This window comes from Panicum virgatum, chromosome 8N (assembly GCF_016808335.1).
Source record: "Panicum virgatum strain AP13 chromosome 8N, P.virgatum_v5, whole genome shotgun sequence".
In the NCBI taxonomy this organism is placed as follows: Eukaryota; Viridiplantae; Streptophyta; class Magnoliopsida; order Poales; family Poaceae; genus Panicum; species Panicum virgatum.
This window is the reverse complement of record NC_053152.1, coordinates 44711440-44782323: the sequence shown is the minus strand read 5'-3', so window position 1 is coordinate 44782323 and position 70884 is coordinate 44711440. Positions and strand designations below refer to the sequence as shown.

At 48.6% G+C, this 70884-nt stretch overlaps 3 protein-coding genes, 1 non-coding gene and 1 pseudogene across 6 annotated transcripts; 1 reads left to right on the top strand and 4 right to left on the bottom strand.

The window, feature by feature from the left end:
• Positions 1-427: 427 nt before the first annotated feature.
• LOC120684581 (serine--tRNA ligase, chloroplastic/mitochondrial-like) lies at positions 428-4366 on the bottom strand. Of its 2 annotated transcripts, XM_039966437.1 has the most exons (10): positions 4133-4366; positions 3876-4063; positions 2998-3091; positions 2766-2914; positions 2594-2686; positions 2191-2370; positions 1620-1786; positions 1258-1392; positions 1059-1152; positions 428-957 (listed from the first exon to the last, which is right to left on the bottom strand). In XM_039966437.1, the coding sequence occupies exons 1-10, from the start codon at positions 4293-4295 to the stop codon at positions 676-678; spliced, it is 1545 nt and encodes a 514-aa protein (XP_039822371.1). In that variant the 5' UTR covers positions 4296-4366; the 3' UTR covers positions 428-675. The 2 variants fall into 2 exon arrangements, with proteins under 2 accessions (XP_039822371.1, XP_039822372.1); XM_039966438.1 differs by lacking the exon at positions 4133-4366 and having other exon boundaries at positions 2998-3098; positions 3876-4059.
• Positions 4367-5285: 919 nt separating this feature from the next.
• Positions 5286-11697, top strand: LOC120684582 (SEC12-like protein 2). 2 transcript variants are annotated; one of them, XM_039966440.1, is made up of 10 exons: positions 5286-5695; positions 5790-5884; positions 6639-6789; positions 10002-10093; positions 10183-10282; positions 10388-10463; positions 10554-10674; positions 10786-10902; positions 10987-11054; positions 11150-11697. In XM_039966440.1, the coding sequence occupies exons 1-10, from the start codon at positions 5429-5431 to the stop codon at positions 11242-11244; spliced, it is 1182 nt and encodes a 393-aa protein (XP_039822374.1). In that variant the 5' UTR covers positions 5286-5428; the 3' UTR covers positions 11245-11697. The 2 variants fall into 2 exon arrangements, with proteins under 2 accessions (XP_039822374.1, XP_039822373.1); XM_039966439.1 differs by having other exon boundaries at positions 5291-5695; positions 11144-11667.
• Positions 11698-12771: 1074 nt separating this feature from the next.
• Positions 12772-14258, bottom strand: LOC120684583 (annotated as a pseudogene).
• Positions 14259-42986: 28728 nt separating this feature from the next.
• On the bottom strand, positions 42987-43059 carry TRNAA-AGC. Its single transcript has one exon. It is a non-coding gene; the product is annotated as a tRNA-Ala (tRNA).
• An 884-nt stretch (positions 43060-43943) lies between these two features.
• Positions 43944-45411, bottom strand: LOC120686696 (agmatine coumaroyltransferase-2-like). The gene has a single exon (XM_039968906.1). The coding sequence runs from the start codon at positions 45409-45411 to the stop codon at positions 44056-44058; it is 1356 nt and encodes a 451-aa protein (XP_039824840.1). The 3' UTR covers positions 43944-44055.
• Positions 45412-70884: the final 25473 nt, after the last annotated feature.

The window sequence follows — 70884 nt, the reverse complement described above, 5'->3', positions numbered from 1 at the left end:
AAATATACGTTGCCAACAATATTTATAGTATATACTTTGCACATAAAATTTTCATTGTAAACTTCTAATATTTGGTGATGGGGATGGCAGCGATTTTGGTTGAGGGAACCGAGCAGACTCAAAAAAGGGTACGAGGCGTGGACATGAAACCGAAAAGGGAACGAAACATCCTACGTATGACCTCCGCAAACAACAATGAGACATGCATTTGTTTCCAATTTCCTTGTGAATAAAGAGATCTATCAGAGTTTCAGAAGTATTCCTTTTTCTCTTTTTTTTATTTTTCTTTTCTTTTCTTTTCCTTAGAACACCCTTTTACTGTACCTTTGCTTTTGTTACTCGGCTATTAAAAGAACTACACACAGCGATGCCTAGTTCAAGGAGAACTAGAAGGTAAGCTGATCCATGAATCAAAAGACAGTTCCCATTTTCATCCTTTCACCCCCAAAGTGAAGGCATAATCTTTGTAACGCTATGCAGAGTAGCTGGTCGATACAATGTGTGCTACCTTACATAATTCAAGAACAAAAAAATAGATTATTTTAAGAGGTGTTATGAAACACGAGCCCAAATCACGAAACTCAATACTGTAGTGACCCTAGGTACACTTGTACGTCACACATACAGCTCAAATTTTCACTGATACCGCAAGTTCAACTGTGGGTGACTTTACGATCACTTGGATTTTGGGGAGAGCACCTCGAGTCCACCCATGAAGGGTCTTAGCGGCTCAGGGATCACAATCGACCCATCGTCCTGTTGAAAATTCTCAAGAATGCATACTATCAGGCGAGGCACTGCAACAGCTGTTGCATTTAGTGTATGGACAAATTGAGTGGGCCCTCCAGCTGCCTTCCCTTTCTTGGCATCCGTTGGTGGAGGCTCTGAGGGTGTTGGACGGTAACGGATGCCAAGTCGCCTACTTTGATAGTCTGTGCAGTTAGATGCACTGGAGATCTGCAAGTTTTGATCAGGAACCATCAGCACGATTGCACACAAAATGGGATAGAGAACGAAATTGTCAGGAGATGTAGACATCTGGAATACTTGTTTCTTACCTCACCATATCGCTCTAGACCTGGCATCCATGCCTCGATGTCAAATTTCCGGTAAGCTGGTGCACCCAGATCTCCAGTTGCCATATCCAAAGTTCTATTAAAAAGGGGGAATATTGGCATTGGTTTTAGTACACTCGTGTCAATGATATTTCACCTCCAAAACAGATGTGGCACAAAAATGACAAGGAATAGGACATACTTGAAATGAAGTCCAAGTGAAGCATAAAGATCCTCTTCAATCGTAATAAGTTCTTCATGCCATTTGTCACTTTCCTCTGGCCGACAGAATATGAACATCTCAACCTTGCTAAATTGATGTACTCGATAGAGGCCCCTGTTCAGGATAATGACATAAACTAAGCAATTTTACTAAAGCACAGTAAAATAAATCTCAATCAGAGAAAGTGGAATGTCTTCTTATCAATTACTTTTTTATGCCTTCAAAAAGAAGAAGAACTACATAATCTCACTACATCTAAATTTTCATACTATAGTGAAATTTCATAAATCAATAAACCCAGTTAGTCGAAATCTTTTAAGGAAAAAGGAGAACAGACTAACCTAGTAGCAGCACCTGCTGCACCAGCTTCCGTGCGAAAACAGTGTGAATAGGCTACATATTTTAAAGGCAAAGCAGAATCAAGAAGTATTGAATCCATGTGGATGCCTCCAACAGGAATTTCAGCAGTTCCTATGAGACACTGATCGCTGTTCTCTATTGAGTAGACCTACAGAGCAAAGTGCAAACAATCATATTACCACCACTAAAACAATAACTTCAGATGTATCTCTTCTGAGGAAGAGAAAATGTGGTACTGAAACCTGGAGGGTGAACAAATACTCCTAATCAGGAAATGGTGAAACTTTGGGACTCGTGTGGTCAAGTTTTCCAACATTTGCAGTGGCTAATCTTATGTTTTGGAGACTCAGTGGATGCTCAAAACAGAAACTCTGTTTTGATCACAGGGGCTACTCCACAATACCAAACAGTTGCTAATGCAAACATATGACAATGGGGGAAAAAACTAGCCATTAGACCAAAGTTGTGCTAGAGTGGCTATCCTCATGTCAATTACAATATAAATAATTAATAGTGAATACTATGCTTAACAGGGAGACCAGGAGATCATACCTGAGTGTTTTGGGCCCTTGGCTGGAAGCCGCATTTCTCAACAACAGATGACCGCACAATCTCTGGAGTTATGAGTGGTGTGAAACCCTTCTTTGAGACCTCTGAAATAGCCCAATTTATAAGGGCCATATCCAACAAAACAGCTTCATTCTTTAAGTAGTAGAACTTTGAACCACTGACCTGTGCAACACAGTAGGGACCTTGTGTAAAGAAGAAAGACCAAACAATACACCCACTTATATAGTAACTTCATAACATAAGACAAATTAACTAGATCATTTTTCAGATAAAATTTCAGAACTATTTACTTAATGTCATTCAGTTGGACTTTACGTCTCCTGATAAATCTCTTAGGGAACAACTAACCACAATGTCTTTGGAAGTAAAGTTGGCATAGTTATACCTCGGCAGCTGCATCAAAATCAAATAAATCAAGTTCTTTTCCAAGCTGAAGGTGATCTTTGATTGTGAAATTGAAGCTCCTCTGACTTCCTACCTGCACAGTTCAAAGTAAAGAAATTATTGAATGTTACAAAGTGCAAAGGCAGCAAGAAATATATACAACAACACGCTACCTCCTTCCGGACAACAGAGCTTTCCTCACTGCCTACAGGAACATCTGGATGTGTAGCGTTAGGAATACTCTGTGCTTCAAGTTGAAGCTTATCAGTCAGCTCAACAAGATCCTCTTCAAGTCCAATAAGCGCCTCTTTCAGGTTCTTGCCTGCAGAAACTCAAAATGGGTAAAAACAGATATAGTGGTGATCCTTAGCTTCCTGCTTGAGTTTTAAAATATGATCATTCTACCTTCTTCAACAAGGGCTTGGCGCACTGATGGATCTAGTTTCCCTTTCATCTTGTTAGCAACTGCATTTCTTTCAGCTCGGAGCCATTCAACCTCCTGCCATCTGTAATAATTAGGAATTTGTTGCCATGGTTCTGTTACCACCATATTACAGTCTGGAACTGAATAACTAACTGTATTCAGCAATTGCGTGCATTGACACATGTCTAAATGTTGCACATGTCTTTAGCTGAAGATAAAACTTTAAGAAAGGAACTTCTTAAAAGGAACTAGCAGAGGTGCATAGTAAAAATAATACGTGAACAAGGATCAAGAACATGAGGATCTTAGAGATCAGCAACTTAGCTTTGACTATCACAAATGACAAATTGATAGAGGAGAATCCTAAATAAGCTAATTGCCAACCAACGCCACAACATGAATTTCAATAATATGTAAATGTTTGCTATTATATAATGTTGACATAACATAATGCATAATAAGGCATGTCTGGAGGAGCTCCATAATAAGCACAGAGATTTTATGAGTTCCTGCATTTGGGTATAAATATTACAAACAGGCAACCATGACTATTGGATCCTTTTTCTAATATTTTTCACCCAGAAAAGTAGTCTTTAGTGAATGAGTAACTGCGCTAGTTCATGAGTCCTATCATTGGACAGTTAAAACTACAGTTCAATCTTCAATGATAAGTTCAGATGAAAATTCTAGCAACCATCTGCACACCATTCTAAGGCCCTCACAATCCATACTCTAGAAAATGAACTTATTACAGCGCAGGCTTCTCTATTGCGCAATCTAGCACAGCACAATCAGACAGGAGACAGCTTGAACAGTTGGAACAGAGAGTTACGATTACGACATTGAGAGAGCTCCTGACCTTCTGCAGCGCGAGGTACTGGTCGTACAGCTCGAGGACAAGGTCGAGGTTGGCGGCGGAGTTCCTGCTCCGGATATTGTCGGCGACGGCGTCCCGGTTGTCCCGGATCCACTTGAAGTCAATCGCCGCCTTCCACTGCGGCCTCACGACGCCACCACCTCCTCCACCCGCGCCGCCGCCGCCGCCGCCTGCAGCCAAAAGCCAAGCTTGTATGTCTGGCTGCGAATGAATCAAAGAATCAAGGCTAAAGCTCTTACCTTTGGTGTCGGGCTCGACGGCGGTCGTGGCGGCGGCGGAGGCGGAGGAGAGGAGGCGGGGATGGGGCCGGCGGAGCAGGGAGCGGGTGAGGGTCCGGAGCGGGGAGAAGGAGGCGGTGGTTGTGGCCGCGGAGGAGGAGAGGAAGCGGCCGCAGGTCAGCATATCGCCGGCGAGGTGGAGGTGGCCGGCGGATAGGTGACGGGGATAAGAGAAGGGTGGGGTTTTTGGGGCGCACGGGGCCGAGGCTTGGCAATGGCAAAGGTGAGTTTCGACCGTTCGATCCGAGATCAGACGGACAGGTGGATGGATCGTTGTGGAAACATTTTCGTCGTGCCAGGATTATTACTACTTTGTACTAAGAGCCCGTTTATTTCCAAAAACAAAAATTTTTGAATGTCAAATCGACATTTTGACCAGATGTCGGGAGGGTTTTTCGGACACTAATTAAAAAACTAATTTCAGAACTCACTTAGAAACCGCGAGACGAATCTTTTGAGGCCTTTGATCGCATCATTAGCACATGTGGGTTACTGTATCACTTATGGCTAATCATACACTAATTATGCTCGAAAGATTCGTCTCGTCGTGTACATCCTAACTGTGTAATTAGTTTTATTATTTAATTACATTTAGTGCTTCATACATGTGTTCAAAGGGAAGGTGAAAATTTTTTGGTGAAAATTTTTGGGAACTAAACGGCCCCTGAGACAATGTCAAGGTATGTCAGTATTGTTCTATTTAACTGTCAAAAAAGTATTGTTCTATTTACTATTGCTAAGAAATCAGAAAAAAATCGTCATTTTCGATTCCTGACAATACTAAATTCGCATCTCAACCTTGTTCTTGACACATAAATTTGAGACTACACTAGAAATCCACAAACATACTAAAGTCGTCCTCAAATGGTTAGACAGAAATATATTTTTATGTACAACAAAAGAATCGATTCTAGTATTAAGCCAAACAAGTGGGTGAAATGAATACCATAGTTCATAGATATCAGTTAAAATTCACGAAATCAACCATTTTTATTTAATTTTATTTTACTTTTTGGTGTACTAATAATGTCAACATTTTTCTTGAACGAATAATATCAACATTTGACCAAGATCCTTGTTGGCATGCAGACACCATCTCGATTCTGCAGGGAAAGGTCAAGCGGTCAACCAAAACGCATCCTCTGCACAATCGCGTCACCTCCGAGCACGCGCACCCTCCCACCGCCAGCCGCGTGCGCCTCCGGCGGCCACCGCCACCGCCACCGACCCACCCGTCTCCCCCGCCGGCCGGCCGCGATGGCGCCCCGCGGCGGCCAGTCCTACGGCTTCCCGATCTACTGCGCGGCCTGGCTGCCCCTCGCCCACATCCTCAAACCCGACCCACCCGCCGCCGACGCGGACGCGGGCGCGGACGCCTCCTCGGCAGCCTCCCCCTCCTCTCCGCCGGCCCCGATGGCCGCGCTCGGCGGCGGCGGGGGGGAGGGCCGGAGCGGCGTGCCCAACAAGCTCGTCGTGGCCGCGCTGGATCCGGCGGGGGAAGAGGCGGCCCTCTCCCCCGAGGCGGTGAGCGATCCCGTCCTCTCCCAGATCCCGCGCCGGTCCTGGGTGGCGCTGAGAATCCCGCGCTGATTTGGTGTTTTGTGGTGGTGGTGGGCAGGTGGTTGAGGTGAAGACCAAGGAGGAGGTGCCGTACAGGATGGCCGTCCACCCTCGCGGCGACGGCGTGCTCTGCGCCTTCCCCAACGGATGCAGGTAGGTGCCCTCCTCTCCTTGAGTAACGTCCTTGGATTTCTTACTGCGCATGTTCGCTGTGCTGCTTCTGCTCCTGTTGCGGTGTTGCCTGATATTTGTATTCTGATCTATGCTGGTGATCAAACATTTGTGTCCTTCCATGTCTTGCTTCGGTAATGTGGGTGATTAGTTAGCTTGCTGCTCCTGCGTTGCCTACGATTGGAACAACTAATTGGGAGTATTTTGTGAAATTCCACCTGATTGTCAAATAAGTCGCGACTAGTGATAGTTTTTTGGTTCCAGCATCCAGGGAATGCATTATATTGTAGACTGGGCCAATTCCTTTCGAGAAGATATCTTCTGATGTGGATTCTTGCCAGTAACAAGTGAGATGGCCTGATGAGGATTTATTTGTGAATTGTCTTGTTATGTAGCCTAAGCCATTCCATCAAAGGTTCTTGCTTTAACAGCATTTGTGGAATTATGGATTAGTTTCTGTTTCTGTAGCTAATTTAATGTGTCATCATTTCTTAACTTTGTGGGCAATCTTGATTCTTGAAGCATAGTTTGGGCCTGCAGCTTGCTTGGCTGTTAGTATAGATGAATCGGTAGCTGAGAAAGATCAGCTGCAAATATACCTCATATGTTTTGCCAGCCATCTTTTATTCTGAAAAGGAACGGTGTTGTCTTCTTGTCCCCCCCTTGAACACTACATGTTCAAAGTTTGTTGAAAATTTTGCCTTTTGTAGTTTTAACTATGAAAACACTCATGTAGGTTGTATCGATGGGAATCACAGGAAGGAGATGAACCACGTAAGCTAGCTTTGGAGCCTGACCATGAAGCATTAACAGATCTAAAAGATGTCGGTTTGCAATTGGCCGTATCATTCAGTGGAGAAGGTTCAATACTTGCAACCGGTGGTGAGGTAAGTTAATACTGTTCATCATATTTTACTGTTTAGTAGTTCTTGTTGATATTTTAGTTTCTTATTATTTCCTTTCCTATTGTGAATATGTCTAAACGAACACTCTAGGAATCTAGTTACATCAAGCACCTAGTTTGGAATATATTCTATTTTGAGGTGTGGAGATGCCTAGGAGATAGAGCAATAGTATGGTTAACTAAGCTTTTTAATCTCATTTTTCGGTCAAACAAGATGCCGGAAGAATGGAGGAGAAGTATATTAGTACCTATCTTCAAAAACAAGGACGATGTTCAAAGTTGTACTAACTACCGTGGGATTAAGCTGATGAGCCATACGATTAAGCTTTGGGAAAGAGTTATCGAGCATCGCCTAAGAAGAGTGAAAAGTGTGACCCAAAACCAATTTGGGTTCATGCCTGGAAGGTCAACCATGGAGGCGATTTTCTTAATACGACAATTGATGGAGAGATATAGGGAGCAGAAGGACTTGCACATGGTCTTCATTGACCTTGAGAAGGCATATGACAAAGTACCGAGAAATGTCATGTGGTGGGCCTTGGAGAAGCACAAAGTCCCAACTAAGTACATTACCCTCATTAAGGATATGTACAAGGATGCGACGACGTTTGTCCGGACATGTGATGGCAACACCACTGACTTTCCTATTAACATAGGCCTACACCAGGTGTCAGCATTGAGCCCTTATTTATTTGCTTTAGTGATGGATGAGGTCACAAGGGATATATAAGGTGAGATCCCTTGGTGTATGTTCTTTGCTGATGATGTGGTGCTAGTTGACGATAGTAGGGCAGGGGTTAATAGGAAGTTAGAGCTGTGGAGACGCACATTAGAGTCGAAAGGGTTCAGACTTAGTAGGACCAAGACCGAGTACATGATGTGTGATTTCAGTGCGACTAGGCATGAGGGGGGAGACGTTAGTCTAGATGGGCAAGTGGTGGTCCAGAAGGATAGTTTTCGGTATTTAGGATCGGTGCTACAAAAGGATGGCGACATTGATGAAGATGTTAGGCAAAGAATTTCAGCTGGTTGGTTGAAATGGCGGCAAGCTTCTGGCATCCTTTGTGACAAGAGGGTGCCACAAACTCTGTTTTCAAGGCGTCGCCTAGGCGTCCAGGCGGTAGAAAAAGCTAGGCGTCGGGGTCGCTTAACCAGCATCCGCCTTGGACATCGACGGGGTCGATTTGAGCCCGCAGAGCAGAGAGGGAAGGGAGGGGAAGCGGCATAGAGGAAGCTGCGGGCGGCAATAGCTCACCTGGAGGGGAGAGAGGGGAGGGAGAGACGCTGGGCCCGTGCCGGCGTCACCGCCTCCTCCCGCGCTGGCCGCCGTCCTTCGCCGCGCCCGCGCCGGCATCACCGCCTCCTCCCGCGCCGGCCGCCATCCTCCGCCCTGCGCGCACCGGCTTTTCCATCCGAGGGGGAAGAGAGATGGGGCGTCGGGAGAGGGGATTGGGGCAGTTGAGGAGGAGGAGAAGGAGGAGGCGGGCAGGCAGCGGCGGCTGCGACGCGGGAGGAGGAGGAGGAGGCGGGCAGGCAGCAGCGGCGGCGACGCGGTCAGAGGAGAGGCAGAGGCGGCGGGATGGGAGGAGAGGACTGAAGCCGCGGTTTGGTTGGGATAAGGTGGAGGCGGGAATGGGTTAAATTGGGCTGGGCTCATTTGATGGGCCAGTTTTCCAACTTTAGGCCCAGTTGTCCTCTATTTTTTCTTTTCTTTTACAGGAAAATATATGTGTTTTAGAGGTAAATGAATGTATTTTACAGGTAAATAAGGCGTCGCCTCGCCTCACCGCCTTATCGCCTAGGCGTCCGAGCGGTGGCGCATCGCCTCGCCTCGCCTTACCGCTTTAAAAACATAGGCCACAAAAGCTAAAAGTCAAATTCTATAGGACAGCAATTCGTCCGGTGATGTTATACGGTGCTGAATGTTGGCCTACAAAAAGGCGACATGTCCAGCAACTGAGTGTAGCAGAGATGCGGATGTTGCGGTGGTTTTGCGGGCACACAAGGAGGGATAGAGTCCGGAACGAAGTTATTCGGGATAGGGTCGGGGTGGCACCAATTGAGGAGAAATTTACCCAGCATCGGCTGAGATGGTTTGGACATGTCCAACGAAGTCCTCCTGAGGCGCCGGTGCGTAATGGGGTTCTTGAGCGGGTCGATAATGTAAAGAGGGGTAGAGGTAGACCTAAACTGACGTGGGATGAGTCGGTTAAGAGAGATCTTATGGATTGGAATATTTGTAAAGAGATAGGTTTGGATAGGAGCGCTTGGAGACTAGCTATCAATGTGTCTGAACCTTGAACTTATTTCTTTCGGGTTTCATCTCTAGCCTACCCCAACTTGCTTGGGAAAAAAGGCTTGTTGTTGTTGTTGTTGTATTTAATAAGCTAAGCAAGATATGACTAATCGTTTTTGTTCTGCTGAGTCTGACATATAAATGTCAAACAAAGTCTTACGAAGATCTACTAGCTCTAATTGTTTGTGGGTGTGATATTCTTCATGGCTTCATGCAGTTACCAATGTAAACTACAGACTGTGATCATCTTGAGCAACAGTTTCACGTACAGACTAAATGTATCCAAACAATTAACTCGTCTTAGCAACTTAACAAGCATTTAACATAACTGACTACAATAGTTATGGGGGATGCTAATAGTTGGTTGATGTAACTGGAGAATTGGGTGTATAATGTTTATGCTAACCAATGGATTCTTCTTTTTTCATGGTCTACGTGGTACAGAAATCTTCAGCAAGAATGTGAAGCCAGGTCATTTTTAATAAGTGAATGAAATTGTAGGACTTTTAATATATGTAGAGACAAACTAACATTTGAGTAGTTCCTGAGATGTGCTTTTTTTCTATTTCCTTGTTTCTCCATGGTTGCTTCATCAATTAATTCGTAGTTAGGCAAATATATGCTTATCAGTTTCAGTAGGTTTAACCATTGTTGACTGGTTTTAATGATCATTTCTTGCTGGCGAAAAAGTCTTTGAGTACTAACATTTAGCCTTGCTTTAACATTATGATAATGCAAATCTAGTTTGCATCCATTTAAATAGATAGCTTTTAAAAGCTTGATCTTGCATTTATGCTTTGAGGTGTTAATGGTTTCTTGTTTCTGGGTGCTTCTGTTATAGCAGTGAAAACTTATGATTTTTTTACATGCCTTCATTTGTTTCTATTTTTCTTTTGTAGGATGGACATTTAAGGGTCTTCAAATGGCCTGCCATGGAGTCCGTTCTCACAGAAGCTGATACTAAAACATCAATTAAGGATCTTAGTTTCAGGTGAAAAAGGGTCTATTAAACATTTTGTTCCCTTTTGAATTTGTTTGCAATGTACTGATGGAATTTTTGTACCTGGAACCTGCTTTCAGTTCCGATGAGAAGTTTCTTGCTGTGAATAGGAGCAGTGGCCCATGTAGATTGTGGGATTTGCTGTCATCTGAAGTTGTAGCTAATTTGCCAAGAGAAGCAGTGAGTTCCTTTTTTGGATAAAGTGCATTAGTTTAATGATTCATTATCATTAATTCAATGATTCTGTGTCTTGTATAAGTGAGTTTCTCATATGTACATTTTCAGGGAGAAATATTCGGATTCTGCAGATTCTCTAATAAGATTGACAGCAGTAACATCTTATTTATAACAGCAATGCAAGGTAACATTAAGATTTAAGTTGACCCTATCACAAATTGTATTTGTTGATGAGCTTGACGCAAGACAGTAACAGAATAATGCTGCTTTTTAGGTGATTATGGGAAAATAATATCTTGGAATACTACCTCATGGACAAGAGTTGGATCAAAGAAAATAACTCGTGAGGCTATTTCAGCTTTCGCTGTGTCGCCTGATGGTGCTCTTCTTGCAATGTGAGCATGGAAAAAATATTGTTGGCATCCTATTTATCTAGTACTCAGCTTTAGGAGATAACATGGCTGTATTTCCTTGGAAATCTTAATTTTTTTGCCTATGATATCCAGTGGAACAATTGAAGGAACCATTATTGTAGTAGGGTCAAAAGGTATGCGTACACTCATAACAGTTAAAAAGGCACATCTTGGCATTGTAACTACGCTCGCCTTCTCCCAGGATTCCAGGTTAGTATCTTCATTCTACTTAGAGTTGATGAGTTCTGAAACAAACATGCAATTTCTCAATGCAGTTGGTTTACATCATTTCAGAACATTGCTGTCAACTTCCTTTGACTCAACTGCAAGGGTGACATCAGTTGGGTCCCCAAAGAGTAATGGTATGCCGCATCTTTAGTTCTTAGATTTATTTCTCCCAGCCATTCATTGCAAGCCCTATGCTAAAAAATGGATGCTTGTGTCTTGACAGGTACAGGTGTATGGCCCATGCTACTAGTTATCATTCTAGCAATTTTGGTATACTACTGTATGCAGCACAAGGAAGAGCTTTTGGCAATGTTGCCGCGTTGAGATAATTTTTTGTTCAGGAACACTACTGATATCACATTTACCTGCCTTTGTGATTAGCTGATCGTCTGCTTGAGATATATGCGGTATTCTTTAGAGATTGAGCAAATTTGGTCTCAAGTCAACTGCGATTATTTTATCTAGGAGACTAGGACAGCGGAACAGTAAAAGGTGTTTACACCTTTAACATGCTATGCTTGTATAAAAAGGGGCATGTACTCATGTTGTCAAAGTTTTGTAAGTTGATGGCCGCGAGTTATAGTCATCTGTAGCTATGTTTATTCTTGCTTCACTTACGAGTTATGAGGAGATTGTCCCAAGAGTCCAATATAGAGTTCGAAAACAGTTTACTTTGTATGCTCAAATAATTTATTACACTTATTAAAGCTGTATGAAAAATGTTCTTATCAAAACAATTGCAAAGAGCATCTTGGTGCCTATAGAGGCGATGGCCAATTTATCAAAATCTTTTACTCTGCATCTCTGTTCGGATTAAGGAACTCTGGTTTTTCCATGTCTGGTATGTTTGCTGAAGTATCATAGTCAATGTTGTCGAACTTTGTTCACAATCCCTGCTAGGTACTATCCATGTTTCCCAGCAGTGACGTGCACTACAGACGGATGAGACTTTTGGATGAACACATGGTGCAATGACACAAAATGGCTAGCTTGAAGAACAGACATCCCAAAAAGTGTCAACATGTGCACTGTGCATGACCTTATCCTAAACCTAAATGAATCGTGAGAGGTGCACCAAATTTCCTTTTAGAAAAGAAAAAAGAAAAAAGGAAAGCACTTGAAAACTTAAGCTAATTGGACAATTGGTTGGATGCTCCTCGCTCCATCCCACAGAAGCTTCACCCACAGCCACAGCAAAGACACACACTGCAACTTCCACATCTCACTTGATGACCCACGACCTGCAACAACCGTCCGGTCCAAATAATTGATGCACACTGCCTTCAGATCAGAGGTGACAGAGCTACGCCTACCCTGCTTACTTTAACCTCACACCATTAGCGTTGCAAACGGAGGCATCGTTTTTTAATGCGGTGTTAGTGCCCTGACAGAGACATGGCCTGTCTGGGTAGTTGTGGTGGCTTGTCAGCTAGAGCTTCTTCCTTCAGAACCCTAAGCTGGGCAGGCAAATGCAACAAGGCTTCTCCATGTGCAATCACAATGCTTGGGTTTCGTTTCCTTTTGCTGAACAAGGCTTCTTCCTTCAGGATTGGAATTTGGAGCAGAACCAATTCCCTGGTTGGCATGATCCACAAGTTATTCACCTGCTTTCATGTTGTACACTTTATCTTGATGTGGTACCTGCACCTGAATTTTAAGAAATGTGAGACTGAAGTTCGAGAAGAGCGATGTTCCAGCATGTGAATGAGAAACTACGGTCCTAATTCCTCCAGCAGATGAACATCATGGACATACAAAATGGCCATGTAAGGCAGAGTCTTGAGAGCTACAGTCATGCTCTAATGGTGGGTCATGATAGATTCAGATAAACAAGAGATCAGTGGGCAAAAATTGAGCAGAATGTGTCTTCATCTCATTCACATCATTCAGACATTCAACAACAACAAACACAAGTGATCTCGTACATACAAAACCTCTTTTTGTCAGGAATTCTTATGTACAATTTCCGACGATCCGCAGTGTATGCACAAACTCTGTTTATTTACTTGTTACTGCATACTGATCTAGTGATCATACCGGGAACTAGGAAAAGGTGACATTTTTACCTTCCCCTGTGGCACCCAAAACTTCGCAAACCAACACCATCATCACCCCTCCGAGCTCCAAAGCTGCAACTTCAATCCGATCACTTCTCGTCGGTGCCAACCGGTTCACTGTGGCATCTCACCGGAGCTGACGCCGGCGGCCGAGTGCCCGGACCTTGTCGGCAAGTGCTGGCAGCTCCCGGCGCCGAACGACGCCGACCTCCCTACCCCGAGGCGGACCATCTCCAGCGAGTCTGCGAACTTCAGCAGCCGCATGATCTTGCCGAGCCCCGTGAAGTCCTCCTCCCGCCCGCTGTTCGACGCCGGCGCCCGGAACGAGACGTCCGGCGGCCACGCCCGCCTCGGCAGCGCCACCATGGACGCGGCCCGCCTGACGGCGCGGTCCGGCACGCCGCCGCGTTCGGCGTCCTCTGCCAGCCGTGGGGCACCGGTGGCTACAAGATCTGGCTCCGGCTCACCGCCTGGCGTGGCCGTGCCCCGCGGCGGCGGCGGCGGCGGCGACCTGGACGGGCGCGCGGCAGAGCGGGCAGTTGACGTGGGCGCGGAGCCAGGTGTCGATGCACCCGCGGTGGAACGCGTGGTCGCACCGCGGCAGCAGGCGCAGCGTCTCGCCGTCCAGGAACTCGGCGAGGCACACCGCGCAGCTGCCGTCGCCGTCGACCGCACCGGCGCCGCGCTTCTTGGCGTCGTAGACCACCGCGGCGATCGCCGCGATGGCGCGCTCGTCGAGCCCCTTGGTCCGTATGTACCACACATGGTGCACCTCGTCGCCGCCGGCCTCCTCCTCCTCCCCGTCGCCCGCCCCCTCCGCCACCGCGCCAGCCAGCACCTGGCCGCCCTCCTCGTCGCCCTGGGCCAGCGCCGCCTCCCGCGCCCGCCGCCGCCGCACCAGGCGGTGGACGAGCAGCGCGAGGAGGAGCACCGCGGAGACGGCGAGCAGGGACGCCGAGAGCGCGATGAGCGGCGTCGGCAGCCGGCTCGACCTGAGGTGCACGGTGGCGGCAGGGGCCGGCGGCGGGCAGAGGCGGTAGAAGGCGCATGAATCGGAGCAGTTATTGGCGCAGGCGAAGGGGTCCGGCAGGAAAGGCGGGACGCCGCCGGGGGTCTCGTCCCGCTGAGGCAGCGGCCGCGGCGGCTTCGGCCTCGGCTCCGGCCCCGCCTTGGGCTTGGGCGGCTTCGGCCGCGGCAGCGGCTTCTCCGGCTCTGGCGGCGGTGGCATGGCTGCTTGCCTTGACGCGCCTCGACCGTGAGTCCGTGACCCACTACTAATAACTACTAATAGAAACACTAATCTGTCCCGGTTGGGAAATTTTTGTTGTTCTAGTTTCCCAACCGGGAACGCTAGGCCGGTGCATTTTTGTCTCGGGTCTGACATCCGGGACAAAAAAAACACACTTTTGTCCAGGTTGGTAACACCAGCCAGGACAAAAGATGCTGCTAGCGCCACGTGTCTGGCGCAGTTCCCAACCGGGACAAAAGGTCTATTTTTTTTTCTGTTCCTCTTTTCTCAATTATTTTTCTATTAACATTATATATTTACATTTCAATTAAACTTATGTATTGGAATTCAGTGTGTAAGATCTCCACTAATATATACATATATATAGTTACTTATATAATATTTGTCATAGATAGTTTTCATATATAAACATATATATATATACACATATATATTTGTTGTGGTGTGCAAACCCACAGCCGGGTGGCGAAATGCACCCGACTAAACCCAGATGGTGAGTACTCGGGGGTTAGCTAGAATTAGCCCAATCTCGGTGGTGGAACGCGATGACACAGCAGGTTTAGAGTGGTTCGGGCCGCCGAAACGTAATACCCTACGTCCACTGTGTGTTGTATTGCTTGCGCTCTCAAGAGGTTGAGAGTCTTGGCGTGTCTAGTGCTCTGTCCAGAGAGCGTCTCCGTGAACCTGTGTTCTAGCGGGCGTGCTCTCCCTTTTATATGTCTAAGGGGAGCACGTACACTGAGCAGGGCCCCGACATGTGCACCCGGTGATGTATTATAAACTACACTTTGGCCTTCAATGCCTCATATCCGGAGATCTTGTCGTCGGCTTCCATGCGTAGCTTCTGACCAGGGATGGTCTTGAGCTGTCCTGTCAGAGTAGAGTCTAGCCTCTGCAGCCGCGCGTCGAGGTCATGATGAAGCGCTGAACTACTGACTCAGTCCACTATAGCAGCGTGCACTGTTGCTCCAGTTAGCAGTTGGTCATCATGACTCGTCGCCCATGCGCGCGGCGCTGAGTCTTTAATGCTTGCCTTGGTAACTGACGAGACGCCTCGGTAACTGGCAATCCACAGTGTGGACTGACAAAAGCTGCCCCGTGCCTAGAGGCAGCAGAGCCCGCCTCAACCACTCGCACTTAATGCGGGTGGGTGAGGGAGCTTCCAGCGGAAGGCTTGCGCCCGCGCCCGCGTCTGTGTGACACGCGGCGGCTCCGGACCCCTCCCGAGCAGTTAGCTAAGCCGAGAGCTTACGGGGGTCCGGATAGGCGCGTGGAGGTCCCGGACCCATCTGCGGGAGTCCGAATGGTACGTGGAGGTCCCGGACCCACCTGCGGGCTGCGGGGTTCCGGGTCCGCGACCACAGGTGCTGAGTATTTCCACCTCTGGGACACGTGGTGACACCGGACCCGCTTCCCGCTCGGGGACAGGTCCGGGACCGTTGGTCCGGTGAGATGGAGTTGGACCCCAAGGGTCTGGCGGCTCAGCTCCTTAGGGCGTAGTTACGGATAACTACGCGAGTCTTGGCATAGTAGGAGTGGGTACCACAGCTGCAGGGTACCGACAGAGGCCCCCGGGCCCGCCTCGGGAGAGGCAACGAACCCGCAGGTGGGGCCACTACTGTGAGCAACTTGGCTGCTTCTGGCACCCAGCGGTGCGCGCCGCAAGGGTCTTGTCCTACGTCGTCCATCCTTTGGGTCAGCTGCTGCATCATCACGTTTGGACCTGCACACGACTCAAGGTAGATGCTTAGTAGCGTGCCCACGGGTCCCAAATCCTGTTGGCTGTAATCCTTTGAGATAGACAGCTAGGTTCAGTGAACGGAGCTCAAGGGGCCGGCCTTTAGGCTAAGAGAAAGTCCGGACCTCCAGGTTCCCAGTCCTAGGTACTACGACACTCATTCACAGGAGGTGGTGCGTGCAGGCTTAGGGTACGGAATCAGGCTAAGCGGTTACACGGCTCCGGACCTCCCCGGAGAATGAGTGCGCTTCCCTGAACCTGCAGGTTCCCAGGGGTCCGAACCCCTCTCTTCCATGAGGGGTCTCGAGCTAAGTCACTAACTAGCCAACTCAATTCGGACCACAATCACCACACAAGAGTAAGAAGCCACGTGGGGGTTAGCGCAAACAGAATGCGTAGATTGAAATTGGAATATAACATCCTTAGAGGCGAACTGAGAATAAACTTTTCCTTTATAACTAGATGTGCATGAGATGTGCGATGTAAGCCAGAACACGAGTTTATGAGGCCGGAGCTGTCCGGACCTCCGGGCCCCCAGTCTTAGGTACTACGGTACTCGCCCTTGGGAGGTAGAGCATGCATGCTTAGGGTACAGAACCAGGCTAAGCGGCTACACGGCTCCGGACCTCCCCGGAGGGTAAGTACGCTTCCCTGAACCTGGTTCGCAGAGGTCCGGACCCCTCCACGGGGGAGGCTCACTGGACTGGACCACACGGAAGTACTACCTAGTTACAAAGGAAAAGATTTTATTCCCTGCTGGACCTCTAAGGGTAGGACTTACAGAGATGTAGAGTCGGGGGTGCGAACGGAGTCGGCTTTCCGCCGGAGAGAGCCACCAGAGTCGGCTTAGTGCGACCGGAGTGGGCTTTCCGCCGAAGCGGGCTTAGTGCGACTGGAGTCGGCTTTCCGCCGGAGCGGGCTTGGTGCAACCGGAGTCGGCTTTCCGCCGGAGCGGGCTTGGTGCGACCGGAGTCGGCTTTCCGCCGGAGCGAGCCACCAGAGTCGGCTTAGTGCGACCGGAGTGGGCTTTCCGCCGAAGCGGGCTTGGTGCGACCGGAGTCGGCTTTCCACCGGAGCGGGTTTCCTCACATGAGTGAGGTATGCTGCGAGCTGGGATTTGTCGCTCCGCCGCTCGCAGCTTGTGAGGGGGCCCTTGACGGGCGCCCTGACTCTCGCCGACGTGCAGCGCGCGCCGCTGCCGACGGTGGCTACTCCACGGGCACGGTTGCCCCTGGCGCAGGAAGGCGAGAGGCACGTGGCGCGGATGACGCCACACCCTCCGTCATCTCCATGTCGTCGTCGTGGTGGGGATGCTCCACCACACGTACCATGGAGACAAGGATGAGATGAACTAAAACTCACTGAATCCCCTACCTGGCGCGCCAAATGTCGTGGTGTGCAAACCCACAGCCGGGTGGCGGAATGCACCTGACTAAACCCAGAGGGTGAGTACTCAGGGGTTAGCTAGGATTAGCCCAATCTCGGTGGTGGAACGCGATGACACAGCGGGTGTAGAGTGGTTCGGGCCGCCGGAGCGTAATACCCTACGTCCACTGTGTGTTGTATTGCTTGCGCTCTCAAGAGGTTGAGAGTCTTGGCGTGTCTAGTGCTCTGTCCAGAGAGCGTCTCCGTGAACCTGTGTTCTAGCGGGCGTGCTCTCCCTTTTATATGTCCAAGGGGAGCACGTACACTGAGCGGGGCCCCGACATGTGGACCCGGCGATGTATTATAAACTACACTTTGGCCTTCAATGCCTCATATCCGGAGATCTTGTCGTCGGCTTCCGTGCGTAGCTTCTGACCAGGGAAGGTCTTGAGCTGTCCTGTCAGAGTAGAGTCTAGCCTCTGCAGCCGCGCGTCGAGGTCATGATGAAGCGCCGAACTACTGACTCAGTCCACTATAGCAGTGTGCACTATTGCTCCAGTCAGTAGCTGGTCATCATGACTCATCGCCCATGCGCGCGGCGCTGAGTCTTTAATGTTTGCCTTGGTAACTGACGAGCCGCCTCGGTAACTGGCGATCCACAGTGTGGACTGACAAAATCTGCCCCGTGCCCAGAGGCAGCAGAGCCCACCTCAACCACTCGCACTTAATGCGGGTGGGTGAGGGAGCTTCCAGCGGAAGGCTTGCGCCCGCGCCCGCGTCTGTGTGACACGCGGCGGCTCCGGACCCCTCCCGAGCAACTAGATAAGCCGAGAGCTTACGGGGGTCCGGATAGGCGCGTGGAGGTCCCGGACCCATCTGCGGGAGTCCGGATGGCACGTGGAGGTCCCGGACCCACCTGCGGGGGTCCAGGTCCGCGGCCACTTGTGCTGAGTATTTCCACCTCTGGGACACGTGGTGACACCGGACCCGCTCCCGCTCGGGGACGGGTCCGGTACCGTTGGTCCGGTGAGATGGAGTTGGACCCCAAGGGTCTGGCGGCTCAGCTCCTTAGGGCGTAGTTACGGATAACTACATGAGTCTTGGCACAGTAGGAGTGGGTACCCCAACTGCAGGGTACCAACAATATTATTGGAGGGCTTAAATATATAATACATACATACTCATAAATAGAAATATAATACATACACACACATATATATTTACATAGGTTTATTCATTCTTAATTACATATATACACATATATTATCATATTTACTGCGATTGTCAATATTAGATAGTCCATCATAGTAGAATTCGCCTTTTGGATCGAGGACTTGCTCAACAATAAATCCTGACAATTGTTCTTGAATCGCCATAATCTTTTCCTCCGGTATGAGTTTATCGCGCATCTCCTCGACCTATGGAAAAAGGGGATAATTAATTTCGACTAATTAAAATACGAGTTCAAATATTAAAAAGTTTTTTTACTTACTTCCTCCTCCCAATCTGTCCAGGACCTTGGAGGACCTACCAGACCATGGATGTTGTCGCATACATAGTATGCACATAAATTAGTGCCTTGTTTCTGCCACATACACTTTAAGAGAGAAGAAATTATCAGGTATTTACATGAATATATAATAAAACTAATGAATCGTGCAACGAATTATCCAAGGGCGTACCGCAAAATCTGTCTTGATCTTCAATTTCTTGTCAAATTTGCCTGGATGATTTTTAGCGAATTGTTTCCAAATCCTATGCATGATTAGAACAATTATAGTCAAGTAACAAAGTGATTCAAATTATCGGTCATCGACGGAGTAGTGGTAGAATTACTTTTTCATCATGTTAAGAAGATTTTCGTATTGTTCCGAATTTCTCCTCAATGAGTCCATAACCACGAGTAGGCTCTTGTCGGAAATTATGACAATTAGGACCCAGTGTTCACTGCAAGATTATACGGAGGCAGTTCTTGGTAGTTAAGGTTTAAACAATTCGATTACAGAATAGAAAGAGTTAGACGGAAGGAATCACTCATGCAAAGTTGTAAGGAACCAATATCATTTGCTTGTTGTGATGAACGCTTATGTACTTGAACAAGTTTTGGAATAGCTCATCAGAAGTGTCGCGTAGAATCCTCCAATTACAAGTAATTGGGTCGATGAAGCCGAGGTGAGAGTATCCCTTTCTCCTGCAAGTTTGTATCTCCATTCTACATGATACCGAATAAATCAAGGGATCAGTATGTTGAGATCATGTAAAACAATATGTAAGGAGAGTAAAATACTTACAGAACCCACAAGCCGACCATAGAGATGTCGAGGTCCTTCTGATGGAATAGTTGGTAAATTTCTTCCCAGTTTATCCATATAATGGCCTCCCCCCGTAAGAAATCGTCATCTTTAATCTTTGCGCCCTGCATGAAGATGCAATTGGCCATCGCACGCATGTAGTGCTGGTGCAGCTTATACATTTGCATTGGAAGCACGGACACTACTTCGGGGGGTATAAGAGATTTGCCCAGCTCATACGTCCATTTGACGACCACATGAGCCTTTGGAATATCTTCTCCCCCCTACAATCTGAGCCGCCATCAGATTTGATTCTTTCAAAAATGTAACAAAGTCTTCTTGTTGCGTCGTCTGTCCCACTACGAGAGGCTATATTGATTGTTTCTTTTGGGCTCCGAGCTGTGGAACGTCGGACGACGACGACTATGATTGTTTCTTCTTTTTCTCAGTAGTTTTGATAATTGTGCGTTCGTAGTCTGAAGGGGGATCTCTCGGAATGAATTTTCTCTTATTTGCTTCGCACATTCCCTTAAAAAAATTCAAATCTACCAGATTTATCACTTTCTCGGGCTCCGGTTTCGGCTTCGTCTTGAAGTGCTCTTTAACTCTTTCTTGAGTTATCCAATCGCATTCTTCAAGGCTCATGTCCCAGGGTTTAATAGGAGCCTCCTTGGTTTTCTTCTTCTTTTCCTTCTTCTTTGGAGGCTCCTTAGTCGGTGCAGCTACCTTCTTTGCCGGCGACTGTTTCTGCTTCTTTGCCGGCGGCGGAGGGGGTGACCATGGAGGCGACGATGACGCTTGAGTGTTCATCGGCGCATGAGATGATGGTGATGGAGAATGTGCCGGTGAACCTTGCTGAGACAGTGCTACCCTTGCGTGGTTTTGCGGAGATGATGGCCTTGGAGAGGCATGCTGAGATGCTAGTCTTGGTGTTCGATCATCCGACTTTAGGACAATGTAGCGCTTATCCCATAGGATGTAGCTATGAATGGCTTCTGCTAGTGTCCTCTCCCCATCGCCTCCAGGAATATCAAGCTCGAACGTCTCCCAATCCTGGCACACCTGCTCCATGCCAACTCTTGTAGATCCTACCGGAATTTGCTGCCGGTGGTACATGTCGCCTGGTTGGATTGGCATGGCGGTACCGTACGCAACAGTGAACATTAAGTTCTTAATGGCAGTCTGCAGGTCACAAGGTGTCCGCTGGGTGATCTCATCCACTGGAAATCACTGCGGGGCCGTCGCTTCAACTGCGGCCTGGATCCCCGTTGGCTCGACGGCGACTTCTGTGGAAGCGCAGCTGCTTTTCCGCTGAGACATATGATCGGCTGCAACATTAGGCTCTAGAGGCACCGTTTGCGCTTGCTGTTGCTGGCTCATTGCTATGGCCACTTGGCATTGAATCTCTTCCTCCAGTCTTTGATCGTGTGACATGAGCAGTTCCTCTAGCCTTCGTAAGTGCTCCCGCTCATCATTCTTTCTTCTTTACCGGCTTATATATGATTCAATGTAATCCCTGAACCCATACTTCCACAGAACCACGCCTTTGCCTCTTGTGCGGCCCGGATGCTCTAGATACCCAAGGGCGTAAGTCAGCTCCTCCCTCTCTCTATCCGGCTGGAATGTTCCCTCGGCCGCTGCTTGTATGGCCTCCTGTAGTCTCTGGGCTGCTAGCTGGATCTTTGGCCCATAGATGCAGTCCCCAGTCAATGAGTCCAAGCTTCCCCGTGACCATAAAACCAGGTCCTTGACCTTTCAGGCCAGTTCATGGTCGCGGGTTGGATGCATCTGTCAAGCAGATCCTGCTCTATCTTCTCCCATTTGGGTATTGCAAGCTTGTAGCCTCCTTGGCCTAGAGTGTGATGGTACACTTTCTTCGAGGCATTGTTTTTGGCCTTCTGCACCTTCAGAAGCCCAAGCTCTGAAGACTTGTATTCCACAAATGCATTCCAGTGACCCCTGAGCTTTTCGAGCTCGCCGGTAAATACGGGTGTGGTCCCGGTCTTGATATATTTCTTCGTCAAAATTTTCTTAAAAATGAATGCAGCTGTTCGGCCATCTTACTCAGGGTCCAGCGCTTGCATATCTCTTCGGATTCAGCTGGAACCGTGAAGTTTTTCTTAAGCTCCCGCCAGCACCATTCTTTTTCTCTTTCGAGTACCGCATCCTGTTCCTCGCTTGGATTGGAAGCTTTCCATAGCCTGAAGCTGATCGGGATGTGGTCCCTGACAATATATCCGGATTGTCTTATGAATTTTTTGGCGGCAGCTTCTGGAGAGATCGGTTCACCATCTGGACCAACTTCCGTTATAATGAACCGCCCTTCCAGTTTTTTTGTCGGGCCTCGCTTCGTCTTTTTCTGCTGCGACGATGATCCAGACGGCTATAAAAAAACATTCATAGTATTCATATACATTCAGATGAAAATATGATTATCAATACAATTAAGTATAGTTGTGATATGTACATTAGCACTTTATTCACCAGCAGTGTCATCCTGAATAGATGGTGCCTCAATTCCATCACCGGACGTATTCAAATATGTGTCGGTATTGCTGCCATCATCAGCTTGTTCAGGGGCATCTCCTTGACCTTCGGCAATCATATTAAATAGGAACTGTTCGTCTTCTGCGTCTGTGTGTCGCGGGTCCATCGTAACTAAAAATATGAATACAAATAAAACCCTTAAAAAATCTCTAAATAATCCACATATTTGCGAGCATTTGATCGGAATTCGCGGGTCCATCTTGACTAAAACATATAAGAAAAAACACTAATTGCCTATCGATGGACGAGGTCGAGAAATATTCTCAAAGTAATTCAAGAAATATACATGAAATATTTTGTAGTCACTAAGTAATATATATAAAATGTATAAGTCACAATATTCAATGAGTAACAATGTTCAAAAAATATACATGAAATATTATAGACATTTCAATAAGTAATTCAAATATATGTACACAAAATTTCACAGTCCAGAAAATACATGAAATTCTATCAATAATTTTACTAAGCAATGTTCTATCAAATATATGTTACATTTAGATGTCGGCGAGGGTTGAAGGTCGATGAACGAGGTCGAGAAGGGGGGCGGATGGTTTAGTGCTTGGTAATGATCGATCGGACGTCCGTGCCTACATAAATTTAAATACACTTTGCGCACACATACATACACATTCATACATTTAAAAATTAAATATACAAATATTGATTTCATTCTAAATAACATGAACTCATAATCACATTCATGCACCAATATGTTTTCAAATTTACACAACAAATTATGATGTCACTCTAAATAATATAATTTCAAAAGTAATTAACAAGTTAACAAATAATCTATATTTTAAATAATTATGATTTCACTCTAGTTGCAATCAATAATTTTGATTTCACTCTAATTGTCATCACAATTAAATAAATTAACAAATAATCAATATGTTACAACATAATTTGTAAACAAATTTGAACTCATGTAATCCATATTTTCAAATTTCACTAAAAAATAGACATTAGGGTTAGGGGGGCGGCGCCGGCCAGCAGCGCACGGTCGGGCTGCCAGCAGGGCCTGGGCGGCGCACGTACAGCGAGAGTGCGCACAGGCGACGGCGGGGCGACCCGGAGGCGCATAAGCGACGGCCGAGGCGCGGGCCAGGCAGCCCGGCCGGAGGCGGAGGTCGAGGAGGAGGACGACGACGTGGCAGCGCATGGCATTGGGCCGGGGAGGAGGAGGACGATGGCGCGCTCGGGGAGGGCACGGGGCTCGGTGCGGCGGCGTGAGGTTGGCGGCGCTCAGGAACGACGGGCTCGCGGGCAGGGCCGGCGATGGCGGACGACGGCGCTCGCGGGGAGGAGCTCGAATGGGGACGACGCCGCGCGGTGGGACAGCGGAGCTCGGGCAGCGCATCCTCTTGCGGCGGAGGTAGGCAGCGCTCGAGGACGACGGCGGCGGTGAGCAGGAGGTGGTGGGAGCAGGTGTAACATCCCGAAAATTTACTAAAATAAATCATGCGCTAAAGTTGTGTTTCGTCGTTGAGCTCGACTTCCCCTTAAAACCCTGAACCCCAAACCTCAAATCCCGAGATCGTTTCTCTGTCCCGAACACCCGTTGTCCCATCCTCCTCTCCGCGCGACGCGCGCGTGGCCGACCAGCCGTAGACCACGCCGCGAATCCCGCCTGTAATCGACGCACGTGACCGTCGCGCGTGGCCAGACGGGGCCGCATCGCGTCGGCGCGAATCCCGCCCTTCCTCTCTCTCCATTTCCCTCTCCCCTCCTTTTTCTTTTTCTCTCTTTCTTTTCTTTTTCCCATTTTCTTTTTCTCTCTTCTTTTCCCTCTCCTTCCCTCTCCCTCTCTCTACTTTCTCCTACCCGCGCGCTCGGCCCCTGCTTTGCCCGCTCCTGAGCACCGCCCGCTCGGCCTACTCCGCTCCGCCTGGCCTGGGCCCCCTCCTCTCTCAGCCCAGCCGCCCGAGCGCCACTTCCCGGCCTGCCCCCGCTCTCGCGCGCGCGCGCTCACCCCACTTGCCCAGCTCGTGTCGCGCCGCGCCAAGCCGACCCGGGCCGTGCGCACACACTTGCCGTGCCGCGGAGCCCCGGACCGCGACGCCGGCCGCCGCACAGCCGTGCCAAGCCGCCTGCCCGCGTGCACCCCGTGCGCTGGCCGAGCGCCGTGCCGCGTCATGCCACGCCGGCCCCGGGCCGAGCACACGCATGCGTGCGCGCACGCTTGCCGCCACGGAGCGCCGACCGCACGACCGTGCCAAGCCGTACGCGCACACCGCCGCCGTTGACGCCGCACAGCGCCGCCTGCCGCGCGCACACCGCCGCCGTTGACGCCCGTACGAAGCTCGCCTACGCCGGTCGACCGCCGCCCGACGCGTCCCATCCTGCCCCGCGCACGCGCCCCGCCCGCTGTCGCCATTGACGCCCCACCAGTGCTGCTCAGCGCCGTGCCGTCGCCTCGCCTCGCCGCCCCCACGCCATTAAACGCCGCCTGCAAGCTTGCCCCCGCCGGCCGACACCCCGCTCCCACCACCACCGCCTTGGCCGCCTATAAAAGAGGCCGCAGAGCACCCTCCGAGCACCCCAGCCACCCAGGCGACCTCCACCGCCACTCCCAACTCCCTCCCCGGTCCTGCAGCACCACCGCCGCACACTCACCCCCGCCGCCGCCGTCGATCCCCGCGGAGCCGCCCCCTCACTCCACCCCAGCTCGAGCCGAGGTGGGGAATCGAACCTCTTCACCCTCCTCCTCCTTTTCCCCCCCCCCTTCCCGGCCGTTCCCGCGCCCTGGCTCGCCGGCGACGGACGCCGCCGTGCGCCGCCCACCTCTCCCCTGTTTCCAGTAGCGGTAGGAAGGGGAAGGGCACATTTGTGCTAAGCCCCCTGGCCTTTCTTCTTTTATTCTAAAAGTCCTCCCACCCTTTAACCTATTTGCCAAAAACCCCCTAGTCCTCCCTTTATTTTGTTAAAGGGACCCTCCATTCTTTGGCCTTTTTCCTTTTAAATGAAACCCTACCTTTTCCAGAGTTACCCCCACTATAGAAACTTATTTGCAAATGAAACCCTACCTTTTCCAGAGTTACCCAAACCGTCCCCGAAAATTCTATTCAAGTCCTTTTTCTAATTATAATTAGGCCCCTGACTCCTTATTTAACCTCGAAACCCTTAAACAACCCATCATTTCATGCGCCTAACAACCTTGGATCTACCCAAATATTAACCACGTCTCTCTTAATATAGTTTTGACCATGCCATTAGAAGCACACCCAAAAATATCACTCCACGCCCCATATTTTATGTGTTCCTGATTCGAGCTCAACGATAAATCGTTATTTCTTTGTTTTGATTGAGTGTTTGTTTGTATGCGTTGTAGACCACGGAGTGAACGAAGAAGAGCCCGTCAACGAGCCGTACTGTGAGCAGGAGAACGAGGATCAGTTCCGCGACCCCGAGCCTGAAGGACAGGACATCCAAGAAGGCTTTGAAGACGGCAAGTTCAATCCCATCCTTTGATACATGTTTCGGTCCTAGTTTTTATAAACACAACCCAATGGCCTGTTTTATAAAAATTGCATATGTTTTGCTTGCATGAAAACACGGTTGGATAGCCACCCCTTGTTTTGTGATAACCATTCCTTGACTACCTAGGTTAATGTCTGATTTTGCTTGGACGTTAATCGACACTAGAACGCTTAGGACTTTACTCATTATATGATTTATTTGATAAAGAAAATGTGTGTGTGTGGGAAGGGATAAAATGTGGATTTTCGAAAGATAAGTATGGACGGGATGGACGGCATTTCTGTGTGAATTGCCGATTGGTGTGCTTATGCCTGTGTGGCAGGGCAAAGAAGGGAGATATCCATCTTGTCGTGTCTAAGGACCGAGTTGGTGTGTCATCTCACCTAACTCCACTATCGTGCAAACCACTCGACCGTTGAATGGGCAACGGCGTAGCATAAATCCCATTAGTTGGTGTGGTAGCCATCAGGAGAGCTGAGAGCAACGGGTGACTAAGGAAAAGGGATAAGCCCCGAGTGACTTATGCCCGGTTATACCTAAGTGAATGGTCGATGACCCCTTGGTGCATCCCGTGATGGCTAGTCAGGCTTAGCTATGGTGGGTAATGGCTATGTTAGGATCTACACCGACACGACGGTGTTTGAGTTGTGGTATCCTACTTGTGGGTAAAGTTGCACACCTCTGCAGAGTTAAGAATCTATTCAAATAGTCCGTGCCCACGGTATTGGGCGAGTTACGGTGTGGTCACATAACTAGTGTTTCATTGGGATGGGTTGGTGTGAGTTGTTTTGGAATTGTGTCCGGCAGTTATGCCGTGTGCTACGACGGACGGGGAGTCCGGTAGCAGTTTTAAAACCTGAACTCTGTGTTACTGCCAAAAAAACTGATTTCTAAATGGTTTTCTATAAAATAAACCCCTGCATAAAATATCATTTTTTCTGCAAATTAAACCGTAACCTTATCCTTGATTTACCTATGCATATTATTCTGTTATAACCCCTCCGTGGGTGTGGTTGGACTTACTGAGTACGTTTGTACTCACCCCACTCTTACTTTTTACAGAAGAAGACCCAGACTTCGTACCAGACGACGCCGAGTAGGGTTATCGTTCTACACCCAACCTTGTCTGTGGAATCGGCCCTGTCAAGATGCCGCCACTGTCGCAATACTCTGAGCCTGTGATAAACCCCATGTGGTTTGCGGTCTGGTGTTATGTCGTAGCTTGGTTAATTATTATTATCATCTGTATCGAGTGTCCTCCAAAGTTTGTACGGTTATGAACCATCTGATGTAATAAATGTGGCATCAGCCTCCTGGGATTGGTGTTTTGTATCACATTTAAGTCTTCTCTTATGAGGGGACGCTTCAGGTGGTATCAGAGCCGTAGGTTGGCCGTAGGACGTGACCCTAGGAGCGAAACCCTGTTTTAGGCCCTTCCACACTAGGTTTATTCCTTCCTTAACCTTTTCTCACACAAACACTCACCTCTGGTTCTTGCCCTGTTCCAGATGGCTGACAATGGATGGATCGGCGGAATCTGTTTCGCAGAGCCCGGCCTTCCTAAGTTGTTGATACTCAGCCTGGAACGCATCGGAGTTGTGGATCCACCAGAGTTTCTTTACCGGGAGTACGACTCCAAGGGCACTCTTCGGTGTGACCTAATGATCTTCATAGCAAGAAGCACCCGCTACCCTGATGTGGACCCTTGGTTCATCTCCACCACGGGTTTTCGTTTCCCGGACACCTATCGAAAAGCCGCCCGTAAAGCCTTGCGACACCTCCGAGTGATCTACAAACATCACCTTCAGCGGACTCCTATGGGATTCTTCCCGCCAACTGAAGGAAGAGGACGCACCTGGATCGCCCGGATGAGAGGACTCGGAAGAGAAGAAGAAGATCTAGAAGACACAGTCTCTCACCTATCTATCTATCTCACCGGCCTGGATGATCTCTACCGCGAGCAAGCAGCACAACTGAAGCAACAAGTCCACATAGCAGAAAAGGCAACCCAGGAGCTGGATGAACAACGGACAAGAACTGTACACGCCGAGTATTCCCTAGCCGCCCTCCAAGTCCAAATGGATGAAAAAGAGGCAGAACTGGAAGAGCAAAAGGCAAGAGCCACACGTGCCGAGAATTCACTAGCCGCTCTCCAAGCTCGGATGCAGAGGTACGAGGCTCGCTGGGGAATAGGTGGATGGATGGAGGAAGATGAAGAAGAAGAACCCATGGAAACCCATTGGGACGTAGGTACTCAGACAGAGGAAGAAGAGCCCGAGGAAACCCATTCGGATAAGGGTACTCAGACCGATGACACCATAGAACAGTGCCTCCCACTGAAGAAGCGCCCCATTCGGAGTGAGGAAGAATCCCCATGATAGGAGTAGCACCCCAAGCTGGAACCTTGCCCTAATAATTGTGTATCCATGAAGTCTGTACCCCACCATGTTGTAATAATAATAAATATCATCTACCCCCTTTGTGTACCTCAAATATTTGTACAAGTTTTTCACCCTATCTTTGTTTCAGATGGCTGAGGAAGGATGGACCCAGGGCGACTGCCAAGCTGCACCTGGCTTCCCCAGCCAGTTGATCAACGCCCTGGAAAGCCTTGGCGTTACGGAACGCCCAAGGTACTACAGCAGAGAGTACGAGCATCATGGCACTCTCCGCTGCAGGGTGATCCTAGTCATCGCCAGAAGTGACCGCTACCCCGACATCCAGTCATGGCGAGTGACCGCTACAGGGTTTAGGCACCAGGACACATATCCCCTAGCCGTCAGGAAAGCACTTCGTTACCTGTGCCGGATTTTCGAAAGACACCTCGCCCCTACACCAATGAGATTCTTTCCGCCGGCCATCAGAACCTTGGTTTGGGAAGCTCGAATGAGAAGCCTGGAACGGCGTCGCCATGAAGAGAACCCTTTGTACCAAGTGACTACCTACCTAGCCGCCTTGGATCAGCTCTTTGACGAGCAAGCCAACCTGCTGAGGGAACAGACCCATCGAGCCGAGCAAGCAGAGCTCGCGGTAAGACTGCAACAGATCCGAGCAGTCCAAGCCGAGGCAAGAGCCGCAGCCGCGGTCAGCAGTGAAGCAGTTGCTCAGGAGAGCCTCAGGCAAGCCGGGGACCAGCGCATGTTGGAATGGACTAGAAGTGGAACCCCAGTCCCGGCAATAGGAGAAGACCATGTTCTGCTCGGAACACCCGTCATAAGATGGGGATCACTCCTTGGAAACCCATAAGCCCCACCCGAGAACCCTGGAAGGTCTACGGCCGCCGCCGCAAGAGACGCCACTGCGCAACCCAGGAAAACGGAGATCTAGAGGACGGCGGGCAAGGACCGCTCATTCCCCGAGAGGGCGTGAGTTCTCTTCCGAGAGAGGAACCCACTCAAGCCGATGAGTTCGCCTAAAGTGCTAGCTACCGTCAAGGGATGAAGCCGTGTGGTCCGAAGAAGATCTGTGCCCCTTTTCTTTTGGTAGTTGTGTACCCGGACGTGTAGTACGCGTTTGGCCTTGCCCCGTATTGTACCACCCTTGCTGTAATAAAGTTGTTTTTGCTTGTTGTTTGTGTTGTTGCGTGCTTGTTGATTGTGTGCTTGCCGGCAGTAAATAGATACTGCCTTTTCAAAAATACGACTTAAACAACTTAAACATCACCTAATCTTAGTCTCAATCCACTCATTCTGCAGATGGTTTCCCAGAGCGTCACGAGGGCCTCCCGCATGGGAGTGCAGCCGGATGGGCAGAACCCGCCGCCTGTAGAACAAGAAGTGAGCCAGGGCAGAGGGGAGAATAATGAAGTGCCACTGCCACCCCCTCCACCCTTCACAGACCTGGCACAAATAATCCATAACCAGACTCTTATACTAGAGACACTGGCCAACGCTCTAGTGAACAGGCAGCCACGAGAGCAGACCTTTAATGACAAGCTGACAGCTTTTCTAAGGGCCAAGCCACCCACTTTTGCCGGATCCAACAACCCCTTGGATGCAGATGATTGGCTCCGCGTGATTCAGAGGAAGCTCGAGCCGTTTGGGTGCCAGGATCGAGACAAAGTCCTTCTGGCAGCACATCAACTCACTGGGACTGCCTTAGCCTGGTGGGAGAATTACTGCGCTGCTGCCCGAGATGCCTCCACCATCACCTGGAATGAATTCGTGAGGGAATTCCGTCGTTATCACATCCCCTCAGCCACCATGAAGCGCAAGGCGGATGAATTTCGCGCACTTCAGCAGGGGAATATGACGGTGGAAGAATATACACACCAGTTTATGGAGCTGGCTCGCTATGCACCCGAAGAAGTGAACGACGACGAGAAAAAGCAGGATATGTTCAAAAAGGGACTAAACCCAGAACTCAGGACCCTGCTCACTCCGCAGATCTACCCTGATTTCAACACCCTGATGAACAAGGCAATCCTCACAGAGAGGGCCAAGATCGATGAAAGAAAGGATAACAAGCGCAAGTTTTTGGAGAGCAAGGCACGCCAGCAGGATCGTTTCCAGAAGCCCAGAAGCTTCAGCTACAACGCACCAAGGTCCCAAGCCCCAATGCAGTACAGAACTCAGTCTCAAGTGACAGGACCACGGGCCCCTAACACCTAGCTCAGAAGCCAGAACACCATGAGGGCCCCTCAGAGTAATGCAAGCCAGGTCACCAACAACAACAGCAATGTGAGGGCCTGCTTCAACTGTCGGGAGATGGGTCATTTCATCGCTGACTGTCCTTATGCCAAGAACAAACCGGCTACATCAGCTTTCTCCAACACAGTGAACGGACCTAAGCCAGTTCTGACCGGTGCCAACCGAGTGCCCCTCCGCGGCAACAGTAACAACAACAGCAACCAGCAGAGGCAACCCCAGCAGTCTTTTGGACGAGCCCGCGTCAACCACATCGACGCACAGGAAGCTCAAGGAGCCCAGGGCGTAGTACTCGGTGAGTACCTAGTCAGCTCAACTCTTGCAACAGTACTGTTCGATTCTGGAGCATCACACTCATTCATGTCCTCAAGTTTTGTGGAGAAACATAAAATACCTACAGTACTACTAAAAACACCCCTATTAACCCGGACGCCCGGAGGAGACATCAGGTGTCAACTGGGTTGTCTACGGGTAAGGATCAATTTAAGTGGGGTAGAGTTTCTAGCAGACCTAGTAGTACTTAAGTCAGAAGGGATAGATGTGATCCTTGGAATGGACTGGCTAAGCAAACACAATGGCCTCATAGGTTGTACGGACAAGGTAGTACATCTAACAAACCCAGAGGGAGTCCGAGTGACCTGTCACACCCGGGAAAGCGGAGCCAACCCGATGATATTCAGTATGGAAACCAAGAACTTGGGAGAGGTCCCAGTAGTGAATGAATACCCCGATGTCTTTCCCGAAGAACTTCCCGGTATGCCACTAGATAGGGATGTAGAATTCGTCATTGATCTTGTTCCTGGAACCGCCCCGATAGCCAAGAGACCCTATAGGATGGCAGCCTCGGAGCTGGCAGAATTAAAGAAACAGCTGGAAGAACTACAACGGATTGGTTTCATCAGGCCAAGTTCATCACCTTGGGGAGCCCCAGTTCTATTCGTCAAGAAAAAGGACGGAAGTATGAGGTTATGTGTAGACTACCGGGCACTAAACGAGGTCACTATCAAGAATAAGTACCCCCTTCCCAGGATCGATGATCTTTTTGACCAGTTAAAAGGAGCCAAGTACTTTTCCAAGATTGACCTGAGGTCCGGATATTTTCAGCTCAAGATCAGGGAGAGTGATATCCCGAAGACAGCCTTTGTCACCCGATATGGGCAGTTTGAGTTTACGGTAATGTCTTTTGGACTGACAAACGCACCTGCCTATTTCATGAACCTCATGAACAAAGTGTTTATGGACGAGTTAGATAAGTTTGTCGTAGTCTTCATTGACGACATACTTATTTACTCGAAGAGTATTCAGGAGCACGAGTAGCACCTGAGGGTAGTTTTGGAAAAGCTAAGAATGCATAGGCTATACGCCAAGTTCAGCAAGTGTGAGTTCTGGCTAGAAAAAGTAGCCTTCCTTGGTCATATTTTGACCGCCGAAGGGGTAGCCGTGGACCCCGAAAAGGTCGAAGCAGTATCCAACTGGCAGCAACCAACCAATGTCAGTGAGATCAGGAGTTTCCTCGGATTAGCTGGGTACTATCGAAGATTCATTGAGGGATTTTCTAAGATAGCCCGGCCCATGACAGAGCTGCTCAAGAAAGAGAAGAAGTTCACCTGGACGGAGTCGTGTGAAAGGAGCTTCCAGGAGTTGAAGTGAAAATTGACGACAGCCCCAGTGCTAACCCTGCCGGATATTAATCGGGATTTTGTCATATATTGTGATGCCTCTCGGCAAGGATTAGGTTGTGTACTGATGCAAGATGGGAAAGTCGTTGCATATGCTTCCCGTCAGCTCAGGACCCATGAGCAAAACTACCCGACCCATGATTTGGAGCTTGCAGCCGTAGTGCACGCACTTAAGATTTGGAGGCATTATTTGATTGGAAATAAGTGCGAAATCTTTACCGACCATAAAAGTCTGAAGTATATCTTCACCCAGCCAGACTTGAACTTGAGACAGAGAAGATGGCTGGAATTAGTCAAAGATTATAATTTGGAAATTCACTATCACCCAGGTAAAGCAAATGTAGTAGCCGATGCCTTAAGTCGGAAATCCTACGGGCCCAAGGATGACCATTTACAAGAGGAAATGGCACGATTAAATGTGCACATTGTCCCTCGAGGCTCCAGCCAAGTGCTGAACGTTCAATCCACTCTAAAAGAAAGAATCAGGAAAGCCCAAAAATCAGACAAGGGACTGATGGAAATTCGGAGGCAGACTGGAGAAAATAAGGCACCAGATTTTCGAGTGGATAATAAGGGGATGTTGTGGTATAAAGACAGAATTTGTGTGCCCCAGAAAGGAGATTTCAGGCAGATAATCATGGATGAAGCCCACAACTCAGCCTACTCCATTCACCCAGGATCCACCAAAATGTACATGGACTTAAGACAGAAATATTGGTGGAATGGGATGAAGGCAGATATTGCACGATTTGTCGCCCGTTGTGATAGTTGCCTGAGAATCAAAGCTGAACACCAGAAGCCGGCAGGATTATTGCAACCCCTACGCATCCCGGTGTGGAAATGGGATGAAATAGGAACGGACTTCGTGGTGGGCTTGCCCAGAACCCAGAAAGGACATGATTCTATATGGGTAATAGTGGACCGACTCACTAAAGCGGCTCACTTCATACCTGTACGGACCAACTACGGCGGAGAGAAGCTGGCCAAGCTCTATGTGGAAAACATAGTAAAATTGCACGGTGTGCCCAGCCGAATTGTTTCAGATAGAGGGACCCAGTTCACCTCTAGATTTTGGAAGAGTTTGCATAAAGCCATGGGCACCAAGCTAGACTTTAGTTCCGCTTATCACCCACAGACAGATGGTCAGACGGAAAGGGTGAATCAGATTATGGAAGATATGCTAAGAGCGTGTGTCCTCACTTATGGCAAAGATTGGGAACAAAGCTTACCTTATGTCGAGTTCTCATACAACAACGGATACCAAGCAAGCTTGGGCATGTCACCGTTTGAAGCTCTCTACGGAAGAAAATGCAGAACTCCTCTGATGTGGTCGGAAGTTGGAGAACGTGCCCTAGTCAGCCCCGGACTCATAAAGGAAGCAGAGGAAAGAGTCGCCGAGATTAGAGAAAAGCTAAAAGCGGCCCAGTCCCGACAAAAGAGCTATGCGGACAAGAAAAGACGGGAAATAAGTTTCAACCCAGGAGATTTCGCATATCTCAAGGTATCACCCATTCGAGGAACCCGAAGATTTCAGGTACAAGGAAAATTGGCCCCTCGGTACATTGGACCATACCGAGTTCTGAAGAAAGTTGGAGCAGTAGCGTACCGTTTGGAGCTACCAGAAGAAATGTCGGATATACACCCAGTATTCCATGTCTCGCAATTGAGAAGGTGTTTGAGGGTACCCGAGGCAGAGCATGTGCCGGTAGAAACGATAGATCTACAGCCAGACTTGCGATATCAGGAAGTACCAGTCAGGATTCTGGATACTGTAACCAGGAGGACCAGAAACTCTGAAGTACGGATATGCAGAGTCCAGTGGAGCAGGCATGGAGTGGAAGAAGCTACGTGGGAACGCGAAGACGCTCTAAGGAAGGAATTTCCCCACCTATTCAGGAACCAGTCGAATCTCGAGGACGAGATTCATTTTAAGTGGGGTAGGTTTGTAACATCCCGAAAATTTACTAAAATAAGTCATGCGCTAAAGTTGTGTTTCGTCGTTGAACTCGACTTCCCCTTAAAACCCTGAACCCTAAACCTCAAATCCCGAGATCGTTTCTCTGTCCCGAACACCCGTTGTCCCATCCTCCTCTCCGCGCGACGCGTGCGTGGCCGACCAGCCGTAGACCACGCCGCGAATCCCGCCTGTAATCGACGCACGCGACCGTCGCGCGTGGCCGGCCGGGGCCGCATCGCGTCGGCGCAAATCCCGCCCTTCCTCTCTCTCCATTTCCCTCTCCCCTCCTTTTTCTTTCTCTCTCTTTCTTTTCTTTTTCCCATTTTCTTTTTCTCTTTTCTTTTCCCCCTCCTTCCCTCTCCCTCTCTCTCCTTTCTCCTACCCGCGCGCTCGGCCCCTGCTTTGCCCGCTCCTGAGCACTGCCCGCTCGGCCTGCTCCGCTCCGCCTAGCCTGGGCCCCCCCTCCTCTCTCAGCCCGGCCGCCCGAGCGCTGCTTCCCGGCCTGCCCTACCCCGCTCTCGCGCGCGCGTGCTCACCCGACTTGCCCAGCTCGCGTCGCGCCGCGCCAAGCCGACCCGGGCCGTGCGCACGCGCTCGCCGTGCCGCGGAGCCCCGGACCGCGACGCCGGCCGCCGCAGAGCCGTGCCAAGCCGCCTGCCCGCGCGCACCCCGTGCGCTGGCCGAGCGCCGTGCCGCGCCACGCCACGCCGGCCCCGGGCCGAGCACACGCGTGCGTGCGCGCACGCTTGCCTCCACGGAGCGCCGACCACACGACCGTGCCAAGCCATACGCGCACATCACCGCTGTTGACGCCACACAGTGCCGCCTGTTGCGCGCACACCGCCGCCGTTGACGCTCGTACGAAGCTCGCCTGCGCCGGTCGAACGCCGCCCGACGCGTCCCATCCTGCCCCGCGCACGCGCCCCGCCCGCTATCGCCGTTGACGCCCCACCAATGCTGCTCAGCGCCGTGCCGTCGCGTCGCCTCGCCGCCCCCACGCCATTAAACGCCGCCTGCAAGCTTGCCCCCGCCGTCCGACACCCCGCTCCCACCGCCACCGCCTTGGCCGTCTATAAAAGAGGCCGCGGAGCACCCTCCGAGCACCCCAGCCACCCAGGCGACCTCCACCGCCACTCCCAACTCCCTCCCCGGTCCTGCAGCAGCACCGCCGCACACTCACCCCCGCCGCCGCCGTCGATCCCCGCGGAGCCGCCCCCTCACTCCACCCCAGCTCGAGCCGAGGTGGGGAATCGAACCTCTTCACCCTCCTCCTCCTTTTCCCCCCCCTTCCCGGCCGTTCCCGCGCCCTGGCTCGCCGGCGACGGACGCCGCCGTGCGCCGCCCACCTCTCCCCTGTTTCCAGTAGCGGTAGGAAGGGGAAGGGCACATTTGTGCTAAGCCCCCTGGCCTTTCTTCTTTTATTCTAAAAGTCCTCCCACCCTTTAACCTATTTGCCAAAAACCCCCTAGTCCTCCCTTTATTTTGTTAAAGGGACCCTCCATTCTTTGGCCTTTTTCCTTTTAAGCCCTACTCCTTATAATAATTACAAAGAAAACCCCCACTATAGAAACTTATTTGCAAATGAAACCCTACCTTTTCCAGAGTTACCCAAACCGTCCCCGAAAATTCTATTCAAGTCCTTTTTCTAATTACAATTAGGCCCCTGACTCCTTATTTAACCTCGAAACCCTTAAACAACCCATCATTTCATGCGCCTAACAACCTTGGATCTACCCAAAACTTTACCACGTCTCTCTTAATATAGTTTTGACCATGCCATTAGAAGCACACCCAAAAATATCACTCCATGCCCCATATTTTATGTGTACCTGATTCGAGCTCAACGATAAATCGTTATTTCTTTGTTTTGATTGAGTGTTTGTTTGTATGCGTTGTAGACCACGGAGTGAACGAAGAAGAGCCCGTCAACGAGCCGTACTGTGAGCAGGAGAACGAGGATCAGTTCCGCGACCCCGAGCCCGAAGGACAGGACATCCCAGAAGGCTTTGAAGATGGCAAGTTCAATCCCATCCTTTGATACATGTTTCGGTCCTAGTTTTTATAAACACAACCCAATGGCCTGTTTTATAAAAATTGCATATGTTTTGCTTGCATGAAAACACGGTTGGATAGCCACCCCTTGTTTTGTGATAACCATTCCTTGACCACCTAGGTTAATGTCTGATTTTACTTGGACGTTAATCGACACTAGAATGCTTAGGACTTTACTCATAATATGATTTATTTGATAAAGAAAATGTGTGTGTGTGGGAAGGGATAAAATGTGGATTTTCGAAAGATAAGTATGGACGGGATGGACGGCATTTCTGTGTGAATTGCCGATTGGTGTGCTTATGCCTGTGTGGCAGGGCAAAGAAGGGAGATATCCATCTTGTCGTGTCTGAGGACCGAGTTGGTGTGTCATCTCACCTAACTCCACTATCGTGCAAACCACTCGACCGTTGAATGGGCAACGGCGTAGCATAAATCCCACTAGTTAGTGTGGTAGCCATCAGGAGAGCTGAGAGCAACGGGTGACTAAGGAAAAGGGATAAGCCCCGAGTGACTTATGCCCGGTTATACCTAAGTGAACGGTCGATGACCCCTTGTTGCATCCCGTGATGGCTAGTAAGGCTTAGCTATGGTGGGTAATGGCTATGTTAGGATCTACACCGACACGACGGTGTTCGAGTTGTGGTATCCTACTTGTGGGTAAAGTTGCACACCTCTGCAGAGTTAAGAATCTATTCGAATAGTCCGTGCCCACGGTATTGGGCGAGTTACGGTGTGGTCACATAACTAGTGTTTCATTGGGATGGGTTGGTGTGAGTTGTTTTGGAATTGTGTCCGGCAGTTGTGCCGTGTGCTACGACGGACGGGGAGTCCGGTAGCAGTTTTGAAACCTGAACTCTGTGTTACTGCCAAAAAAACTGATTTCTAAATGGTTTTCTATAAAATAAACCCCTGCATAAAATATTGTTTTTCTGCAAATTAAACCGTAACCTTATCCTTGATTTACCTATGCATATTATTCTGTTATAACCCCTCCGTGGGTGTGGTTGGACTTGCTGAGTACGTTTGTACTCACCCCACTCTTACTTTTTACAGAAGAAGACCCAGACTTCGTACCAGACGACGCCGAGTAGGGTTATCGTTCTACACCTAACCTTGTCTGTGGAATCGGCCCTGTCAAGATGCCGCCGCTGTCGCAATACTCTGAGCCTGTGATAGACCCCATGTGGTTTGCGGTCTGGTGTTATGTCGTAGCTTAGTTAATTATTATTATCATTTGTATCGAGTGTCCTCCAAGGTTTGTACGGTTATGAACCATCTGATGTAATAAATGTGGCATCAGCCTCCTGGGACTGGTGTTTTGTATCACATTTAAGTCTTCTCTTATGAGGGACGCTTCAGCAGGGGACAGCGGCGGCAAAGGGCGCAGATCAAGAACTGACCAAGTGTTGGGGGAAGGCGGAGGAAGAAGGGAGATATATTGGGGGGGGGGGGGGTCTTTTGTCCCGGGTGGAGCCACGACCCGGGACAAAAGGCCCTTTTGTCCCGGGTGGTGGCTTCACCCGGGACAAAAAGGGCCTTTTGTCCCGGGTGAAGCCACCACCCGGGACAAAAGGGCCTTTTGTCCCGGGTCGTGGCTCCACCCGGGACAAAAGGTATTTTTGGGCGGGCCGGGAAAATTCCCAACCCGCGGCCCACCTTTAGTCTCGGGTGGATCTACCACCCGAGACAAAAGGGGTCTGTTTTCTCTCATTCCCGCCAAATCTTATGTTTGTTTTTTATTCTTTTTACTTCTCTTTTAAAATAGGCTTTCATTTGTTAATTCAGTTAATAAAATTATGATTCCAAAAATTATGGAACAAAATTTCTTATCTCTATATAAACTTGATACACGCAACAAAAATAATTAATTTTCATTCAAGTGATTGGGTCAACGAAATATCTAACTTTTTTGAAATCATATTTTTTATTTTGACCATACAAAAATATATTAGGTGAACAAATTTTTTCAAACTATTTCTTTTTGACAGAAAATGGATTTTACATAAAATTAAGTGAATTTTACATAAAATTAAGCAATTTCATGATATTAATGAGTAGTGTGTGAGTTTGAGAGATAGTGTGTGTTAGTGCGATTGTGTGTGTTAGTGAGAGAGTATAGTGTGTTAATGTGAATGTAATTTCATGAAATAAATAAAATTAGTTGAGTAATCCATTATTGAATGAAAATTATAATTGAGTCTGGTAATTAAGTGAAAAATATAAAAAATGAAATATATAACACATAAAGTATAATTGTACAGTACATATATAATAAAAGTATTCGAATTGCGATTACTTTTTTATACAATAATATAAAATGATTCAAGTACATGAAGGATTAGCGGTAACAGACTTTCTCTTCACAAATGTCCCTTGATTATGATCACGGCGCAAGTATGGAGCATCATCATTGGCTAGCAGGATGCATGGATCAGCATTTACTTCGAAAGGTGGAATGACAATAAAATTATTATATTCTTCTGACAAGTCTGTCTTGTCTTCCACTCCAACGATGTTTCTCTTTCCTGATAGAACTATGTGTCGCTTAGGCACAGTCTGCCTACACATTGTGCAATGCCTGCCCCAGATTGTCGCTGGGATCATTTTCTGCTACATCTACTTCATGCTCTTCCATGGGAATATCGTCATCGAATGCATCGATTCCAGCATTCCCGGGAAAGTGGTCGTCAAAATCTTCTTCTTCATTGTCTTCCATGGTAACCCCCTGTTCTCTGTGCTTCGTCCAACAAACATGCTTCTCCATTAAACCATTTGCGGAAATGTGGCTGTGTAGGATTCTTGAAGATGAGTAATCCTTATTATTGTTGCAATGAACACACGGGCAGCACATAAAACCATTCTTCTTGTTTGCCTCAGCCATAGACAAAAAATAATGCAGGCCATCAATGAATTCTTTCGAACGTCGGTCAGCATTGTACATCCATTGCCGGTCCATCTGCATTTTAAAGAAATCGATTTGAATTCTTTACACATATCGAATAAATAAAATATATCAAACCTAAATTAAACTAAATGTAACATAACATGAATAATTAAAAGATCTGGAATATCCATCATACATCTTGATTAATTAAAAGGAGTACTTAATCAATTACAGAACTTAACAAAGGAGTACTCAACATGAAACTTAAAAATTCGGACAACAACACATATGTTTTCAACCGTCCTTGCGTTGGAACGCAGAATGCTCTAACGGATTTCTTGCTGGCGCAGAAGAAGGTGGCGGAGCTGAAACCTCCGAGTTTGGTGGTGACGAACCGTAACGCCGCAATAAATCCTCAAGATCAAACGGAGGTTCCTCGCCTCTTACCATGCATTCTCTATATTCTTTTTCCAAATAACGGAGCGCTGCCCTATGAAAAGCACTAGGTTTTTTGGACCGACGACCTACTTGAGTTGTGCCATTCTCTCCAGAAGGACAACGATCACCCCCACCGGCGCCACTCCCTCCAGCTGTTGAAGCCATATTTTACTGAAAAATACCTTTATTTTTCACAAAATTATAAATTCTTACCATTACAATGTAAATATTATTTACTATTACAATTACAATGATCAGATTAATAACTCTTGCAAATAACAATGAAATCATATAAAAAATATACAAATAATCCATCACTAGAGTGTGAGCATGAACGAATGCAACACTAGAGTGTCAAAATAATCCATTCATAATACAAAAAATTCTAATATACTCATTTCATTAATTCATTCATGAATACAAAAATCAACTATCTACAATATGGTCATATATACAAGTACATCGCATGAAGTGTCTACACTCATTCTAAAAATTTCTACTATCCACATACTCATCTAAATCTAAAAGAAAATCACACCTACATATGCAATCTAAATGTCCAAGAAATGAGCTAGCTACACATTTTCTCTATTTCTAAAGTATGAAATGAGCTATACAAGCCAAGGAAGAAGAGAAAAACAAGCCCCAAACTTTTAGCGCCGATAGATGGACGGGAGAATCAAATATCTTCACAAATGTGGTGAAGAAATGAGTAAGAACTCCCCTCTCCCGAGCCAAGAACAGCAAGAACAAGTGAGCTGAATGGCTCGGGCGGGGGGGGGGGGGGGAGAGGGAAGGGGATAAGGGGGCCAAGGAGTTTTGTCCCGGTTGGAGACACCAACCGGGACAAAAGGGGGGCCTTTTATCCCGGTTGGTGGCTCCAACCGGGACAAAAGGCCCCTGTCCCCCCCCCCCCGCTGGCCCGGCTAGCCGTTGGACCCGGGACAAAAGCCACTTATTATTCCGGGCATAAAGTCTGCCGGGACAAATGGCCTGGAACAAAGGCCTGTTTTGTAGTAGTGACCGTGAGAAACGGGGTGTTGCGGTTGTGTACAAGTCGCGTGTGAACGTGGGATTTTAGCGTGGTGATGTGGTGGAAGGGTGACCTGTGAAAAGTGGCAGTGGTTCATCTAGTGTACAGCATTTTCTCATGAATTCTAATATTCTATAGAAACTTTGTTTAAAAAAATATCAATTTGATGGTGATTGTGATGTTACTGAACTATGGCACTATGCATGATGGGTCTCTCTCTGTATGGTAGTGAGTAGTAGTTTAAAAGCTATGGTTGGAGAAAGATCTCTCACAAATATCTTGCTTTGGAGTCCAATTGACACTAGAGTAGTCTTTGTTTAACAAACCCGATTACTTTCATATTATTTATGTCTGGTAATATAATGTTTTTTTCAGATTAAGAGAGGAATGCTAACTTGTGGATGGGTTAATAAAGTAAGAAGACTCTGGGAAAGTTTATTTCAACTTCAGCTTCACCTATTTGCGAAAAAATCGAAATGCTGCAGCGTGAACGTGTTTCGTAAACCTGAGCATCAGCTTTGGCCGTCAGAAGAAACCCTCCCAAACAACCCTCAAGACGAAAAGTAAATTTTGAAATTCCGTTTGACAGCGGTGACCAAAGTTTTGCGGGTCAAATTTTATGAGGAAGAAAAAAGAAAATACTTTTGCATGGCGGTGACCAAATGAGAATGCTTTTGACAAGGGGCGATTACCACCACTTGTCTTGTTTACAAGGCACCGGAAGCTTCTCAAGTCTCAAGATATATATCTCAAGATACCTCTTCAACATTCAAATGCATTTGTTCGACTGACTAGCAGCCCAACCGAGTCCATAAATATCTAGTTTTCCTGTCTCGCGAGAAAGCTTCTTTCGCTTCTTGGTCAACTGCTGCTGTAAGATCAACAGTGACAACTTTAATTCTTACGGCCACTAATAATCCAATAATATGCAAACGTACGTACGTTCATAGAGTGCGTGTACATGCATTGTGAATAATATATGTGAGTTGGACTGTGGAATCGGTAAAAAAAAAAGAGTCCGGTGACATGGGGCAGAAAAGATAGGTTTGATGATCGGGTCAGATCATCAGGTCGGTGGGGGTGGATAGGCGTTCGGCAGGGGAGCCAGGTGCGGAGCCAGGATGGTGATTTTTTCATTGTTAGGGGGGTTAATTATACAAATTTATATAAAAATTTAATCAAAATTTAAATTTGTAGTGTAAATTTATGAATCATATGGGGGCCAGGCCCCTGCCCGCCCCCTGTCTCCGCCCTTGGCTGGAGCTGCAGGTTGGAGCTGGAGTAGTGTGAGAGAAAAATACTGTTATCTAGTTGGTGGTTGGAGACTGGAGCTAGAGTGATGTGAGAGACAAAAACGTAACACTGAAGGGCTGGCGCAGTGAGTAGATGCTGTTCGGTGTTGGGTGGCTGTTGCCACTCATCATCGTCGCCCAGCCACACACGCACACGCAACTCTCCCAGTCCCAGCTTATTTTTCACCGAGCCCCTCCCATGCCCACGGTATCGCACTCGAGGGCTCCTCGACGACGCCCTGCAGGCCTGCACACGTGGATGTTCGTACGTATGGGTCTCCTCGATCTGTGCTTGTACGCAGCAGCTACGTACGCCTACGCAAGTAAAGAGTATTCGATCGGAAGCCCGGCGTGCAGAGACGTAGCTACTACTATTATGGTTACGGTGTGTATTTCATGATTTCACCACATCTCGAGGGCCTCTCCGAAAATGAAACGCCTCGCCGGCTTCGCCACCTCGGTCAGAGACTGGCCGTGTCTCTGACCGTGTTTGGTTTGCGTTGGAAAAAATTTCAATTTTTCGCCCATTTGATCACTGATTAGATGTACTAAATAAAATTTAATTACAAAATCATCTCCACAACCATAATACTGTAGCAGTTACTCTAGCTAATAAGGTATTTGACAGTATGACTAGAAGATGATTAGACGTGGTTACTGTAGCATTACTGTAGCCAATTATGATGGAACTTGGCTCATTAAATTCGTCTCGAAAAATTACGTCTATCCATGAAAAAATTTCACAAATAAAATTTATTTAGCACTTCATGCATATATTCGTTTTTTTGAAAAAAAAATCACATGGAAAACCAAACACGGCAACTAGTTGGTTCGGAGGACGCCGCAGCAGCAGCCGAGCCGCGTGGCGTCTCCGGCGGCCGGGGCGCGGCACGGTGGCCCACAAGCGTCCGGATGCCGGGCCCCTTGCTCTGCCCGCACACCACGCTGGACCCCGACCGCGAGTAATAAAACCACGGTGGGGTATACGGTGTTAGTATAAAATTCGTGCGTACCATGAGGACCAGGTTGGGTCTACAGCGTGCTCCCGCAACGCCGACAGGTGGGGTCGTCGGAGGGTCAAAACTAATTTTCTTTACAAAAAGCTAAAATCTGAATTTATTTTTTCAATTGAGGAACACTTCTCATGATTTTTTTCCCCCAGGGAAACATCATGGTCGGCCTCTTAGGCAGGCAGCTCCACTACACCTGTGGGCCGGCCTTTCTGCAGCAAGAGAAAGCTAACGAGAGCCCACACACATCTCATCTATTGAGAATGGGCCTGAAGAAGAATACTAACGAGAGCCCATGACATCACATAGCAGCGGGCCTGTAATATTCATATCCCAAAAAATTGGAGATGCGGGGTATCGATCCCCGTACCTCTCGCATGCTAAGCGAGCGCTCTACCATCTGAGCTACATCCCCGCGGTGGGTGCTTGACAGAGTACAAGCTTCTTAATATGTAAATAACGGTTGCCGAGACTACTCTTCTATTCCGATGGGCTCCAAGCCAACGGTAGTCGATTATCAATGTACCCAGGAAGCCGGACGTGTTGATGGGCATGCGGTCGTCGATGCGATAGACGGCCCTGCGGTGGCACGGCCGGGGTACCAGCTGATGTCGGCCGGCGAACTCGTGCTCGCGGGCGAAAGGCCACGACGCGCTCCGCCAGGTCGGACGGATTCGTCGTGCTCCTTCGAACGAACCTCACCGACCGCTTGAAGATGGGTGACCCGCGAAATGAACCCCAGCGTCGTCCAGCTCCGGGTCCCCGGCCGGCGGCGAGCACCAGCACCCTGGCGTCACCTTCGCTCTCCGGCGTCGTCGTGACGACCATCATCCCGACGATGTACGTGCACCGTGCACGGCCGATCGAGCCGTTCCCCCCACAGGGAGCTCGATCCCGTGCGCGCCCGTGACCGTGAGCCCCAGCCTGCAGGGAACGCGTCGTGGCCACCTCCATCCGGATCCCGACCAGCCGCCGTGGCGTTGGCCACAACGGCCAGGAGCTCGCGCTCCGACGCCGGGAACGCGCGCGGCCGCTGCGGCGCGGCACGTGGACTGGTACGGTCCGGCAACGCGGCGTATAGGCGTTGGTCACGGACTCACGGAGCAGCCGACGCCGCATCGGACCACCGGCGAGGTGGCATTGCATCGCCATGGCGACGGTCGTGATGGCTACAAGGAGGCCATGCGTCTTTGGGCGCCCTAGTAGGTCTGTGCTGTGCTGTGTCGTGTGTGCATATTGACTCAACAATTTTTGCAAGAAATGTTGATTCAATATTTTCCTAGATTTATTGAGCCAACATTAATCTCAAAAAAAATCTTGACTAAAACACAACATTTTTTTACACAATCAGTTCGAACGGTGGGCTATGGATGCAAAGAGCTAGCAGAAAAGCATTAGATTTTCGTGCGCCCTAAAGGCGTGCGTCCGCCATTTCCAGCGAGTAGCAGCACTTAGTGAAGGTATCCATGGCGCGGCTGAAGAGGGGCACGTAGGCGTCCACGCTCCTGTCGCCGGAGAAGGAGCGCACGACGAAGACGGAGCCCTCCACCGGCAGGTAGCCGGGCATGAAGAAGAACGGCGGGCCGCCGCCGAAGTCCAGATCGTAGAAGGGCGCGTGCAGCAGGCTGTCCACCTCGACGTCCGGGCTGTACACGGTCTCCGCCGCGTCGGCCGCGGGCACCAGCCGCTCCTCCTCCACCGCCCCGGAGCTCGCGAAGTCGATGAACGACCTGAAGTAGCCGTCGTCGACGCGCGCCACCTCCCGGGACAGGAGCTCCACGGCGAACCGGAGCGGCCTGGACACGAGCTCCCCAGCGGTGGCGGCTGGCCGCGCCCACAGCACCACGTTGCCGGCGTACCCGTCCGGCACCCGCGGGCAGCGCATGCGCGCGCGCCCGTCCACCGCGACGCACAGCCTGGTGACCTCGCGCGCCTCGAGCCCGCGCGCCGCCGTGATGCACCGCCACAGGTGCGCCGCGACGCACTGCAGCGTGCTGTACGGCCGCGGCGCCCCCGCCGACGCCCGCGACCTCAGCTCGGCGACGAACTCCTGGCCGAAGCGCACCCTCCGCACCACCACCTCGTCGCCTCCGCATCCGGCGACGTCGCGCCTGCCGCCGGGGCTCTCGCCGCGAGCAGGCGGCGGCTTGAACTCGACGCCGCGGTGCTCGAACGCGACGCGCGGCGGGTCGCGGGGCACGAAGAGGGACGCCCTGCCGTGTGCCGGGGCGGGGTCGAACGCCGCGCCGCGGGTGGCCTGGCCCCACGCGAGAAGGAAGTTGCAGGCGGCGCGCCCGTCGGCGACGGGGTGGTGCATGGTGTGGCCGACGGCGAGGGAGCCGCACGCGAACCGGGTGAGCTGGACCAGCAGCAGCTCCTCGGCGCCGTCGCCGTCCGGGTGCAGGCCCAGCACCTCGGGCGCCGGCTCCATCGGCATGACGGCGCCGAGCGCGACGTCGGCCGTCGCCTCGACGAGCCGTGCGCCCGCGTCGGTGAGCAGGATTGCGCGGCGGTCGGCGGCGTCGGCGCCGAGCCGCCCCGCCCACTCGCGGTACTCGGCGAGCGCCCGGGCGAGCCCCGCCGCGAGCGCGGCGTTCGGCGGCGCCGGCGGGCGGAAGAAGTTGATGCCCGAGATGTACAGGTCGTAGTTGGCCTTGTCGAACACCGTGAGCGGGATGGCGGCGTCCGCGGCCGTGGACGGAGCGCCGCCGCCGGCGCCACCGCGGGCGGGCCTGATGGCCTTGGACGACTGCACCGTGATCTTCATGTGGCGACGACTGTGTGCACGCGTTCTGGATGTGCTGGTGAAAACGTGGACTATGCATGGATGGTCCCATGATGATATCATTAGCTGGTGAAACCGTGTAATTGCACTGGACATATTTGGACATTAATAGCGCCAAGCAAGAGACAACCATGCTCATCAAACTGTGTAATTTCCTTTTCTATAAGCTTTTTGGGTTCATGGTCAGGTGCGTTGTACTAAAACTCCTTTTTTTCTTAATGAAATACCTGTCCAGACAAAATTCTTGAGAAAAGATAGTTCCTTCTAGGACTTTTTTGGGGATCTTTCTTCACCTTTTCTTTAGATTTGGTTGTTGATAGGTAAATTGTGTCGTCGTGTAAGTAGTTTTATTGTCCTTTCTGCCTTTTTGTTGGATTTGTGCTACCCAGCTCAGGTCTATCTTTTTCTTCATCAACATAGCATGCATCTCTTTTGCTAGTTCATTTAAAAGAAACTAGCATATTAATCCTAGGTTTGTTACGAGTAATATTATAGACCTGCGTCATACCATCAACTTTATTAACTTTGTTTTCTTCATTCACTTCATGTACAGGCACAGGCTGTGCCGTGATTGATTGATTTGTTCGGGTTCTATTAGGATTCATATTGATTTGTCTGGACTCCGATTGGAATTATTCCGATTGACGGACTAAGAAAATATTAATTGCTTTAGAAATAGTAGAGGTATCTTGCAACAACTCATATATATGTGTGCTATGTAACTTCACAACTAAAAACAGGCTACCATGTGTTTCAGGAAAGTATTTGGTGGACACGAGGGCAGGTGCGCACAACATTGTTGAGTGACTCGTGGATCTGGTTATAGGACACACTAATTAGTTAGTGCTCGCATAGTGCGACTAGTCTCCACTACATCTACTATGTCACGGAAAGCTGCTGCCGCACATGCAAGATGAGCGATTGGATCGCAACATGGGCACCTGCCGCCGTGTTCATAAAATCCACTCTCTCGTGTGTTTCGACGAGATAAATGATTTTATGACTGAATTCATCTATTACTGTAATGGTGAGGGGCCGGGATAAAACAGGCTTGGATCCGGATGTTGATTGAAAAAAAAGGAAAAGAATGTATATTACTGGATTTGCTGATCATCTAATGGGTTAGATTAATACAAAGAGTGCATGCGGTGTCGAAGTAGCAATGCATTTCTGTGATTGATTTGCACGTCAAAGATCAAATTAAAGCTGGAGCGCCGGGCACCGGCGGCGCCAGCGAGTGGCAGCAGCTGGTGAAGGCGTCGACGTTGCGGCGGAAGAGCGGCACGTGCGCGACCAAGCCGCCGTCTCCGGCGGGCCGCCGGCACGAGGAAGGGGCGCCCTCCACCGGCTGCAGGGTGCTGTAGGTGGGACTGTGGGAGCGAAGAGGAACGGCCTGCCGGTGCCGAAGTCCAGGTCGCAGAACGGGATGCCCAGCACGCTGTCAACCTCGAGGTTGGTCCGCATGGTGTACCTAACCCCATGGCGAAGGAGCTGCAGTGGAACCGCGTGACCTGGACCAGCATCATCTCGCCTCGACCGCTGCGCCGCTGCCGTCCTCGCAGCTCCGGTGCAGCCTCACCGCCTCGGGCCCCACCCGCCGCGGCATGACGGCGGCGAGCGGGACGTCCGCCGGCGCCTCCACGAACCGCTTGCGGGGGGTCGTTGAGGTTGAGGATAATGGCGCGCCTGCCGGCGGCGGCGCCGATGGTGACGAGCGACCGGCCCACTCACGAAATCACGGTACTCGGGCAGCATCCTGGTCAGCCCGGCCTCCAGCGCCACGGCGGGTGGAACGCGAACATGCTCGGAAAGTACTCTTCGTGGATCACCTCGTCGATCACGGTGACCGGGACAACGGCGGGCGCCGCCGCGTCGGAGCTTCTTGCCCGGAGCCGTAAGCCGCGGCTTGACTTGCCTGGAGGAGCGCACAGTGACCTTCATCCTCGCTCCGATCGAGAAACACGCGGTACGTTGGCGGACGGCCGACGGGAAACTTTGCTAGCTAGGGCAAACGAGCAGATGATGATCCGATACGGTGCCCATTTTCTACTGGGATGCTGGATGCCATAGGCAGGTTAGGTGACGCGGCGAAACGGGTCGGATGGCACCGAGCTGCTGGTTCGTGGACGAAGCTTTCCTTTTTTGGAAAAGCCCTTCGCACTCGTGGTACTTTAAATCCATTTTTTAAAAAGAATATTTTTGTCTGATTATCAAGATTCTCTCCTCTACACCTAGTTTTGCTGCACACATTCATCCTCTATACCAACTACCATTTGCGGGGTCCACACGGCAAAATTCTTTTCTTTTTTTTCTTCCTCCCTCCCCACTCTCTCTCCTCACTCCCTACCACCTCTCTCTCCCACCCGACCCCTCCCCTATTCCGTGCGGGCGGTGTCTGTGGGCGCACACACGGGCGGTACGCGGCCGCGGCGGGGCAGAGCACCGGCGGCACAACTCGGCTCGGCTCCGGCGGTCCCGACCGCGCTGCTTTGGCAGCGTCGGCGGACATGGCCGCGACCAAGGTAGCGATGCCGCCAAGCGCGCTCCTCGCATTGCCGCCGCATCCCTCGTCCACAGCACCCACGCCGTTGCTCGCTGTCAAGACCGCAGTGCCGCACGTGTCCCACGGCGCGGCGTGGCTCCTATTCCCTCCCCGCTCCGGCCGTTGCACACCCTGCCCTGTCTTCGACCCTCCTCTGTCCCTGCCCCGGCGAGCGCACACGGGGACAGCGGCAGGGCGGAGCAGAGCGGCGGTGGTGGCGCGCACGCGATGCCGGCCACGGCGAGGCTGAATGGCGGCACGCACGCGAGCGGCGGGAGCGCGGGAGGGCGACGCGCACGCATGCAGCCGAGCCGGCGAAGTGTCGCGCAACCGCGATGGAGGAGCGGCCCGGCCTCAAGCTCGCCTCCCCCCTTATGTTGTGGCGCCCATGGTCAGCGGAGGAGCGCGCCAGATCCCGGCGTCCGGCGGTGGCTGTTGACAGCCATTATTTCACGTTCTGACCGTCAACTTCTCGGGAATAAAATGTGCTTTGCACTATGTTCCATGTATATTTTATTTAATTCTAATAAGTTCCACAAGTTTTGGATGAGCTATGACTACAGGATATCACAGTCCAAAGATGGTCGAAAACGGAGAAAATTCAGGCCGCCGGCCTCAACCGTGCCGGGCGGCCTGACATCTCAACATACATGGGTGCGTCCTTGTTACAGAAGTAACGTGACATGCTCACAATACCCCTAAACCAGGGATCGGCCCTTGATTCAGTCGGTAGACCCGGAAGGCATGAGGATTAACCAAAGGACCCACAAGTCAGCGCCCAGATCATCAAACGTCGGTGGTACCCAACCCAGGAGCAATATAGAGCTTTGATTTACAACATCGGCGAAATGGAGGGCCAACAGGCCCCGGAGGCAGGCCGCCCAGCCTAAGGAAATGGTCTTTGGACCGAGTACCCAACTTACCGACCTCCAGGAGCAATCAGAGACGTCCAGGAGAAGGCGATGGCCAGATGGCCACATCCCCACACCGGCCGCCCTAGGGGAGGCCGGCCGGCCCCACTTGGAAGCCCCTAAAGCTCGGTCTTGGCGTGAAAGTTAAGCTCAACCGCCATACCTGCTTACACCTGACGCCAACTCCTTTACTGACCCTGAAGCACTATAAATACTATAAATAGGCTTCATCCTCACTTGTACACACACCAAAAGGAGTTCTCTCTTCTCTCATTTCTAGAGGAGAATTAGTAGTTGGGAGTTAGAGTCGAGTCGAGCTTGTCTCGGAGATCCGAAGTTGTCATCGGAGCTCGGTGAAGAGGTGGTGGCAAACATGTCATATGGTCTTCTAAACAACACTTTAACCATTTATTTATCATATATTATATCACTTACAATTATAAACTTATAATCATTGTTTACTATATTGACTACGAATCCAATCATATAAAATTTACATTATAAAAATAAAAATAATTGACTGCTAGTATCAGCGGCTAGGCACGAAAGAAGGGGAGAAGGACATTTATAGGATGGCTAGGATCCGCGAGCGGAAGACAAGGGACACCAACCAAATCAAATGCATTAAGGATGGGACAGATCGACTGCCAGTGAAGGATGAGGACATCATGGATAGATGGAGAGAGTACTTCGACAAGTTATTTAATGGGGAGAGTGAGGGCCCTACCCTTGAGTTAGATGACTCTTTTGACGATACCAATAGATGTTTTGTGAGGAGAATTCAGGAGGTAGAGATCGGGGAGGCTTTGAAGAGGATGAAGGGAGGTAAAGCGATGGGTCCTGATGGTATCCCCATTGAGGTGTGGAGATGCCTAGGAGATAGAGCAATAGTATGGTTAACTAAGCTTTTTAATCTCATTTTTCGGTCAAACAAGATGCCGGAAGAATGGAGGAGAAGTATATTAGTACCTATCTTCAAAAACAAGAGCGATGTTCAAAATTGTACTAACTACCGTGGGATTAAGCTGATGAGCCATACGATGAAGCTTTGGGAGAGGGTTATCGAGCATCGCCTAAGAAGAGTGACAAGTGTGACCCAAAACCAATTTGGGTTCATGCCTGGAAGGTCAACCATGGAGGCGATTTTCTTAATACGACAATTGATGGAGAGATATAGGGAGCAGAAGAAGGACTTGCACATGGTCTTCATTGACCTTGAGAAGGCATATGACAAAGTACCGAGAAATGTCATGTGGTGGGCCTTGGAGAAGCACAAAGTCCCAACTAAGTACATTACCCTCATTAAGGACATGTACAAGGATGCGACGACGTTTGTCCGGACATGTGATGGCAACACCACTGACTTTCCTATTAACATAGGCCTACACCAGGGGTCAGCATTGAGCCCTTATTTATTTGCTTTAGTGATGGATGAGGTCACAAGGGATATTCAAGGTGAGATCCCTTGGTGTATGCTCTTTGCTGATGATGTGGTGCTAGTTGACGAGAGTAGGGCAGGGGTTAATAGGAAGTTAGAGCTGTGGAGACGCACGTTAGAGTCGAAAGGGTTCAGACTTAGTAGGACCAAGACCGAGTACATGATGTGCGATTTCAGCGCGATTAGGCATGAGGGGGGAGACGTTAGTCTAGATGGACAAGTGGTGGTCCAGAAGGATACTTTTCGGTATTTAGGATCGGTGCTACAAAAGGATGGCGACATTGATGAAGATGTTAGGCATAGAATTTCAGCTGGCTGGTTGAAATGGCGACAAGCTTCTGGCATCCTTTGTGACAAGAGGGTGCCACAAAAGCTAAAAGGCAAATTCTATAGGACAGCAATTCGTCCGGCGATGCTATACGGTGCTGAATGTTGGCCTACAAAAAGGCGACATGTCCAGCAACTGAGTGTAGCAGAGATGCGGATGTTGCGGTGGTTTTGCGGGCACACAAGGAGGGATAGAGTCCGGAACGAAGTTATTCGGGATAGGGTCGGAGTGGCACTAATTGAGGAGAAACTTACCCAGCATCGGCTGAGATGGTTTGGACATATCCAACGAAGGCCTCCTGAGGCGCCGGTGCGTAATGGGGTTCTTGAGCGGGTCGATAATGTAAAGAGGGGTAGAGGTAGACCTAAACTGACGTGGGATGAATCGGGTAAGAGAGACCTTAAGAATTGGAATATCTCTAAAGAGATAGCTTTGGATAGGAGCGCTTGGAGACTAGCTATCAATGTGCCTGAACCTTGAAATTATTTCTTTCGGGTTTCATCTCTAGCCTACCCCAACTTGCTTGGGAAAAAAGTCTATGTTGTTGTTGTTGTATAAAAATAAAAATAATAATCAAATTATTGGTCAAAGATGGAAAGATTTGAATCTTGATATGCGTGTTTGCCTTATAAACATGAAAGAAGGGAGTAATTGTTAAGACGACATGAATCAACTAGTGACATGCTCATCCTAGAAACAATTAGGAATCCTTAAAAAGAAGCGAAAGCAACACGGAAAAGAACGGTAAGAAAAAACCTGCGCAAAGAGAAGCCAATCTACTCGAGCAAAGCTAGCAACAATTATATTTAATAAAGCATGCGAAAATTCGACAATGATTAGTAAAGCCCAAAGTCAAACAGAAAGAAGCCTTAACCAAAAAGCCAAAGCCGATAAAAAAGCTCGCCAACAAAACTACAACTAAAAACTATAAACGAGTCCCACCAAAAAAGAGAGAAAAAATTAGAGCCAACTTTCAAAACAAACCTCAACTAAGCATGCAAAAAGGTAAGAACAAAAAGTTAATTAACTCAAGTTAACTAAGCGTGCATCGCCACAGTAATCCGATAATATGCTGTCCCGCCGGTTGTTAAGCCCACACATTAATAAGCCGCTAAAGTAACCAGCGCTACAGTAATTATCTGCTACAGTAGCAACTCCCTCACAAAATCAGCTGGAACTAGTCCAGCCCAGCCATTCAGTTGAACCGAACAAGGGCAATATCAAAACCTGGTACTAATTAATCAAACCTAAAGAGCAGGAATTAAATAGCTAATAGGCTTGAGCTTAAGGAAAAGGAACAGTACTTACCTGCTCACGGGCGGAGGTGCACACGGGCCACCAGCAGGCCGCCCTCGTGCGTCACCTGCACAGGCCTGAACTTTTTTCATTTTTATATTTTTTAAAAATTAAAATTTCAAAAATATATGTCCGTTTTGAAATATTTCAAAAATACCCCCGGTCGCCTCCCCATAGGGCGACAGGCCTTAAGTGAATTTTTTTTTTCAAATTCGCAATAAGGTCCCTGGAAATAAAAATACCTGTCTAGCCCATGGGCGACCGCCGCTGGGCCCCCTATATAAGCTCAAGCCCTCCCCTTCCCTCCTCATTTGAGCCCGAAAATTCCACCAAAAATCCAGAAAAAAGAGAGGAGTGAGGAGAAGGAAAACGGCGAAGCCCTGCCGGATTCAGCATTTGTGATCTACAGGTTAGTACATTTAGTTTAAATATTGTTATATTTAAGTACTACGTATTTTAATATGAGTAATTTGATTTAATTAGTGCTATAGTAGAACCATTTAAGTAGGAGTTCAATGATACTTTAGTTTGTAGTTACGTAGTAGTAAATTAGTTTAGAAAATTAGTAGAACCATTTATGCAGTATAGAATTTGAGTGTCATCACGTAGTTATGAATACTTATACGTTGTAATTGAATTTCATACTTAGTTTTTACGGATTATTGAATAAGGTAGTGAAGTAAAGAGTATAACTCGATAAGTATTATGTGATATACAGATATGTCGAGCAAGATGCAGTTTCAAGTATTTTATGGTGAATACAATGTTATGTATGGGCCAAATGGAGTTTCTGCCTTTAAGCGCACATCTAGCGGCATAGATAAACCTCTGGAAAGGAGTTTTGGTTCCATATGTAAGTGGCTGCAGCGTGGGTTCCATGTTGATCCGTTGACACATGTGCTCACTGTCCAGTCTCTTGTTAATTGGGAGGTAGAAAGTGAATTATGGGAATTAATGATGATACACAACACTGATGACTGGCAGAAGTACATGCAAGCAGCTCTAGAGCGTGGGTGGCCTCTGGCCATTCTTATTCAAATCCGGGAGAAGACACAAAATGAAATCCAACATTGTGCAGATCAAGGAACTCCGAGTATTCGAAGAGAGACCAATTATGTTGAGCAAGATGAGTCAGAAGAGACACAGAACCAAAACATGGGACCACAGGGCCTTGCTGATGAGGGAGAGAGGATACATAGCATTCTGGACGAGATGGAGGCAGAAGACCAAACCACAATAGAGATGGAAGAATATGAGGACTCATCTGATGACGAGCAGTACTCATTGCCAAAAGAGTGGAAAGAGCATGGTTTTGGCAGTCATGTCGCAGAAGATGTACGAAATCAGGAGTGGGAGTACAGAGGGAATGAGGTAGTGCAAGGTGCAACATATCCAAACATTGAAGCCGTAAAAGATGCTGTGAGACTATGGGCAATCTCATTGAAACGAGAATTCAGAGTCGTAAAGTCTGGCAGTAAAGAATATGAGGTGAAGTGTATGAATGCTGGATGTCCATGGCGAGTCCATGCATTCAAGGGAAAATGGAAGTCAAACTGGAAATGTTCCATTGTCACAGAGCACACTTGTTTGCTGTCAGAAGTTCTTCCCTCGCATCACAATATATCATGCGACTTTGTTGCAAAGCAAATGTATGGGTTTATTATGGACAACCTAAATTATGAGCCAAAAATGATTGTTCGACACATTGAGCAGACTTACTAGTACACCATCAGTTATTTGAAGGCATGGCGGGCTAAACAAAGGGTGTTCGAGATGCGGTTCGGCACATACGAGGCATCATATGATAACCTACCTCGTATGTTATCCCAGGTTGCTGCTAGAAATCCTGGAAGCTTTTATGACACATACCTTTTACCAGCCGTGACTAGGGGACAAAGAATTATGCAACGAGCCTTCTTTTGCATAGGTGCTTCTGTTAGAGCATTTCAGTTTTGTCTTCCGGTGATCTGCATTGATGGCACATTTTTGACTGGAAGGTATAAAGGTCAGATACTCACCGCAATCGGTGTAGATTGCAACAACCAAATTGTTCCGCTCGCATTTGCATTTGTTGAGAATGAGAACATAGACAGTTGGTATTGGTTCCTTGAACGAGTGAAGAATCATGTTGTTGCTGCACGTCTAGATGTGTGCCTTATTAGTGATAGGCATGTAGGTATCCTGCAATCAATACTGAAATTGCAACGTGGAACTGCGACAACGCCTCCATTATGGCCTGATGTCCAAAACAGGTGGTGCATTAGGCATATGGGTGCAAATTTCTATGAACATTTCAAGAACAAGGATCTTAAGAACCTGTTTAAGAGATTGTGCACCCAAAATCAACAGAGAAAATTCAATGCATTATGGCAGATGCTTGATCAGTTGACTGCAGATCTAGTGAAGGTAAGGGCATCAGGAGCATGCACGAGTCAGGCTACAGAGGCTAGGGATTCAATTGAGAAGCCATTTTCACACTGGATTCGAGGTGCACCTAAGGAGAAATGGTCATTCCTTTATGATACCAACGGAATACGGTATGGTATTCAGACAACGAACCATGCAGAGTGTTTCAATATGGTTATGCGTTCTTGTCGTGCCTTTCCACTTGTGGGAATTGTTGAGTTCATCATGTATGGGTGCATGAAGTATTTCAGAGAGCGTTACACGGCTGCAAGCATAAACATCAGCAACCCCCAAATTCAGTTTTGCAAAAGAGTGACACAATATATGCAAGAGAAGATTGAAAAGTCCAAACTACACCGCGTCATATCCACAGGTACAATGGAGCATAGATTTGAGGTTCTATGTAAGGATAGAAGTGGTCGTGGTATCCGTAGAGATAGAGTGGTACAGGAGAGTTTGATTACAGTTGATGGCAAAGCATTCTGCTCCTGCATGAAGCCTAAGTTATTGCATATGCCATGCTCCCATCTCATTGCGGCATGTGTAGAGTCTGCGTTACAGCCAGGACTATTTGTTTCACCGTACTTCAGCAAGGAAGCAGCTGTATCCACATGGGGACATGAGGTATACGGGATTGGAATTGTGGGGCCTTTCACTCAGGATAATGAGAATAAGATGTTTATTCCTGATCCAGCCACTAAGAAAGGCAAAGGCCGCCGTCAGACACGTCGTATTCGGAATGGTATGGACGAGTCGGAAGCAAGCAAGGCACAAAAGCGTTGCAGCCAATGTGGATCATTGAGTCACAACTACAAGAAGTGTCCTCAGAATGCACTTCACGATGCTGCTGACGTCGGTCCTTCCGGAAATCCCAGAGATGGAGCACCTCCTACGTTCAGACGAGCATCGGCGAGAATTGCTCGTGGAAGGCATTCGGTGTCATGATCCACAATTGTATTTCATTATTTGTAATATGTAGTAATGAAATATGGCAGGTATGTAATGAAGTATTATTGTATTTATGTGTCCAGTTTGTATGAAATATATATTTACCTATGTGTTCTCATATATTTTTGAATGCAGGTATGGAGATGGACTCCTTGCTAGACCCAGTGATCGACTCGAGCCACAGGTCTTACTTTGCAGCTGTTGAGCACCGAGCCCTAGAGGTGCTACGTCCTCGTCCACCCGGCGAGGCGATCTCTATACACCACGATTGGTGTGACCGGTATGTAATGAAATATTATTGTTTATCACTTTTGTATTTGCCGGTATTCCTTTGTTTCGACATTTTTTGTTTTTTTGCAGGTTACGTGAGGCCGGCCTACTGACTCTGAGCCGTCTTGTCGAGGTTGGGCCTATTCAGCTCGACCGATCCCTCCTGACGGCGCTCGTTGACAGATGGAGGCCGGAGACACACACGTTCCACCTCCCGTGTGGGGAGATTACTCCTACGCTGCAGAACGTGGCCTACCTCCTCGGCCTCCCTATCGTCGGGGAGGCTGTAGGTCCGCGTGTGGTGGCGGCCTCGTGGAAGGATGAGCTGGAGGCCCGTTTTGCCCTGGTTGACCGCGTGGACGAAGCAGGTCCGATCAACCCGCACCCGCGAGCAGCAGGTCCTTCGAAGACCTGGTTCCTACAGTTTACAGTACGTATTCATTGCATATATAAATTTAATTGTTACAATTCACATGTTCCATTGCCAGTTGAAACCATTAATCTTAATTGTTTATGCAGCCTGCCTTGTTGGCTGCGGATGCCGACGAGTACAGTGTGACCAGATCGCTGGAGGCGTACCTACATTGGTTGTTTGGTTACATCATGTTCAACAACACTCATGGCAGCTCGGTCGATAGGATTCTCCTTCCGTATGCACGGGAGATTGCGGATGGGGACGAGGACGTACCGCCCTACAGCTGGGGTGAGGCGGTACTTGCAGCCACTTACCGTGGACTCTGCGATGGGTGCATGAAGACACATGGGAATGCTATCCTGTCAGGGTGCCCACTACTGCTACAGCTTTGGTCGTACGAGAGGCTAGCCGTTGGTCGCCCCTTGGTCAGCCACGAGCCTTACCACGGGGGCATGTACGGCGACGAGGAGGACGAGAGGCCCACTATGGGAACTATCTGGATCTGGCGTCAGGTATGTTCGCAACAAACCTAATTTTGTTATTCATTGTTACATGATGTATTAGCGCACTTTTAATTTTACTTATTCGGAATGCAGAGGTCCTGGGCACATGCGCGGGTTAAACGCGCATATCCTGAGTTTGTTTCGGAGCTCGACATGCTGACGCCCGAGGACGTTGTCTGGGAGCCTTACAGCCCAGAGGCTGTGGCTACCCGTGCACCAGCAGGCCTGTCTTCGCACTGCTCCGCGAATGCGAGCCTGTGGCTTACTTCCGCCGTCCTGGTTTATGACATCGCGGTTGAGGCATATTGCCCCTGGAGAGTCAGGAGACAGTTTGGGCAGCGCCAGGAGTTTCCGGTGCCCACCGCGTTGGAGCGTGTCAGTCGCCAGGACCACAGGTAATTATGAATGAACTTGGCTCATACATTCGTGTCGAATCTAACGATTATTCGTGGTCCACTTTGTAGGTTGTCAAGGAGTGGCTTGCCGTGCTCTAATGATTGGCTCACCAAGATCCAGCCGTGGGTGGACCAATGGGAACAGGCAGACGAGCACTTGGTCCATCCAACAGGACCACACACAGATAGCTCCTTTAGGGCTTACCTCACTTGGTACTTACCCCAGACTCGGGCTCGTCTGGTTTTTGTTGACACTCACCCGCAGCCACACCAGGCGAGGCCTCAGGATGGCTATGCCCGGCACCACGTGGAGGCACTAGCTGGCACGGTGAGTCTCTTGATCATATTTGCATATATATATAATCATATTCATAAGATAATTCATGTGTTTGTAACTTTACTGAATTGATGCAGCTTCGCCTTTGCAACATGATGGAGACGGACTGCTCGACTTACCTGACGAGGGTACGTGCCGGATCCCCAATGACCCAGTTTGAGCAGACAGAGGCATGGTCGAGGCAGCGTGATCAGTTGCGTCAGGTAGCGCACAACTTCGGAAGCCGTGTGCAGTATGAAGACAGCCACGGGTCGTCTCAGGCCTCGTCGTCATTCCCGTGTCCGTCGACCATGCACGGGCCGACGTCGCAGTTCTTCCCAAGTGCAGGTAACGTACATATCTCTTTAAAATTACATCAAGTGTTCCTACATATTTACTAATATCACATACAGGATACGATCCAGCTACTGCGTTCGGCCATACTGGAATGTTTAGAGGGACAGCGCCAGTTGGCGGACCGTATCCAGGGATGGTACCGGGGCCACAGATACCGGCCTACATAGGTTAATTTATGTTTCGTATTTCGGTTTCTACATGTCATTACGAAATATACGAGCGTACGCTAACATCAACATTTTTTGCGTAGGATTCTACCCCGATGCGGGCGCCGGACCTTCTTCTTCCTCCTTTCGATCAGATAACGAGACATTCACCTTAGACGACTTCGACAGCTTGAGTCCAGAAGAGCCTGCCGCGCAAGGTGACCCCGATGTCTTGGGGTATTCACAGTTAGGAGGAGCACCACTTGGGATCTCTCAGCAGCAGACACTGCAGCCTCTTGCGTGTCCTGAGCGACAGGTGAGGTCTCCGGATGTTCTCACCTACTCCGAGGGACATGTCCGTGCCCAGCAGAGGGCTAAGAGGGTCCGACGCCCTAGGGGTGGTTAGATGTATATGATGTTTAAATGTAATGAGATAGCTGTGGATCGCTTATTTGTATCCGATGTTTATGATTGTGGTAGGTTACTTGTCATTTGTTTCTATAGATATTATTGATGTGAACTTATTATGTTTGTGGGTTCCATAATGCTCGTGAAATAAGGGAAGTTCTTGCGATTTTTTTCCCGTGATTTAATGAAGGACAAGTTACGTGCGCTAGGAGTTACCGGCCGAGATCTTGCCGACGATGATGACGAATACACGCTCGAATAGCTCAAAATAGGTCCCTGGAAAAATAAAAGTCCCTAGAAAAAAAGGGGGGGACCTGTCGCCCCCCCAACGGGCGACAGGGGCCCCCCTTTTTTTTTCTCCAGGGACTTCGTTGCAAATTGGAAGAAAAAAAATTACACTTTGGGCCTATCGCCCTATGGGAGGGCGACCGGGGTATATTTTTGAAATATTTGAAAACGGACATATATTTTTGAAATTTTAATTTTTAAAAAATATAAAAATGAAAAAAGTTCCACAGGCCTGATGGGCTGGCAGCCGGCCTGCAAGCAGGGATGGGCTGCCGCCCAAGGAGCAGCCAGTTCGGGCAGCTGGGCCGCTCAGCTCCCTCGTGGGCTGGGCCTTGCTGATCGCGCCCATTTGACATCATCCTTGTTGCTGGGCCTGGGTCGATCGGTCTATCTCTTTGGCGGCAACTGTTGCATAGCGAGCGCGGTTTGAAATTTAATTTGGGCCGAGCAAAGCGAAGCGACTGCCCCCTCGGCGGCTAGCTTCTGCTGGGCTGCTAGGCCCGCCCGATTTGCACTGGGCTGTCGTCGCCATGAGAGGTGTGGCGAAACCACCCAAAACTACTGGGCCCGGGTGCACTGATCTTTGTTGCTAAGCAACTCTGACCCAATGTGGCACTCACCGGTAGTTCCTCGAGTGAAGCCTCGATAAAAGCCACGCTATTCCAGGATCAGCAGACAACACTCACACGAAGGTGAGCCCAGAGATTACAACACAAACCATTTCATACATCTCAGAGTGATTGCAGCGGAAAGAAAATTTATTACAAACCAAGTTCAGAGTAACAAAGTACCACGGAGTTCCAACTACTCAATTATTTAAATCTCATGTTCAACGGAAGCAGCAAGGATAACTAGCGAGATAACGTGACGCATCGGTAAAGCCCGTACGAATGCGTCACTCAGCGGGAGGGTGATTAGCACCAGCTGAAGGGCCATCCCACTCAACAGACCAACCCGGAGGCAGAGTACAAGGCCAAGTAAGACTCGCAAACAGATCTTCAAAGTTAGTACCTGAAAAACAGTGCCACAAGCAAGGCTGAGTATACTAATACTCAGCAAGACTGACCCGTCTCCGGATATACATAGTCCGATAACTAGACATGCAAGGCTTTTTGGTTGGTAGGGTTTGTTTGCCAAAAATGCCGCTAAGTGTTGATCCTTACTTTCAGGTTTCACTTAGCCAGATTCTAGTGGAATTAACCATTCTAAATTTGCAACTAACTCTACTCAAACATGGTAGAGCAACCATTTAATCAACCAGTAGTATTATCATAATCATATTCCACTTGTTACTCTATGTGACCGAAATCATTAAGCAATCTCATGCCGTGAGAGGCGGACGATTCCGAATCGAATTTCAACCTGGCCAGGGGAACCTAGACCACACGCATGGGGATCGACTTCGCTCCCGCCCACGCTACTTTTCCCCTTTCTTTCCAGTCCGTGGATCCGGAACACCCTCCCCGACTACAGAGTCCGACCACTCTGCACCCGTACGTCGCGACAAAAAATATAAATCCTACTTCTACCAGGAGGGTGCGAGATCTTTCCACTCGCCGGTCCAATCAGGTACATCAGCTTTCCGATTACCATATTTCTCGGTATGTGGCTAGTACTTTCAAACGCTTAACGAAATGAGCCACACACCGCGACCTTAGCCATTTTTTACTACACCAGCGGGGTATCACAACTACACAACCCCGCCCGTTGTCCTTACATTTCAACAGAAATTAAAGTCAGTACAATTCCTATTTGCTCGCGAGAGGCAGGAAACCACTCGACTTCTACCGTACCTATTTAGCATGGCAACTAGTCGATACAAAGATCCGGTATCAAACATAGGTTCCTATGGATCATGCATCTAAGGTTTTCGATCAACGCCTAGAAAACTTAAATGCAGAAAACCAACTATTACCATACATTAATAAATAGATAGCTGAAAGATAATTCGGAAAAATAATGGGATTATGCTCCGGGGCTTGCCTTCTTGGGCACTGTCAGGCAGAAAAGCTTATGGGGCTTGGCCCAGGTCTTGAGACAAGTTAGTACAGTTCAAGGAGACCTCCTGATCCGCACGAGAGTCCGCGGGCACCAGTTCGTAGTCACCGTCCGCGAGATTAACCGTTTCTATATGCCATGCAAGATTAAGAGTTATTCATGGATAACAATTTCTTTCCTTCACGATAAAGTTGTAGTCCAACAAAAGTTACTTAAGTGATGATTTCAACAGTTTATTTCATGGGCAGTCATTTATAGAGTAGTAAACCTAACTACGTTTCTTCATGAATGAGTGGGGGGTTTTAGTTTCCATTTTTCAATTTCAACATATAGCATGCTTCCCTTATTTCTTATCAACACAACTATTAAAGAGCTAGTGATGAAACACTAAAGTAACCCAGATTCAAAAATAAGTACTTATGGTATAGATTTCAGCATTTAACCATAAAGCAAAAACTATAACTATTCATGCAAGTAGATCACTCTAGTTACTTCATCTTTTTGTACAGAACGTTTAATATGGGTTCTGGTGCTACAATTTTTACGAGAGCAACTTCATAGCATCTACTCAGCACTGAAATTTTTTCAGATTTTATTCACTTATGTAACTGAGGTAATAAAAAGAACAAAAACAGCAAGCTTGTAACTAAGATTAATTCTACATAGAGTTTTACTAGGGATATGGCTCTCAAATATTTACCAGAGACTAGCCATGAGTTAAAGATACTCCAGAAAATTTTTCAAGATTTAACTCACTATGATAAATTAGCTATTCCGTGAACTTAGCATGAGTTTGCATAAATTTCTCAAGGTGCATTTAATCAGTATTGCTTATGAAATTTTTATTACAGGTAGAGCATACTCTAGACAAGATCGTGCCCAGAAATAATGATCAGAAACATTGTAGATTACTCAGAACAAAAATAGTAAACCTAGCCCTAAAATGTTAAGCATGATTATTCGATAAAGCAAAACTCAGTAACTGCAGCTCAAAATTTTTAGACAGGAACATAGATCTAAAAAGAGACTCCAGAAATAAATATAGATTTTTCTAAGCATAAGAACTATATATGAGGAATTAAGTTGATTAAAACATCATAAATCATGGTATATAGCACATGAACTCTAATAAATTTGAAATTTAGAGATTTGCAGGGATTCAGTGGCACAAGTCTGTAGTAAAATTTTCAGAGCAAGTTCATGTGTATATTTTCCTGAATTAAATTGAAAAAGCTAACAACAGATTAGAGAATCTTGATTGTTCTAACATGATAACTGTTTTGGGTTGGTGTCATCTTTTTACTATGATCTTAGAATTCCATTAGTGATAACATATCCAAAAATCAAGGTCATTTTATGGGTAAAACTTCATGAACATGCATAAAGTGGTTTTCTTATTCTTTTCCCTAGATTAAATTCGGTTGAGTTTCTGCAAATGTGAATGTTACAAAATTTGTAGACCTTGTTACAAGGAATCCAGATCAGTTGAGTTTGCATTTTTCCGATTTTTCTGTGATTTGTTTCGCATTTTAGGAGTTCACTGGTATACACTGAAAAACTTGCAGAAACACCCTTAAACGAAAAAAACAAATTACAACCGGGTCCTTCGCCGGCCTTCTCCTCCGTGGCATCTTGCCGGTGGTGTTCTGCAGTGCAGGGCTTACCGGGGCTGCCACGGGGAGGCGCGTGGGAGAGAAAGGATCGAGGAACACCTACCCTGGTCGACGTTCGAGGGTTTGGTGCACGGGTTTGAGCTCGTCGGCGTTGATGGCGGGTCGGTTGTTCGGTTCGCCGGCGCTGGAGGTGAAGGAGGGCTCGGGGTAGGGGAACAAGGCGCGCACGAGCACCGCGTGAGCTCGTGGATGCTTCTGGGGTAGCTGTCGGGCTCGGTCTCCTTCGGAGCTGGCCGGTCCGCGGTGAGCCCGAGCTCGCCGGCAGCGGCGCAAGAGGGGAACGGCATCGGGAGGGGGTTTGGGTTCGATTCCGCACGCGTGGAGCGTAACTAGGAGGTGGAGAAGCTTCTGCGGTGGTCAGAGGGGGCAATGTGGGGCTGGGCTAGCCGGCCCGTGCGAGCTGGATCTCGGCGGCCATGGCGGAGCGGCGGGAGGAGGAAGAAGGGGGAGAAGGGGCGCGACGGTGGAGCTCTGGGGGTCTTTATAGGCCATAGAGCTCCTGGGCGAGGGGTGCAGTGACTGGGGGAGGTCGATTTGGGTCAGGGGCGCACGACGGCGACCGGGCGGAGCGGCAGCGGCGCGGCGCATGGCGGAGGGTGTCGTGGCGGCACGGGGAGCGGCCTGAGACGCGTGTGTGCGCGAGGAGATGCCAAGGGGCGGGCCAGGTGGCGCTGAGAGACTCCCTGGGTCCATTTGGCCGCGGGCGCGCGGTGGACGAAGTCCACCGGCGGCGTACGGCGGGCGGCGGGCGAAACAGAGCCAGCCGGGAGAGAGAGATGGAGATGGGGGCTCTTTTGCGATTTCTGAAATTTCCAGGGACCTCTCGGTAAACTAAAATTATCTCCTAATTGGAGGGCTCAAATGGAAAAGTGTTGAATACCACTTTTGCATAACTTTTCAAGATCTACAACTTTTGTGTTATGCAAATTTTCATTTGAAACTCACATTTTGAACTATTGGTACATTTGCATATTTGCACAAAAGGACTTTAGTTTTATTCAGTTTTTGAATTGATTTTGGCTGAAGTTCAATTGAGCACATGTCAATTGAAACACCTCCCATGAGCCAACTAAAACTTTGTGCATATTTTTGAATTAACTTTTGAATAGCTTTTCACCCCTTTTTCTTTCTCCTTTCATTTCTTATGCAATAACTGGTCTTTTATTTGAACCCTTCTCTTGAATTATTTTCCCAAATTTTCTTTTAACTTTAACTAAGGTGTATTGATTGGATTTAAAAGCATTGACACCTGAGGTGTCACAACCCACCCCCCTTAAAAAGAATCTCGTCCCAAGATTGGATGATTGGATTTAGGTGGGGAAAATGATATACCTGAGGTAGAGCTGAGGAAACCTGGATAATGTCGATTAAGATAATCCTCCGTCTCCCAGGTGGCTTCTTCCTCAGTGTGATGAGACCACTGAATTTTATACATTTTTACCACCTTTCGACGAGTACCTCTCTCTTTTTGATCCAGAATTTTGAGTGGATATTGGGTATATGAGAGATCGGGCTCCACTAAAATTTCCTGTTGATCAATGATTTCCGTAGGAACTCGAACACATTTCTTGAGTTGGGATATGTGGAAAACATTATGGATGGCGGCAAGTCGTGAAGGAAGTCGTAAACGATAAGCCACGGGTCCACATTCTTCAATGATTTCATATGACCCGACATAGCGAGGTGCGAGCTTACCCTTGACTCCGAAACGTTGAACGCCTCGAGTTGGGGACACTCGTAAATAGACGTGGTTACCAACCATGAACTTCAAAGGATCCCTTCTTTTATCGAAATAACTCTTTTGCCGAGACTGGGCTGCTCGGAGATTAGCTTGTACTATTTTTACTTTCTCCTCAACCTCGACCACTAATTCGGGTCCAAATATTTGACGTTCCCCAGTCTGAGACCAACTAAAAGGAGTTCGACACCGTCGACCATACAAGGCCTCGAAGGGTGCCATTTTCAGACTGGCCTGATAGCTGTTGTTATAAAAAAACTCCGCCAAGGATAAACATTTGTCCCATTTCTTGTCATAATGGATGACACATGCTCGAAGCATATCCTCAAGAATTTGATTCACCCTTTCGGTCTGTCCGTCAGTCTGTGGATGGTAAGCCGAGCTTCGAATTAATTTAGTTCCGAGAGCCTCTTGGAGTTGCTCCCAAAATCTTGCCACGAACTGAGGACCATGATCCGATATAATTGTTTTGGGTGTACCGTGTAGGCAGACAATCCGATCAATATAGATCTCAGCATATTTATTGGCTCGATATTCAGTATGCACTGGAATAAAATGAGCAGTCTTTGTGAGCCTATCAACAATGACCCAAATGGAATCATGGTGCTGAGAAGTATTTGGTAAGCCTATGATGAAATCCATGCTGATATCGTCCCATTTCCAAGACGGAATTGGTAGAGGTTGGAGAGTTCCAGCAACTTTCAAGTGACTAGCTTTCACTCTCTGGCAAGTGTCACATTCTGCGACATATTTGGCAATCTCTCTCTTCATGCGAGTCCACCAAAAATTTTGTCTGAGATCTTGGTACATCTTGGTGCTACCCGGATGAATAGAGAATTTAGAGAGATGTGCTTCGTCCAGTATTTGTTTCCGCAGCTCAGGATTCTTGGGAACGACTAGGCGATCCTCGAACCACAAAATTCCTTTATGGTCCACTCGGAAACACTTATATTTATTTTCACCTTCTACTACTTTCTGCTTGATGATACCAACACTTTTGTCCTGTAATTGGGCCATGATGACCTTGTCGTGCAGTGTCGGTTCCACCGAAATATGATTCAAAGAACCTTGAGGAATGATCTCCAATTTCAGCCTTTGCATTTCAGCACACAATGTGTCATTATACGACTCCACTGAAAGGCAATTGCATTGAACCTTGCGACTGAGCGCATCGGCTACCACATTAGCTTTGCCTGGATGATAATGAACTTCTAGGTCATAATCTTTGATTAATTCCAACCATCTTCGTTGCCTCATATTCAGCTCACTTTGAGTGAAAATGTATTTGAGACTCTTATGGTCGGTATAAATATTGCAATGAGTGCCCATAAGATAATGTCTCCAAAGCTTGAGAGCATGAATAACTGCGGCTAGCTCAAGATCATGAGTGGGATAATTTAGCTCGTGTGGCCGAAGAGCTCGGGAAGCATATGCTATAACCCGATTGTCTTGCATCAGAACACAACCAAGACCAGTACCTGAAGCATCACAATAAACATCGTAGGGTTTATTGTTGTCAGGTTGAGCCAAGACTGGTGCAGTGGTTAGATGTGCTCTCAATGTATGGAATGCTTCATCACACCTCGCGCTCCATTTAAACTTGACATCCTTCCTTAGTAGTTCTGTCATGGGCTTAGCAATTCTGGAGAAGTCCAGAATAAATCTGCGGTTATACCCCGCCAAGCCGAGAAAACTGCGGATCTGATGAACTGAAGTAGGAGGTTTCCAGTCCATCACTTCTTGTACTTTGCTGGGATCAACGGAAATGCCTTCACTAGATATAGTGTGACCCAGAAATTTGACTGTGTCCAGCCAGAATTCACACTTGGAGAATTTTGCGTATAGCTTATGATCTCTGAGACGTTGAAGAACAATGCGCAGATGTTGCTCATGTTCCGCCTCGTTCTTGGAATAGATCAGAATGTCTTCGATAAAAACCATGACAAACTTGTCAAGTTCCGGCATGAATACCGAGTTCATGAGATACATAAAATAAGCCGGAGCATTGGTGAGACCGAAAGACATAACCAAATATTCATAGAGACCATATCGGGTTGAGAAGGCGGTCTTGGGAATATCGCAAGGCCGGATTTTAATTTGATGATACCCCGAACGGAGATCAATCTTGGAGAAGATCTTTGCCCCAGCCAACTGGTCAAACAGTACATCAATGCGGGGAAGTGGATATTTATTTTTGATGGTCACCGCATTGAGAGGCCGGTAATCAACACACAACCTCAAACTATCATCCTTCTTCTTTACGAACAATGCTGGACAGCCCCAAGGTGAAGCACTAGGGCGGATAAAACCCTTGTCCAACAGTTCTTGTAGCTGGATTTTTAGTTCAGCCAATTCTTTAGGCGGCATTCGGTATGGCCTTTTTGAAATAGGTGCTGTACCAGGCTGAAGTTCAATGACAAATTCGATATCCCGGTCTGGCGGCATACCAGGTAAATCTTCCGGAAAAACATCTGCATACTCACGGACTACCGGAATATCTTCGAGGCGAATATCTTTCATGGTATAGGCACAAGAGTTGTGACATTGATGATGTGGTAAATATAGAACCGAATGACCATGAGTTGGAGAATTTATTTCAACGGCCCGGGAAGAGATATCTAACATTACCCCATGTCTGTTCATCCAATCCATTCCCAGAATAATGTCCATACCTTCTAGTGGCAACAAAATTAAAGTGGTAGGAACAGTTTTACTACCCAAACTAAGTGGCGCATTATGAACGATTTGGTTTGATGCGACTCTACCACCCGGGGTAGATATCATGAATGACCCTTTTGTGTGACAGAAACCTAACCCAACCCTTGCTCCAAATTTAGAACTAATGAAGCTATGAGATGCACCAGAATCGAATAAGATAACAGTGGGGTGTTGGTTTATAGAGAATGTACCCGACATGATTGGTGCTCCCTCAGGAAGGTCAGCAAGGTTGGTGAAGTTAAGTCGGCCCTGCCTGACTTGAATGGTTTGCCTCTTGCCCTTGTGCTGATCATTTCTGCGAGAAGCCTGCCCTTGAGATTGTCCCGCCTGGGGGCACATCTTGGCAAAGTGATCTGGACTCCCGCATCTGAAACAACGGTTATTATTATCGGGGCGAGCGGCTGGCTGAGCATTCGGCCTAGGGCCGTTCTGCTGCTGCTGAGGTGCAAATCGAGCTTGCTGAGGAAACCCGAATCGAGCCTGCTGCTGCTGTTGAGGAGGCCGAATAATCCAACGCCCTGGCTGAGGGGCCTTCTGAGAGGGTGCGGGTGGGTTATTCTGCACAATACGATACCTCGGTGCAGAGGCACTTGAGGGTTCAGCAGGTGCCTTGCGCTTCTTTTCAGCGCGATGCGCAGAAATCAGATCCTCCTGAGATATAGCCATATTCACCAATTCATTGAATGAGTCTGCTCGGACAAGATTTAGCCTCTCCTGTAACTTGGTACTAAGGCCTCGACGGAAGCGTTCACGCTTCTTAGCGTCGGTATCCGCGTGATGTCCAGCATACTGACATAGTTGATGGAATACTTGGGCATATTGCACCACAGTACGAGTGCCCTGAGTTAAGGCCAAGAACTCGTTGAGCTTACGGTCAAGAAGTCCAGCTGGAATATGATGATCTCGAAAAGCCAATTTGAACTCATTCCAATTCACCACATGATCAGCCGGTAGCATCCCATGGTAGTGATCCCACCACATACGAGCTGATCCGCGAAGCTGCTGCGCGGCATAGCGAGTCTTGTTCGCTTCGGAACAAGGAGTAGTCAATAGAGAAAACTTGGACTCGATCGTGCGAATCCAAGCGTCCGCGTCCAGAGGCTCATCCGCTTTATTGAACAGCGGAGGCTGGGTACTGAGGAAATCTTGGTAGCTCGCTTCCTGCGCGTGATGAGCATGATGCCCACCCCGCGGTTGTTGCTGAGCTTGAACCAGCTGCCGCAAAATCTCTGTCTGGGCGGCAAGAACCTCAGCAATACCCACTGGTGGAGGAGGTGGGGGTGGATCGCCATTGCCCCCAGCTCCAAAACCACTAGGGGTGCCTCGAGTCGATCCCACCATCTGAAATGTGAGTACTCTCGCATTAGATTCATCATTATTATCATCTCGAATGGGAATTTCAACTCAAGATGACATGTAAATATTCAGAATTGCTTAAATCACGTCGTGCAGAAAACCAGTGATACAAAAACGCTCATAACTGGAATTCCGTACATGATATAAACTTGAAATTTTTACAGGAGATAGATAATTTCATGAGCTACAACTTTGGTAGTCATCACAAGGTCAGATTTCCATAGTAGGTTAGTCGAAAAATTCATTTACTCCTCCTCTGGTTTTTCTGTTTCACAGAAAACAGAGCTTCTGTAATTGGCGATTATCTCCCGTGTTACTGATCCGTTTGGGCTGAAATTTTGCGAGTATTTCCACGATGAAAATTGGAACAACTTCGGTATTCAACTCAGGAGCTAAATCTGAAAGGAAAAGAGGATAAAAATTCTAACTAGCCGCTGCTTTCAGCTTTTCACAGATCACTGATAATTAACACTAGTAGCATTAGGGATTCATTACATCCATTATCCTCTCATTTCTACTTGGTTACTCCTAACATCAGTACTAAGGGGGTTACTCAACTCTAAGTTAGCCTAGTAGCCATGATCCAAAAGTAGGCCACACTAAGAGGAGTCTACAAAAGCTAGACAACCGCGCCTCGGTCTACATGTTGACCGATGCCTCACTCGCCGCGGGAGTGTGAACCTCAACCGGCGCGGGCTGCGGCGCCTGGTCCTCGGAGTCCATCTCTGAAACGCCCTCTATCTCCTGGGGCTCGTCCTCCTCGTCCACCTGCATCTCGTCGGGAGGTGCGTGAAGGGCATCCTGCGCGTGCTGTATCGCGTGGAGCTGCCCCTGGGCCTCGTCCATCTCAAGCTACAGGTCGTGAAACTGGTCCTCCAGGAAGTTGATCGTAGCGTCATGATCCGACACAGTGTCTTGAAGCTCGTGAACCTGGCCGTGGAGCTGGGCGATAAGAGTAGCCCTGCTCTCGAGCTCGGTACTAGCCTCCTGAAGCTGCCCATCTCTCAGCTGGACCGCCAGGTGCAGGGCCTGAGCGTGGTCCACCAACTGAGCGACGGCGTAACCCTGGTAAGTGTGAAGTCTGTAGAGACCGTCCAAGCACCTCGCTGTCGTCCGAAGGGCCCCGACCGGGTCAAGGGTAGCGACCACGTCCACGTGTGCCATCCGGACGAGCCAAAGCGGGTCTGCTGGGTCAGGTGCAGGGAACAACCCGAACGCGGTCAGAACCACCTCCAGAGGGCGCAAAGAGCAAAAGGTGGTCATCGCCCTCATGGCGGTAAGCTCCCAGGTGTCCAGCAGGTAGTGACTGACCATCTGAGTCACGATCGGCTCCCACCCGTTGAGCGGGTGCTGCGGGATCACCATCGTCACACTGCAGCGACGAACTCCGTCCTCCACAAACTCGTGGCCATCGTAAACCGGTGGCTGGAGGTAACCGGCGGCACTCAAAAGCTCCCAAAGACGGCGGGGAAACCCGTCCCAGTGCAGGCAAGCGGAGTGCACGTGCCCCTGCGCGTCAACGACCAGCAGCTCTTCCATCTGTCCCAACAAAAGACCGATGGATCAGCTAATGGTAACAAGAACTACTAACTCTGGAACAGTGAAAGAAATGGCCAAAACTGTAGAGAAATTGCTTCAAAAATTCTCAAAAAATTACACAAGATCCCTCTGATATTAAGGAACAATTCATCTAGTCATCACTAAGCTCAATTCGGATTCCATGGGGGTGATATGCTCAGGTATTCAGAGTGATGTCAACCAGGAAAACTGAGTGTCCAGAGAGGGTGTATTTTGACTATAACTCTCAACCCAGGCGTCAAAAAATTTTAAAATTTTTATGGTAAGCTCATCACTTAGTTGTCTACAACTTTCATGTTGAACGATTTTTAGTTTGAACAACTTATAAAGGTCGAAAAATTTCAGTTGTATAGACTGTTCAGAGTTAACAGTTTTACACAGGGTTGATCCAAAAATACAAATACCATGCTAGATGGCTTCAAAAATTTTCAATTTTTTACAGCAGCTGGATAACTTAGGAAACACCATTTATTCTTACTACCCCAAGTCAATTTGAGTAACTTAACAGAAGGTTAAAATTCGTGGAAACCAGGTTGCAGACTTTCTGGATACTCCTTAGGATGGTGTTTTAGCTGATTTGCTTGCGATTTCCCCAGAGATTTATTTGCTAATCTTTTTGAGAATGAATGCAGAACCTATACGTCCTCACCAAGGAAAAATTGCCAAGTAACCTTGGTCTTACGCAATGACTTTGGTGGCATACATATTACGTCTCTCACTATATAGCTACTCGATATAGCTAGATAGCCTATAATTCGATTTCGAGTTAGCGTACCTGCAGAAGATTGACAGTATATAAAATGAACCTTTCGTGCCAGCACTCACGAAAGCGTCCCCATACATTACCGATCACTATAGAATCGGCATCCATACCATTACCGCCGTATGGACAACGTTAAGCATACGTTATCGAAACAACGTATTGACTGAGTACCGTCTTTGACGGGGAATTGAATTCCAATTTCGAACCATTACTCCCCATATACTCAACCGAAGTTGGTATATGGGCAGCAGCTCAAGTAGGCCACTGCTTGAGCTCCAGCGTTCGGCTCGCATCACCGACGGGAAGGTCAGACTCCCTCAGCTGACTGAGTAAGCATACCTTCGTGGCGACGACGTAGTTGCAGAATTTAAATTACAGAATTTAAATACTGAAAGGTAATGTGCTGGAAGTTAGCCATACAAAATAAGCCACCTGATTATACCCATAAGATTCCCTAGGGCTTTACGTCCTAGACTTGTCCTTGGAGATCCTAAACTCTTTCAAAAACTTTAGTAGCTTTGAAGTCGAGTTTTAAGTTGTTGTTGTGAAAACCGAGGTTGCCATCCCTGGTAGGCTGTCTGCGAGCTCTGATGCCAGCTGTGGCGGAACCACCCAAAACTACTGGGCCCGAGTGCACTGATCTTTGTTGCTAAGCAACTCTGAC

Coding starts and splice junctions, on each gene's coding strand:
- LOC120686696 (XM_039968906.1), bottom strand. CDS start 45,411: ATGAAGATCACGGTGCAGTCGTCCAAGGCCATCAGGCCCGCCCGCGGT.
- LOC120684582 (XM_039966439.1), top strand. CDS start 5,429: ATGGCGCCCCGCGGCGGCCAGTCCTACGGCTTCCCGATCTACTGCGCG. Junction 10,094..10,182: donor ATTAAGGATCTTAGTTTCAG/GTGAAAAAGGGT, acceptor ACCTGCTTTCAG/TTCCGATGAGAAGTTTCTTG. Junction 10,464..10,553: donor ATTTATAACAGCAATGCAAG/GTAACATTAAGA, acceptor GCTGCTTTTTAG/GTGATTATGGGAAAATAATA.
- LOC120684581 (XM_039966437.1), bottom strand. CDS start 4,295: ATGCTGACCTGCGGCCGCTTCCTCTCCTCCTCCGCGGCCACAACCACC. Junction 1,787..2,190: donor CAAGGGCCCAAAACACTCAG/GTATGATCTCCT, acceptor TTTGCTCTGTAG/GTCTACTCAATAGAGAACAG. Junction 958..1,058: donor GTCTAGAGCGATATGGTGAG/GTAAGAAACAAG, acceptor CAAAACTTGCAG/ATCTCCAGTGCATCTAACTG.